The sequence below is a fragment of the Sturnira hondurensis genome, unplaced genomic scaffold (genome assembly GCF_014824575.4).
Source record: "Sturnira hondurensis isolate 20B ecotype Veracruz unplaced genomic scaffold, ASM1482457v3 Scaffold0009664, whole genome shotgun sequence".
NCBI lineage: Eukaryota > Metazoa > Chordata > Mammalia > Chiroptera > Phyllostomidae > Sturnira > Sturnira hondurensis.
The window spans coordinates 1,628,764-1,700,852 of record NW_028082295.1 but is presented as its reverse complement, the minus strand read 5'-3'; the positions used below and the strand labels follow the sequence as shown (position 1 = coordinate 1,700,852).

Here is a 72,089-nt window from a genome sequence, read left to right as displayed (position 1 = left end):
GCATTATACCTGGACTGTTTTGTGATTTGCTCTTGCTAAAAATCTCTCACCCTGAGTTCAGGCAGAAAATGTTCACTGCATATCTTTAAAGTAACTTCCTGAAGTCTGTGCTAATTCTCCCAAGGACCAGGTGTAACCAGACCTATCACTCTTACTGTTCTCTTGCATTTGCAACACTTTTTCCTTGTTAATCTGTAAGAAGTAATCAGTAACATCCCTTCTGTTGCTATCTGTAAAAAGTAATTACCTAAACAAACCTAAGTTTAATGAATGAAAACCTTCTTTGATGTATGCTATTAGAAAGCCAATAAAAACCTATCAAGGAAAGGGTCGGCACACTCTCTCCCCATGAGAGGGTAGCTATGCCGTCCCTTTTCCTTTACAGGCCTCAGTAGTGTGAATTTATCTCATCTCATCCATAACACTGTGGACAATGTGGGCTGGTGTCCATGTGACATCCTTTCTGGGACTGGGTGCTCAGGCAGTCATAATCAGGAAGCTCCTTTGCCACACACCTATGACACACCTTCCAACACCAGCTCTGTCTGTAATACAGATATGTCCAGGCTCCCCTTCTGCCTTTTCTTCTCTCCTTTCTCTGACTTGGTTCAGAACTCATCTGGGGAAAACAGGAGTGATAAGGGTACAATTTATAGGTAAAATACACACAAGGTGATAAAATTTCCAATGTGATAAAAACATCTGATGTGACCAAGGGGATGGTTATAAGCTGTGGTGGCCCAGTTCGTCCTTGCATTGGTGGCTTGCAGCAGCCCACATGAGGCCGTGTGGCTATATAGGTTGTTTTACAGTGGGTGGTAGGTCACTTCCATAAAATAGACAATAGTTTGTATTATGCTCTCACTATGGAATCTTCCCTTGGGGCCACTGGAAGTCATGGTGATTAGCTTGCTTATCACCTTGATATCACCTTGCTCTGATTGTTATTAGCATGTGGCGTTTTAAAATATATTTTATTGGTTGTTATTACAGTTGTCCCATTTTTCCCGCTTCACTCCTCTCTACCCTGCACCACCCCTCCCACCCACATTCCCCACCTTTAGTTCATGTCCATGGGTCATATTTATAAGTTCTTTAGCTTTTGTATTTCCCATACTATTCTTACCCATGCTCTGTCTATTTTCTAACTACTATCTATGCTACTTATTCTCTGTACTTGTTCCCCCTTCTCTGCTCCTCCCACTCCCGTTAATAAACCTCCATGTGACTTCTATTTCTGTGGTTCTGTTCCTCTTTAGTTGTTTGCTTAGTTTGTTTTTGTTTTTGTTTTAGCTGTGGTTGCTAATAATTGTGAATTTGCTGTCATTGTACTGAACATGTTTTTTATCTACTTTTTTTAGATAAGTCCCTTTAACATTTCATATAATAAAGGGTTGGTGATGATGAACTCCTTGAACTTGACCTCATCTGAGAAGCACTTTATCTGTCCTTCCATTCTAAATGAAAACTTTGCTGGATAGAGCAATCTTGGATGTGGGTCCTTGCCTTTCATGACTTGTAACACTTCTTTGCAGCCCGTTCTTGCCTGTAAGGTCTCTTTTGAGAAATCAAGTGACAGTTTTGTGGGTACTCCTTTGTGGATAACTATCTCCTTTTCTCTTGCTGCTTTTAAGATTCTCTCCTTATCTTTCATCTTGGATAATGTAATTATGATGTACCTTAGTGTGTTCCTCCTTGGGTTCAACTTCTTTGGGACTCTCTGAGCTTCCTGGACTTCCTAGAAGTCTATTTCCTTTGCCAGATTGGGGAAGTGCTTTATTATTTGTTCGAATAACCTTTCCACTGTTGCTCTTCCTCTCCCCCTTCTGGTACCTATAATTTGGATGTGGGAATGTTTAAAGATGTCCTGGAGGTTCCTACGCCTCTCCTCATTCTTTTATGGTAAAAACACTCAGCAAAGTGGGAATAGATAATAAAGAATTATGTTCCCCAACATAATAAAGGCCAAATATGAGATACCTACAGCCAACATCATAATCAATGGGTAAAAAGTGAAAGCTTTTCCACTAAGATCAGAAACAAGACAAGGTTGTCCACTTTCACCACTTCTCTTCAATATAGTATTGGAAGTTTTAGCCACAGCAATCAGACAAGAAAAGGAAATAAAAGGCATCCAAATCAGAAAGAAGGAAACAAAACTGTCATGATTTGCAGATGACATGCTAGTGTACAAAGAAAATCCTATAGACTCCACTCAAAAACTGCTTGACCTAATAAATGAATCTGGCAAAAAGGTGGGATACAAAGTCAATATCCAGAAATCAAAGGCTTTTTTGTATACAAACAATGAAACAGCAGAAGCAAAAATCAATAAAAAATCTGACTTGATATAGCAAAAAGAAAAATAAAATACCTAGGGATAAACCTAACCAAGGAGGTAGAAGACCTGTATGCATAAAACTGCACTGAAGAAAGAAATCAAGGAAGAGACAAACAAATGAAAACATATACCATGTTCGTGGATTGGAAAAATTGACATCATCAAAATGTCCATACTACCCAAAGCAATTTACAGATTCAATGCAATACCTATTAAAGTACCAATGGCATATTTCACAGTCATAGAACAAACACTTCAAAAATTTATAAGGAACCATAAATGACCCCAAATAGCAGCTGCAATTTTGAGAAAGAAGAAAAAAGTAGGAGGGATCATAATACCTGATATCAAACTGTATTACAAGGCCACTGTAATCAAAACAGCCTGGTACTGGCATAAAAACAGGTACATAGACCAACGGAACAGAACAGAGAGCCCAAAAATAAACCCAAGTCTCTATGGTCAATTAATATTCAATGAAGGGGGCAGCAACATAAAATGGAGAAAAAATAGCCTTCACCAAATGGTGTTGGGAGAACCGGATAGGTACATGAAAAAAAATTAAACTCAAGCACCAACTTACACCATACAAAAAAATGAATTCAAGGTTGGTAAAGGACTTAAATATAAGCTGTGACACCATTAAAGTTCTAGAGAAGAACATAGGCAGGAAAATCTCAGATATTTCACACAGCAACATTTTTACTGACATGTCCCCTAGAGGAAGGGACGTAAAGGAAAGAATAAACAAATGGGATTTCATCAAAATAAAAAGCTTCTGCGTGTCTAAAGAAAACAGTATTAGAATAAAAAGAGAACCAACTGTATGGGTAAACATATTTACCAATGATACCTCAGACAAGGGTTTGAGGTATATCTCCAAAATATAAAAAGAACTTACAGGACTTCACTCTAAGAAGACAAGCAACCCAAGTAAAAAGTGGGAAAAAGACTTGAACACACACTTCTCCAAGTAGGTCATACAGAGGATCCAGAGACACTTGAAAAGGTGCTCAGTATTGCTAGCTATCAGAGAGATGCAAGTTAAAACCATAATGAGATACCACTTTACACCAGTCAGAATGGCCATCATAAACAAAGCAACAAACAACAAATGTTGGAGGGGTTGTGTGATAAGGGGACCCTTGTTCACTGTTGGTGGGATTGCAGACTGGTACAAACATTATGGAAAACAGTATGGAATTTTCTCAGAAATGGAACTAAAAATGGAACGTGTTTTGACCCAGCAATTTCACTGCTAGATTTATATCCTAAGAATCGTGAAATACCAATCCAAAAGAATCTATGCACCCCAATGTTCATAGCAGCACAATTTACAATAGCAAGTGCTAGAAGCAACCTAAGGAGCCCATCAGTAAATGAATGGATAAAAAAACTATGGTACATTTACACAATGAAATTCTATGCAGCAGAAAGAAAAAAGAAGCTCCTTCCTTTTGCCACAGCATGGCTGGAACTGGAAAGCATTATGCTAAGTGAAATATGCCAGGTGATGAAAGACAAATACCATATGATCTCACCTTTAACAGGAACCTAAACAACAAAACAAACAAGCAAAATATAACCAAAGACACTGAAATAGAGAACAGGCTGACAATGTCCAGAAGGGAGAGGGGAGGGAATTTCAGGGGAAAAGGGGAAGGGTTTACAGGAACAAGTATAAAAGACACATAGACAAAAACTAGGGGGGCTGGAAATGGGAGGGAGGTGGGGAGAGCTGGGTGAGTGGGCTGGGATGAGAATAAAAGACAGAAAACTGTACTTGAACAATTAAAATTTTTAAAAAATGTTTTAATAAAAGAAGTTGGACCCAAGGAGGAACACACTAAGGCACATCATAATTACATTACCCAAAATGAAAGATAAGGAGAGAATCTTAAAAGCAGCAAAAGAAAAGGAGAGAGTTACCTACAAAGGAGTTCCCAACAGACTGTCACCTGATTTCTCAAAAGAGACCTTGCAGGCAAGAATGGGCTGGAAAGAAGTATTACAAGTCATGAAAGGCAAGGACCTACATCCAAGATTGCTCTATCCAGCAAAGCTTTCATTCAGAATGGAAGGACAGATAAAGTGCTTCTCAGATGAGGTCAAGTTCAAGGAGTTCATCATCACCAAGCCCTTATTATATGAAATGTTAAAGGGACTTATCTAAGAAAAACGAGATAAAAACATGTTCAGTACAATGACAGCAAATTCACAATTATTAACAACCACAGCGAAAACAAAAACAAAAACAAACTAAGCAAACAACTAGAACAGGAACAGAACCACAGAAATGAAGATCACATGGAGGGTTATAAACAGGGGAGTGGGAGGAGGAGAGAGGAGGAAAAGGCACCGAGAATAAGTAGCATAGATGGTAGGTAGAAAATAGACAGAGCATGGGTAAGAATAGTATGGGAAGTGTAGAAGCTAAAGAACTTATAAGTATGACCCATAGACGTAACTAAAGGTGGGGAATGTGGGTGGGAGGGGTGGTGCAGGGTAGAGAGGAGTGAAGCGGGAAAAATGGGACAACTGTAATAACAACCAATAAAATATATTTTTAAAAATCAAATTTGGGCTACAGAATATTCTTTTTACATCCTTTTAGATATTGCCAAGGCTACGGATGCAAGGCTACATTTCTCTGTAGCACTAACCTTCTACAGCTAATGCTGGACATATGCATGGTGCAGGCTTGACTGGCATGACAGAGATTAGTAAAGGGTGTTTGAGATTCCTCTTGCAAAAATAAAATAAAATTAGGAGTCTATGTATTTTGTTGGCTCTATACTTTTGGTCATTTAATTTTGTTGCAGAACCTCTGGCAAACTGTGTCAGACAAGCTAGGCATAATTGTGTTAACCATGTGTTTCTAAAATTTTTACTTCCAGTCTTTGCTGACTCCAAAGGATAGCCCTCTCCTAGGGCTATCCACTTCCTAGAGCATGCTTTTGAATGCAAAGCAGGCAATCCAGAGGACCTCACCTCAACCTCCTCCTTTATGGAGCTCTCACACTCCCCACCACTATCCACCTGCCCTAAGCGTGGCGTCAGACACCTCAGGACAGCCTGTGTGCCCCAGAGCCCCTTGAAAATCATTCACACTAGCCAACACTGAGCCTGCTTTCCATACCTGTCTGTTCCTTCCACAGAAACCACAATAAAGGTGGATGCTTTCCCCCTCAATCCCTCTGCCTCCCAGCCACCCTGGTGCTTCCCCATGTGGCATGCCCCTTCTCTCGAGGACTGTAAGAAACACCTTTTCAGTGAGAGTTATCTCCTGCTCCTGTTGTCCTCACCATACCTGAATAATGATAAAACCTACATTTTAATATAGTAATCTGGGACCAAAAAATAGCACAAATTTTTCAGACGAGTAAAGCATGATTTTGCATCTAATTTGATTCCCATACTGTTCTTAATCATTTCTGAGTCTTCTGGGGACTAAATCTACATTGCCCATCCTCAGGTTAAGGAAGATCAGAAAAATGCACTTGTGTTTTTTACTGGGTGAGCAGCCCCCTCCCCACAAAAAAAAGTGAGAGGGACTGTGGGGCAGTCTGCTCATCTCCATCCCAGTGGAACACAGTAGCTCCCTGGTCATCCACAGGCTGGTTGGAATCCCATAGGCCAAGAGAACAAAAACCTGGAAAATACTGTAGGGAAGAGGGATGCTTGGGTTTCATTTTTTGTGGTTAGTTCCCTGGGGAGGGCTCCCCCATTAGAGTCACTCTTGTCCTTTCATAGACTCCAAATGTATGTCTGGTGATTTTGGAGAGGCACCAGACGTACTCATATGTATCTCAGCTTCTCAGGATACAGGTTGCCCCCAGGGGAAAAAAAGTTTGTTCTGCTCTTTCCTGGGTTCCTTCCAAGGCTTCATCCCATCTGGGGGCCAGCTGTTCTCCAGCTGTGTTGAGTTTTGGGATTCAGTATTAGGAAGCTCTGTGTTGCTGCAAATCTAAGCCACACTCTCTATGATGTAATAGTATGTAATATTTACCTTAGTGAGCCTCTGTTTCCTCAACTTGAAAATATGGGTTACAATATTCACCTTGTAGATTTTTTAAGGATTAAATTGAGTAAAATATATCACATTTTCACATTGTAGATACATAAATGTTGGTTTTATGTTCTTCATTCTTTCTCTTTTTTTCTTCCCACATTGAAAGTTTCCTGTCCCCTAATTCTTGGAGCTGACTGAGTAGCTCCTGACCCCAAGAAGTCCAACACCTTAACCTCCCTATTTCTGAAGAACCAATAGGCAGCACCTCTGGAAATTTCTTTGCAGGAGGCTTTGTTTTTCTTTGGTTTGCCTGAAGAAAAATGAAGAAGTGGTTTCTGCTGGCACATCAGGAAGGAGAGTACACTCCATGGCCGAGCTCTGTGGGAAAGGGGCTGCCAGCAAACCATCCCAGTGGCGTCTGACTGACCATGAGATCCACCAAAGGGGGAGCTCAGTGAGTGTACAGGAAGGTTTCCGGCTCCACAGTGACTGAGGCTGTAGTCCACAGTGGCAGCTGGACTGCTTGTCCTCTGGACACCCCAAGATAGTGCCCTCTTTTGGTGGAAACTATCAGTGCTTTTTTGGTGGCCAGTAGTATCAATAAGGAGCTCTGAAGAGTTGGCATGGGTGGCAGATGCTAATGGATATGGGCAGCAAGAACAGAAAACAACCACAAAAACACAAGGCTCGTGGATGTGTTTAAGTGAGCTATTGGCAGGAGTCATGGAAATAACCAGTATGAGTTTGGCAACAGGATCAGGAGCAAGGAAACTTAGAAGAGTCCCATTCATGGGCTCCCATTTGTCCACACAGGCTGTCAAGTTCTGGGAAAACTCAAGGAACATGCCCTTTATTTATGCTCAGCAACACTTCTTAAATCTCTGTCAGGTAGCGAGGCACTGTGCAAGACACTGGGGCTGCGGTGACAAGCAAGAACACTTCCTGGTGACTCACACTGTCAGGGAACCATCTCACCCTCTCTGAAAAACCCTTACGTGTTCCCATAGCATGTGAAATACTGAGGCATGAATTTTATCTTTTAGTGCATAATTTATTGTTGGAACATGTTTCTGCTGCCCACTGTCATTCTCTGTGAGTTCTTAGAGAGGTGTTGTTTGATTACATATGGGATTTTTTTTCCTATAAGCAATGCATTGAAGTGTCAGGTTGTCCAAATCTATTTACTACCCCATCCCCCACAGTATTTTAGGGGGAGGTGAAAAGTTCAGCTTCAGAGAGTTAAACCAATAGAATTAACATAAAATAGGTAGAACTGGCCACATTAAGGAAAGAAACCACCTTGTTTCTTTTTGTTTGTTTGCTTAATTTGGACTTAGGAGCACAGAATTAAATTAATCAGAACCCTTGATTCAAGACACATACACTTCACTGGTCGACAAGTGGCCTGTTTCTTAATGTGTTCAATAATAAAACAATAATAATCTATCAGCCAGCATAAGATCTAAAACTTGACAAAACTTACATCCTCCTAATCCATTCCACCCTGATGCCTGACCTGCCACTGAATTTATTCACGATCTTGACCCTTGGGTTTATCACTCTCTTGCTTTGTTAAAATATAGACAACTTCAACACTTAAGCTTATATATATGACCTTTAAATAAAGACATATGTATATATATAGTTAAAATATAGTTTTATCACATATGTACTCTTTGATATATTAATATATATGTATGTATATATGTGTGTATGTATATAGAAAGAGAGTGAGTTTAGTTTTAGGTGTTTTTCACTTGATATAAAAGGCTGTTGTGCTATAAATAAGTGTTTCTGGGACTTATTATTTATTCAATAATATATCTCTAAGACTTACCCATAGTATTGCATGCAGATATAATTTTTTTCATTTCCACCACTGTATAAGATTCCACTGTATTACTACCCCTCAGTTTATGTACCCATTCTCTTGTCTGTGGGTATTTGGGTTGTTTCTATGTAGGTTTTTTTTTTTGCTCTGTGTTATGGAAATTTTTTAACATATACAAAAATAAAGAGAATGGTATAAGGTATCCCCATGCACCCATCATTAGTGTTAATACCTGGCCAATTTTATTTCATATACACTCCCACCCAGCACTGGATTATTTTTAAACAAATATCAACTATCATCCATAAATATTTCTGTATGCCTCTTAGAAAGATAACTCTGCTTTCAAAATGTAACAATCTCAATATCACACATGTTCCTTGATATTATCACAAATCTAGTGTTCAAAATTCTCTAAGGTCTCCTACTTTTTCTAACAGCACATGAGTTGTGGAGGGGAAGAAATGTGTAATAGGTGCAGTCAAGGGGCACTAGAAATTTGTTATAACCACCTAAATTGTGTAAAACAATAAGAATTTTTCCTTAACATTACAAATATTTCAGTCTCACATTCTTGATAACTATAACTTATCATAGATGCATAATTTTTTATCATCAGGGTAATAAGTTTCACTAAACTATTACTTCCTAAGATTAATTCCCACAAGTACCATTACTGGGCATCTCTATGACCCTTAGAGTGGTGTTCTGGAGAGAGAGCTCACTTGTGGCATTAGCCAATTTTTGTGGTGTAAATACTTCCATAATGGACAATTTTAATCTACCAACATGATATCCCTGAACAGATTTGGGAAGAAATGCCAGCCATACTTGGCTCTTGCAAGAAGGTGCAAGCTGGGCCCAGAACCCCACTGGTTTGATACATATTGCCTTTTTGCTTCCCAGTACCAAATTATAAATGGGATTACAGGGTGTGAGAGTGACTGTTTTGAAATGACCTTGATAACACATTTTAACATTTAATAGTGTGTGACATTTTGTATCTCAGTGTTACTTTAATTTACATATCTGATTATTATTGAAATGGATCATTCTCTATGGTTTGTTATGTGTGTTTCTCCTGCAAATTTCTCACTCATGCTCTTTCATTTACTGGAATTATAGTGATTTTCTTTAAACTGTAAATAACTCGTATGAAGGACCCATGGACAAAGCCAAAGGTGGGTAGGATTGAGGGTGGGAGGTGGAGGCTGGTGGGGCAAAGGAAAGTGGTGGTGGGAAAATGGAGACAATTGTGTTCAAACATTAATAAAAATTATTAAAAACACAATAAACTGTAAATAACTCTATATACCATAGTTACTAATTCCTTGAATCTGACTGACACAATTTCCTTTACATTTTGCTTTTACAATATTGTTTTGTCACGAAGAAATTGTAATATCATCAAATCTGTTGATCTTTACTCCAGTGATTCTTTCATTGGTAGTGAATACAAGAGAATTCATCCTGATTTCATCTGTTCCACAAATATTTATTACATGCCCAGTATATGGCAGGCATGATTCAAGGTACTGATGATACAGCCATGACCAAAACAACATTTCTGTCCTCATGAAGCTCACATTCCAGTAGGGAAAGCAAGTAAAAATGAAGCAAGCAAATATTTAAGGAAGTTCCTGGTGGCAACCAAGTAAGTGGAAGTTCAATCCACTTGCTCTTGCCCCTAACTCAGATTTTTGGCTGATCTTCTGATGATTAACCTGAACAATCAATGGAATCTTAGCTGATAGGAAGTTTTGAAGCCAAGGAATATAGAAGATGCTTCATACCATCTGGTAAGGGGATTTTATAAGCTGAAGGGAAAATACCCTGTGTGTGGAACCTGCAGCAGCAGAAAGACCAGACAGAAACTGGAGCTTTGGGGTGCCCTCCCTTCTCAGAGTAGGGTGCCTCAGTCTCACACAGGGATCCCCAACCCTAATCGGGGATGACTTGGGAGGATATACAGAGTCTGGGAGACCCAGGCCATACACACACAGTGAGCAGCACAACAAGTACAGCACCAACCTGGAAGGTTCCAGGTATGGACTCAATCTCCTACATAGAGCAGGTTGCCAGACCTGGTTCTGTCAGAGGCACCTGCAGTATGCAGCCAGTGGTGACCTTGAGAGACATTTTGCTTGTGGGGGAAGTGGTATGTTTGGAGAACCAGACAGTGACTTGTTCTGTCATGTGAGTACTGCACAGAGACTTTTTAAAGAGGAGCTGAAATGTGGCAGGGCAAGGTCCCCGCATGCAGTTGCTCTGCCAATAGAGACAAGATTGAAAGTGCAGGTATGGAGAGAAATATAGCAGAATAGGAAAAGTGCTTCTTTTGGACTTATTCTGAACCTCTCTCAGCTGTGCCAAACTACACTGCATTTACAGGTTCTTTTCCACTGAGACCAGCTGGGCAGAGACATCAGAGACTTGTGCAACACAGGGGGAGGCCAGAACAGAGAGACCTTGCTGAGTGGACTGGGGAAGAAAACTGGTTTCCCCAGTATCAAGTTTGCAAGAAGGGCCCTGCCCTGCCCCCTGCCCCAGCACAAGCTAATCAGCTGCTGTGGATGCAGCTGTGGAGAGGAACCTTGCAGAACGGGAAAAGTGCTTTTTGATACATTCTGAATTTTTCTCAGCCACACCAAGCCATTCTAGATCTCCAAATCCACTCCCACTGATCCAGGAGGGCAGGGAGTTCAGAAAGCTGTGCAATTAGGGGTGCACTGTGCCCCTCCTAGTGCAGCTAGCAAGCAATTGGGATGGGATGGGGAGGGGGGCTACACAGAACAGAGAGGTCTGGACTGTGTCTCATGCAAATGTAGTGGGATGGAATTTAGACAGGTAAGAGTTGAGCACCTGAGAGTCTTTGCTGCCAGGCAGACCCCTCATACCACCTACAGAGTATAAATCATTTCCACAAGGGAAAGAAAAAAAATTCTCAAAGGTGATTTTCTGAACCTTTGTCAGCCTATCAAGCCAAGTTGGTTCCCTGAGTCTTACTCCACTGAAACCACCTGGGCAAAGAGATCAGAATCTGTGCAACAAGGGGTATTCAGGGCTGTGCTCAGCCTCAACTCTTTTACAGAGCTGCCATCAGTGCCAAGCAAGAAAGAGCTGACCCTTTTACACAGATTGGCCCTTCACATTAAATGGGCAGCTAACTCATCAGAAACTATACATTACTGGAAGTAGTCTGGGACAGACCAAGAAGTGTGGCACGGGGGTAGCAGAAGATACCCAACATCCTTGAAGTCTGAATACAGCCTCCCAAAGGAGATCTAGGGGTGTCATCCTCCATATGACACCAGAAGCCCTCTCAGAAACAGACAGTTCAGTAGAGAGGATAAAATTAACTGCAAGACCACAGAGAGAGGCAGGTGGACATGGTACCTGCAGTGCTTTCAGATGTTAGATGAGTTACCCCTGGGCCCTGTGCTGAGAAAAAGCCAGCATCGCAGAGCAGTGAGGTCCATCCTGGATGCAGCCAGGCCTGAAGGAGGCAACCACAGACTGTAGACCAGTTATAGCCTCAAACAGGCTGTCTAGAGCTAGAAGAGCACAACATCTGACATTACCAGATATATAACCAGAAGGAGAGCCTAGCAGGCCAGCCGTAAACTCTGCTGAGACCAATACCTCTTCATTCTTTTTCATTACTTGCATTATTTTTTCTTTCACATAGCTTTTTAGCATTTGCCTTTTTCTTCAGATTTCTTCCAATTTTTTTCACTATTTTTTATTTCAAATCTCGTATCTTACTCTTCCATTTTCTTAGTAGATTCTGACTTCTTCCTTCCCCTTCTTATTTTCATTTTAAATTTTATTCTTCCTTTTCTTTGCCTTGTTTCTATTCCTCACTTATTATTTCTCCTCCATCATTCTGCTCAAAATCATTTTTCTTTCCCTTAGTCATCTCATATTCTTTTTCTATTTTTCATAATATTTTTTAAAGATTTTATTTATTTATCTTTAGAAGGAAAGGGAAGGAGAGAAGGAGAGAAATATCAATGTATGATTGCCTCTCATGAGTCCCCTGCTGGGAACTGGCCTGCAACCCAGGCATGTGCCCTGACTGGGCATCGAACTGCGATCATGTGGTTCACAGGCCCATGCTCAACCCACTGAGCTACACCAGCCAGGGCTATTTTTCATAATATTCTTATTTTTTCCAAATGTATTTGCTTATGTCATTGTTACAGCTATTGTTGTTTTTTTATTTTGTTTTTAAATTTTAATTTTTTCTTTCAAATCTCATATTTTACTTTTACCTTGTCTTATTCCATTTTGCTTTCTGCCTTCCCTTTCTTATTTTTGTTTTAAATTTTATTTTTCCTCTTTCTTTGCCTTGTTTCTATTCCTTACTCTTATTCTCTTCCTTATATCCTCTCAAAATAATTTTTTCTTTCCTTTAGCTATCTCATATTCTTTTTTCTTCCTTATAATATTCTTATTCACTACTGACCTTTATTAATCTTTGACCATTTGTCCTTGATATTGTTGTATTGTTTCTTTCAATTTTGTTCCAATTTTTTACTATTTTTAAAAGTTCAGACCTCATATTTTGCTTTTCTATTTTACCTTCTTCCTTCCCTTTCTTATTTGCATTTAGGATTTTGCTTGATCACTTTCTACACCCTGATTCTGTTCCCAACTCTTACTGTTTCTTCTTCTACTCATTCAAAATCATTTTTCTTTCCCTTAGCCATCTCATACTCTTTTTCCCTTTATAACAATATTCATCTTCTCTTTCCACCTTTGGTGACCTTTGCTCATTTGTTGTTGATATTACAGTTCTTGTTGGGAGGGTACTTTTGTTGGTGTGGGTTTGGTTTTCCATGTTTCTTTGTTTTGTTCTGTCAGCACCTGTACAACAGCATACAAGACATCGTGAGAGAAAAGAGATGCAGCAAGATAGATGGGAGCAGTTCCCTGCTCACAAGTGGAACACTTGGCCAATCTTCTGAGGAACAACGTGAACAGAAAACAGTACCCCAGGATGTATGAAGGTTGGAGGCCAAAATTGTAGGGGACATTGAAAAATCAAGTGGTAAGGAGATTGCTTTGGGACTATAAGGTCCCTGGGACCAGCGTGGGAACCAGGGTAACTGCAGCCCCAGGCCCAGTGCCTGCAGGCAAGCAGCAGGATTCTTGGATGAAAGCCAGGTCAACAGCTCCTTCCCCTACCAAAAAGGGAGGTTTGAGCAGCAGGAGGATGGACATGGAAGCCTGAAGTCGCTGAGGGGAACAAACATGAAGTGGCAAACACACAGGGGCACAGGGGCAGTGTGCACCTACTGAGACTGTGGATGCTAGCTGGGTGACACCAGAGAAGCTGGTGTCATTACCAGAGAAGCTGGGGAGGCAGGTGACACCTGCAGAAGGGAGAAGAGTTGGGCCATGATGGACCCTGATCCAGATAGTCTTTGGTCTGGTTGGAAAAATAGGCTGTGTGAGATCAGGCACTTGTTTAGAGTGGCAGTCTTGAACAGGAGGAATTTTTTTTAAAGGCTCTAAATGGCTGTTTAAGGAATTGTCCCACAGCAGAAGTCTCCCACAGCAGCTGGCCTTGCTGCCCAAGGCTGCACCCCTGCAGGCTCAACAGCCTCCTCTGTGGCTGGCCCCTGCCACTAGGACTGAGGCAGTGCCCCTACCTTACCCCAGCCCCAGTCCCAGCAGGGGTTATCCCAGAGAGTGCTTGCTGGTGCCCACTGCCTTGTGGGTCGCATGCACCAGACCCAGCTGCTGGTGCAACTGTACCACCCACCCCTGTGGCAGCAGCAACAGAGGCTGCACACACTTGCCTCCAACACCAGAGGCACATGCCTTCGTCCACCGCCATAGTCATGATAGCACCCCCCCCACCCTGCGGAACAGGACGGCGTGCTAAAAGGAAGATGAGGCACCCCCCACAGGGGAGAGCACCAGTCCCCAGGAAGACTGAACTCAGTGGGGGAGCCGAACTACCCAGAAGAAACTTTGAGAGTCCTTAGCACCTAGGCTAGCCAAAAGCAGGAAGGTGGTGTGTAAGTTGCCTCTAATTGGTGCACCTCAGGAGCAGCACAACAGGTGGACTGAAGGTATAGGCCTGATGCAGAAGGGGGCCCAGCAGTGAACTGAGGAAATTGGCTGGAGGCTGGGCAACTGTGAAGACTGGCTCTCAGACCAGGCTCTCATCTGCACAAAACCACAGAAAGGGAGAAAAGCAAAACCAATCTCCCCTCAGCCTGCTGCAGCCAGGAAGACCAGCAGATCTCACTTGGCTGATATAAAGCCAGCAAGAGGCTTTTTCAATCTTCCTATTTTTTTTCATTCTCTTTCCATGCCCCGCAAAGGGAGACAATAAAACCTGGAGCTGGGAAAGGGTCTGAGCAACACCAAAAAAGGTGTCATCCCAACAATTGAGGCAGTGAGACAAATTTCACTTTGTTAATCAAGAGAACTTGCAAGTGATTGTTTATTTGTATTATTATTATTTTTGCATTTCTTTTATTTTATTAGTATTTCATTATTTACCTTCTTTCTCTTTAGTTGCCTTCATTTTATTAAATTGCATTGTTTCATTCATATTCCTTGTTCACAGTGCACTTTTAATTTTCCTTCTTTCACTTCACTTGTGCTCCGATAGCACACTACAATAGGTCATGTACTTCCTATTCATGTTATTCAGATCACATAGATTCTGTAATATGATTGTTGCTCCATTACTATTGTAAATAATTATTGTTCCATACAATTGTAAATACCACACAGCACCCCTCCTAGATCTTAGCTCATTCCACTGTTTTCCAGAAATTTATTACTGTTGTGGTTAACTCTATTCTCTCACATACTACACCTATTTTCTATCATCTACTCTCACTACATCTCATAATTGGACCTCCCACAAGCTCACTGTTTTCTGGATCCAACTCACAATCCACCCACGCCCCCAACAAGAGTCTTATCTTTTTTCCACTCTTTCTAAAAAGACACTAGTTGGCTGAAATATCACAGTTAACATTATGCTTATCCAAAGGATCTCCATTCTCTTCTCTACAGGTGGGTACTTTAAGTCCAATAGAATACACTCCTACTGTCTTAATCCATTTTGCCTTCCATCTCCAACTGATCACATAAAAGAGTAGGTGGGAGCTATGAACAACAGTATAGTCACTGGAACAGAGAACCTACCAGCAAAGGAACCACCAACAGATAATAACTAAGAAGGTGATGGAGTGAGTGGAAGCCACACCAACCTCCACCCAGAACCAATCTGGAAATACAACTAAACAGTGGAGAAATTACCCAGAACAAATAACTGAACAATAGCAAGAAAGAAGCCTCAAAACCTCAGACAGACAGAAGAAACAGTTCCAACACAACCTGTCCACACCTGCAAAACACAATACAAGACATGGTGAGCAGAGTGACCCTCAGTTAAACAGGTGGAGGGAAGGACACACCAAAGAAAGGCCCAACAATAATCAAAACCCAAAGATATACACACGGACAACATAAACAGCTGCCCAGGAGCAGCAAATTCAGGAGATCAAGGAGACTGCACTACTGTATCTCACAGGTCTCCAACCACAGACATTCACACCATAAACCCAGGGAGTCAGAACAGATCAATTTAAAAAGCAGAGGCTAAAACGAAGAGTCTCACAGACAATGTGAAAACAAACAATCCTCAAATGAGAGGAAAGGAGGAAGCCTGGGAAAGAATGCTGAATGAAACAGAGGCAAGTCAACTATCAGATATTGAGTTCAAAGTAATTGTTATAAGGAAGCTCAATGAGGTCACAGAGAATTACCAGAAAATACAAGGAAACTATAATGAATTCACTGCTAACTATATCAACATGAAAAAGGAAATAGAAACTATCAACAAGGGCCAAGAGGAAATGAAGAATACAATTTCTGAATTGAAGAACACAGTAGAAGGAATCGAAAGCAGGCTAGATGAAGCAGAGTATAGAACAAGTTAGCTGGAGGACAAGGTAGAAACCCCCCCTATCCCAGAAAGATCAAGACAAGGAAAAGAGACTCAGAAAGAATGAAGAGGTTTAAGGGAAGTGTAGGACAACATGAAATGGAATAACATCCATATCATAGGGATGCCAGAAGGAGAAGAAGAACATCAAGGGATGGAAAACCTGTTTGAAAAGGTAGTGATGGAAAGTTTTCCTAATTTGATGAGAGAAAAAGTCATGCAAATCCAGGAAACACAGAGAGTCTCAATCAAGAGGAACACAAAGAGGCTCACTTCAGGACACATCATAATTAAAATGACACAATTCCAAGACAAAGAAAGAATCATAAAAGCAACAAGAAAGAAACAGGAAGTAATATACAAGGGAGCCCCAATAAGATTAGCAGCTGATTTTTCAATGGGAATACTAAAAGCCACAAGGGCATGGTAAGGAATATTCCAGGTAATGAAAACCAAAGTCCTACAACCAGGACTACTTTATCCAGCAAGGCTCTCAATTAAAATGGAAGGTGAAATAAGGATGTTCCCACACAAAAGAAGTCTCAAAGAATACATCTCCTCCAAACCAGCTGTGCAAGGGATGCTAAAGGGTCTGCTTTTGAGAAAAGGGGAAAAAAGAGTAAGAGAGAGAACACAGGTACAAAAAATGGCAATGAATAAGGACATATCAATAATAACCTTAAACATAAATGGATTAAATGCTCCAATTAAAAGACATACAATAGCTGAATGGATAAGAAATTATGACCCACACATATGGTGCCTACAAAAGACTCAACTCAGAACAAAATACCTACACAGAATGAAAGTGAAGAGTGAAAACAAACATTCCAAGCAATTGGACAGAAAATAAAAGCCAGGGTAGCAATACTCATATAACACAAAATAGATTTCAAAAAAAGGACCATAAAAAGAGACTCAGAAAGTCACTCCATAATACTCAAGGGAAGAATCCATCAAGAACACATATATATTGCAAATATATATGCACCCAACATGGGAGCACCCAAATACATAAAGAAAATCTTGAAGGACTTCAAGAAAGATATTCCCCAACACAATTATATTGGGGAATTTTAAGACCCCACTGTCAAAAGTGGATAGAAAACAAATATCTGTTTGGAAGCAAACAAATATCAACAAACATATTGTGGCATTGAACAATGTCCTAGATCAAATGGACTTAAGTGATATGTATAAACCCTTTCATCCCAAAGAAGCTAAATACACATTCTTTTCAAATGCGCATGGAACATTTTCAAAGATAGACCACATGATAGGACACAAAACAATCTCTGACAAATTCACAAAAATGAAAATCATAGCAAGCATTTTCTCCAACCACAAGGGACTGAAGCTAGAAACCAACATCAAGGAAAAAACTGCCAAAAACTCAAATTCATGGAAATTGAATAGCACGCTATTAAACAATGAATGGGTCAAGAATGAGATCAAGGAAGACATAAAAAAGTTTCTGGAAACAAATGAAAATAAACTCACAACAACCCAAAACTTACGGTACAGTGCAAAGGCAGTCCTGAGAAGGTAGTTCATAGCATTACAGGCCTGCCTTAAAAAAAAAAATAGAATAATTTTAAATAAACAACCTAACACTATACCTAGAAGAACTCAAGGAACAACAACAAAGACAGTCCAGAGCAAGTAGAAGAAATGAAATAACCAATCTCAGAGCAGAATTAAATGACAGAGACTAAAAGCACAATTCTAAAAATCAATAAATCCAGGAGCTGGTTCTTTGAAAAGATAAAGAAAATCAACAAGACTTTAAGCTGACTCATCAGGAAAAAAAGAGAGAGGACCCAAATAAACACAATCAGAAATGAAAGAGGAGAGACTAAAACTGATACTACAGACATACTAAGAATTGTAAGAAATTACTACAAAGAACTGTATGCCAAGAGATTTGAAAACCTAGGTGAAATGGACAAATTTCTAGAAAAATATAATCTTCCAAACCTGACTGAAGAGGAAGCAGAAAGCCTGAACAGACCAGTAATAGCTGACAAAATTGAAGCAGTAATTAAAAAACTCCTGACACACAAAAGCGCTGGACCAGAGAGTTTCACAGGAGAATTATACAAAGCAGCTAGTGATGAACTATCCCCTATCCTTCACAGACTATTCCAAAAAAGCTAAGAAGATGGAAGACTCCCGAACTTCTTTAATGAAGCCAGCATCATCCTAATCCCAAAACCACATAAAGATATAACAATGAAAAAATACTTCAGGCCATCATCATTAATGAACACACATCTTAAAATCCTCAACAAAATATTGGCAAATTGCGCCCTGGCTGGTGTAGCTCAGTGGATTGAGTGCAGGCCTGCGAACCAGAGGATTGAGGTTCGAGTCTAGTCAGGGCACATGCCTGGGTTGCAAGCCAGCTCCCAGCAGGGGACGCACCAGAGGAAACCATACATTGATATTTCTCCCTCTCTTTTTCCCTTCCCCTCTAAAGATAAATAAATAAGATTTTTTTAAAAAACCTTTAAAAAATATTGGCAAATTGCATCTGGCAATATGTTAAAAATATCATATAACATGACCAAGTGGGATTCATCCCCAGGATGCAAGGATGGTACAATATTCACAAATCAATGAATATAATACATCACATAAATAAAATGAAAGACAAAAATCACATGATCATAGGAATAGATACAGAAAAAGCATTTGAAAGGGTACAGCACACATTTATGATAAAAACACTCAGCAAAATGGGGATAGAAGGATTATTCCTCAACATAATAAAGGCCACATACAAGAGACATACAGCCAACATCATAGTCAATGGGCAAAAACTTAAGCTTTCCCACTAAGATTAGGAGCAAGACAAGATGTCTGCTTTCACCACTCCTATTCAACATAATATTGGAAGTCTCAGGCACAGCAATCAGACAAGAAAAGGAAATAAAAGGTATACAAATTGGAAAGGAGGAAGCAAAACTGTCATGTTTGCAGATGGCATGATAGTGTAGATAGAAAATCCTACAGGCTCCACCAAAAAAGTACTTGACCTAATAAGTGGTATGCAAAGTCAATATTCAGGAATCAAAGGCATTTTTGTACACCAACACTGAAACATCAGAAAAAGAAATCAGGAAAAAATCCCATTTGATACAGCAACAAGAAAAATAAAGTATCTAGGAAGAAACATAACCAAGGATATAAATGACCTGTACTCAGAAAACTACACAATACTGAAGAAAGAAATTAAGGAAGGCACAAACAAATGGAAGCATGTACCATGCTCATGGATTGGAAGAATTAACATCATCAAAATTTCCAAACTTCCCAAAGCAATGTGTAGATTCAACACAATCCTTATTAAAGTACCAGTGACATATTTCACAGGTACAGAACAAACATTTCAAAAATATATATGGAACCATAAACAATCCCAAATAGCTGCAGCAATTTTGAGAAAGAAGAGCTAAGTAGGAGTGATCACAATACTTGATATCAAACTGTATTACAAGCCCACTGTAATCAAAACAGCCTGGTACTGGCATAAGAACAGACACATAGACCAATGAAACAGAACACAGAGCCCAAAAATAAACCCAAGTCTCTATGGTCAATTTATATTTGACAAAGGGGGAAGAAGCATAAAATGTAATAAAGTAGCCTCTTCAACAATTGGTGTTGGGGAGCTCCTTTTTTATTGAATGGATAAAAAAAACTATGGTACATTTACACAATGGAATACTACGTAGCAGAAGGAAAGAAGGAGCTCCTATCTTTTGTGACAACATGGATGGAACTTATGCTAAGTGACATAAGCCAGGCAGTGAGGGACAAATACCACATGATCTCACCTTTAACTGGAATCCAATCAACAAAACAAATGAGCAAGCAAAATATAACCAGAAACATTAAAATTAAGAACAATCTGAAAGTAACCTAAGGGGAGGTCAGTGTAGATAATGAGGGGAAGGGTGGAAGGGTTTTCAAGAACAACTATGAAGGACACATGAACAAAACCAAGAGGGGAGGAAGCAAGCGGGGGATGGCTGTCGTGGTGTGGGGGAGTGGTGGACAGTAAATACAGACAACTGTAATTGAACAACAATAAAATATTTTTTAAAAAAAGATATTATGGGGGCTTGAGACTCTCAGTCAGCCAACCTGGGATTGGAAGCCACCAATAAATGAATCAATAACCATTCAAACCCACATACAATAGGAGAACCCACATAAAACGCATAAAGGGCATCCCTGGAGCATCCAAGTCAAGAGATCAAGGAAAATGCACCACTTAGTCCCACAGGACTCCTATCACAACAGGCCACCCCGTAAAGACAGGGAGGCAGAGAAGACCAATCTAATATGTAAAAACCAACAAATGAGTCACCAAAAAGGGGGAAAAAGCCCCCAATCAAAAGGAATGGAGGAATCCTCAGAGAAAGAGCTAAATGAAAAAGAGGTAGGTAATTTATTAAACATAGAATGCAAAGTAAAAGTTATAAGGATGCTTGAGCTACTTAGTGAGAACTACAGGATACATTATGGGTAATACAGGAACTTAGTGGGAACTACATCAGCATGAAAAACAACACAGAAACTATGAATAAGAACCAGGTGGGAAGGAAGAATACAATATCTGAAATGAAGAGTATACTAGAAGGAATCAAAAGCAGGCTAGATGAAGCAGAAGATTGAATCAGCAAGGTGGAAGACAAGGTAGAAATAAACAGAGTAATGAAATGAAAAAAAATAAAAAAGAATGAGGATAGTTTAAAGCAGGTCCAAGACAACATGAAATGTCACATTCACAGCACAGGAATATCAAAAGGAGTAGGAAAAGCACAAGGAGTAGAAAACCTGTTTTAAAAAATAATGACATAAAACTTCTCTAACTTGATGATGAAAAAAGTCTTCAAGTCCAGGAAGCACAGAGATTCCCAATCTAGAAAAACCCCAAGAGGCTCACTCCAAGACATATTCAATCAAAATGGCAAAATTTAGAGACAAAGAACTATAAAGGCAGGAAGGGGGAAACAGCTAGTAACATACAAGAGAGCTCCAATAAGGTATCAGCTGGTTTCTCAACAGAAACACTACAAGCCAGAAAGAACTGGCACAAAATATTCCAACTAATTAAAAGTAAAGACCTCTAACCAAGACTACTCTGTCCAACAAGGTACTCATTTAAAATGAAAGGCTAAATAAAGAGCCTCCCAGACAAAAACAAAGGGTAAAAGATTACATCTCCAACACTATTGGCATTGTAAGACATGCTAAAGGGACTGCTTTAAGAAGAAATACAGAGAACGGGGAGGGGAACACAGGTATGAAGGGATAAGATGGAAAAGAATAAGTACCTAGCAATTTTAACCTTAAATGTAAGTTGTTTTAATGCTCCAATCAATAGACATAGAGTAGCTGAAGGATAAGAAAATACAATCTGCTGTGTACAAGAGTCCCACCTCAGAACAAAAGTATACACAGACTGAAAATGAAGGGTTGGGGAAAAATATTCCATGCAAATGGACATAAAGAAAATGCCAGGGTAGCAAGACTTATAACAGACAAAATAGACTTCAAAACAAAGGCCATAACAAGAGACAAAGGAGGTCACTATACAATACTTAAGTGAGTAGACCAAAAGAGGATATAACCTTTATAAACATATATGCACCCTAAATATATAAAGAAAATTTCAAGGGACTTTAAGAAAAAAGATCAATAGCAATACAGTCATGGTAGAAAATTTTAGCACTTCACTGTCAATAATGGATAGATCTTCCAAACAAAAAATTCAACAGGAACATTATGACATTAAATGACACTCTAGATCAAATGGACTCAGTAAAATTTATAGAACATTTCACCCAAAAAAGCAAAATATATATTCTTCTCAAATGGACATGGATCATTTTCAAAACAGACAACATGGTAGGTCACAAAACAAGTCATAACAAATTTAACAAAATTGTAATCATATCAAGCATCTACTAGAATCACAATGGTTTGAAACTAAAACTAACCTCAAGAAAAAACTCTAAAACATTCAAATACATGAAGACTGAATAACATATTATTAAATAATGATTGGGTAAACAATGAGATCAAGGAAGAAATCAAAAAGTATCTGGAAACAAATGAAAATGGACACACAACAACCCAAAATCTATGGGACACAGTCCCGAGAGGGAAATTCATAGCAAGACAGGCCTACCTAAAGAAGATAGAAAAATCTGGAATAAACAACCTAACCCTTCATCTAAGAGAACTAGAGGAACAGCAACAAACAAAGCCCAGAGAGACTAGAAGGAAGGAAATAATCAAGATCAGAGCAGAATTAAGTGACATAGAGACTAAAAATCAATTCAAAGGATGAGTGAATTCAGGATCTGGCTCTTTGAAAAGATAAATAAAATTAACAAAACTTTAACCAGATTCATCAAGAATAAAAAAGAGATGACCTTAATAAATAATATCAGAAATGAAAGAGAAGAAGTAACAACTGATACCACAGAAATACAAAGGATTGTAAGTTATTACTATGAACAACTATATGTCAAGAAATTGGACAACCTGAGAGAAATGCATAAGTTTCTAGAAACATCCAATCTCCCATAACTGAATCAGACAGAAAAAGATAACCTGAATAGACTGATAACAACTAAAAAAATTGAATCAGTAATCAAAAAACTCCTGGCACTCCAAAGCCCTAGACAAGATGGCTTGACAGGCAAATTTTACCAAACATTCAAAGAACAACTAACACCTACACTTCTCAAATGATCCAAAAAATTCAAGAACAGGCAAGAGTCCCAGATTCTTCTTGTGAGGTCAGTATTACTCTAATTCCAAAACCAGGTAAAGATATAACAAAAATAAGAAAATGATAGACCAATATCTCTGATGAACACAGATGCTAAACTCTTCAACAAAATATTAGCAAACTTGGTTCCAGCAATACACTAAAAAGATTACACACCATGATCAAGTGAGATTTATTCCAAGAATCCAAAGATGGCATAATATTTGCAAATCAATAAACATAATAAATAACATAAGCAAAATAAAGCACAAAAGCCACATGATCATATCAATAGATGCTGAAAAAGCATTTCAAAAAATCCAACACCCATGTATGATAAAAATAGTCAGCAAAGTGGGCATACAGGAAGCATACGTAAACATAATAAAGGCCATATAGAAAAATCTACTGTCAACATCACACTTAGTGGGTAAAAACTAAAAGCATTTCCCTTAAGATAAGGAACAAGGCAATGGTGTCCACTTTCCCCACTCTTATTCAAATTACTACTGGAAGATCCAGCCAGTGTTCAGACAAGAAGGAGAAATAAAAGTTACTCAAATTGGAAAGAAAGTAGAACTGTCATTATTTTCAGATACATGTTGTACACGATCTATAGTGTACAAAGAAAACCCTATAGACTCCACCAAAAAACTACTTGACATAATGAGTGAATTCAGCAAAGTAACAGGATACAAAGTCAAAAATCCATGGCATTTCTTGTACGCTAACAATGAACTCTCAAAAAGATAAACTAAGAAAAAATGGCATATACTATAGCAAAAATGAAATAATACAGTACCTAGGGATAAATTTAGCCAAGGTTGCAAAAGACTTGTACTTGGAAAACTATAGAACACTAAAGAAAGAAATTGAGGAAGATACAAATAAATGGAAGCATGTACTGCATTCATGGATTGGAAGAATTAACATCATTAAAATGTCCATTCTACCCAAAGCAATCCAGAGATATAACACAATTCCTTTTAAAATGCAAATGGCATAATTAACAGATCTAAAACAAATACCTCCCCAAAATTATATGGAAACAAAAATCCCCCAAATAGCCTCAGCAATCTTGAGAAAAAAGAACAAAGCTGGAGGGATCACAATACCTGACATAAAACTATACTACATGGTCGCTGCAATCAAAGCAGTCTGGTACTGACATAAGAACAGACACATCTGTCAATTGAACAGAATACAGAGCCCAGAAATAAACCTATGTCTCTATGGTCAATTAATATTTCACAAAGGGAGTATGAGCATACCATGGAGTATAGGCAGTCTCTGCAATAAATGAGAAATGTTGAGAAAACTGGGCTGGTACATGCAAAAAAGAAAAGAAACTTGACCACCAATTTATACCACATACCAAAATAAACTCATAATGGATAAAAAGACTTAAATATAAATCATGATACCATAAGAACCCTAGTGGAAAACATAGGCAGTAAAATTTCGCATACCTCATATAGCAGTATTTTTACTGATATACCTGCTAGGGCAAAGGAAATAGAAGAAAAAAAATAAACAAATAGGACTAAATCAAGTTCAAAAGCTTCTGCACAGATAAAGAAACCATCATCAAAATGAAAAGGGTGCCAACTGTATGGGAGAACATATTTGCCAATGATACCTCTGACAAGGGTCTAATCTCCAAAATATTAAAGAATTCATATGACTCAATACCAGGAAGACAAAAAATCCAATTAAAAAATAGGCAAAGGACCTAAACAGAGAAGTCTCTGAGGAGGACATACAGGTGGCCCATAGACATATGAAAAAATGCTCAACATCACTGGCCATCAGAGAGATGCAAATTATAACCACAATGAGATAGCTGCCTCAGATCTGTCAGAATGCCCATCATTAATAAATCAATGAACAATGCATTGGCAAGAATGAAAAGGGAACCCTAGTGCTCTGTTGGTGGGAATGCAGACTTGGGCAGCCACTATGGAAAACAGTACTGAACTGTGGCAGATCCTGGCTGGCAGGATCCGTGTATGTTGTGGCTGCTCGAGAACAAATACACAGGGACAACAGAAGCCCTGCGGAGAAAATGGGACGGCATGGGCACCCTCTGAGAGAGAGAGAGAGAGAGAGGGCAAGAGGGCCAGAGTGCTCAGTCCCTGCCTGAACAGGCTTTTATTGCTTCTCTGGGTACATTACATGGAGGGTAGTCCTAGTTTACTAGGACAGATTCACTGTAGGGGATTACCTTTCATAGGTAACAAAGGAAAGAATGTTGCTAACTATTTCAAAGAGAAAAATGTTGCAGATTAGAGGGAAAAGTTGTTGAACTGAACGTATTCCACACTTGGGAGGTTTAGCACAGACTTGTAAGCCATTACTGCCTCAATTCCAGGTGGGGGAGTTTTAGCAAAAGCAAGTCTCATAGCAGTCTGAGTACAATGCAAACCTGACTCCTCATGGGAAAACCTATCTGCAGGCGTGGTCCTGAGTGCCACTCACTCCCCACTGGTTTTCTATGTGGAGGGTGAGCTATAATTCCACGCCATGCAAAGTGCAAAAATTAAAAATGAAACTACCTTTTGACCCAAAGATTCCACTGCTGGGAATATACTCTAAGAATCCTGAAATACCAATTCAAAAAAATTTATGCAACCCTATGTTCACAGCAATACCATATACAATAGCCAAGAGTTGGAAAAAGCCTAAGTGTCCAGCAGTAGATGAGTGGATTAAAAAACTCTGGACAATGTATATCTACACAGTAGAATAGTATATCTACGTAGTAGAATACTACAAAGCAGAAAGAATGAATTCCTACTTTTTGCGACAGCATGGGTGGAACTGGAGACTATTATGCTAAGTGAAATAAGTCAGTTAGTGAAAGACAAATACTATATGATCTCACTTATAACAGGAACCTAGTGGGCAAAATAAACTAATGAGCAAAATAGAACCAGAGGCATAGAATCATGGAAGAGACTGACAGTGGTAAGAGGGGAGAGGAGAGGTGAGGAATGTTTGAAAGAAGGTGAAGGTATTAGTCAAAGAACATATATGAAGGATCCATGGATATGGACAATGGTGCCAATACTGTTTATGGAAGTGAGGCTGGATGAGGGGGCCTGGGGGTGGGGAATTGGGACAACTGTAACATCATAAACAATAATAAAAAAAGTCTTGTGATGATAAGAGCTAATAATACAAAACAGAGTGAGGGGGTATGAGGATGGAAAAAGGTGCCGTTTAGAAGGGTCTCTGGGAAGGTCGAATTGGAAAAAATGCTTGAATGGGTGAAGGAATGAGTTGTGCTAATTTTCCTGCAATTTGATTTTTTAAATAGTTTTAAAAGGAATTTTTTGGTATATGATAGAAGAGGCTCTAATTATTTTTTCCTTAGCATGTCCAATTATTTCAATATTGCCTTCCTTTCTCTTGATTTTCAGAAGCTTTGTTATGAGATTGAGTCTCTTTCTCAGTTCACTAATATGTTCTAACACATATTTTTCTGCCAGATTACTCTATTTTAATTGCTATTTTTTGGATCATCCTTTTAGAAAAATTCACCAGTTCTTGCTGATTCTTCTTCTTTAGCATTTCTAAACCATCTTTCTCAGTGTTAAAATTAATTCCATCTTCCTGAAGGGGCAAATTATGTCTTAACTGTTTTTGTATCTATAACATTTCCAACAGAGCAGAGTCAAAATAGACTTTTAATACATTTTTGTTAGATGATGAATAAGTGAATTTCAAATTCATTTAGATGTTTTAAACTCTCTTCAGGTCTGATGTTGTCTCACACTTTTAAACAAGTCACAAGTGACAGAGGGTTACTCACCAATCCACATTTTCTCCTGTCATTCAGTTTTAAAATAAACTTCACATGAATACTCCAGTCATTTACTACAAACCCACTATAAATATAACAGCTTTGTTAAACAAATAAGGGAAAGAACAAGGTCCCTCAAAAAGGCACAGCCGCTTTCATAAATAAGAATATCATTTGTATTTGAATTATTTTATTTCCTTTATTTTACTTGGATAGGATTGAAAATCTTGATGGTCAGTCTTTAATGCAGTCAGACCATACACTTTTCCAGTTCTGTGTTTATACTTTCTGTGTATCCACATTCCTCCCAAAAGCAAGAAGACCAGTGAAAGGGGAGCCAGTGCAATCCCCCAGGAGAATGTGGCCACTGTAAAAAGAACAGAGTCATATCAGGGGTCAAATGTTCTCTCACTACCAAATAGGACAATGTAATGCAAGTTTAGAGAGAAGAAAGCCATTGGACTTTGTTTTTCCTAATAAATGGGCATTGATTTTCAGAGTGTGTCCCTGACACCAAGATAGAAGACACTTGAGAATGCTATTTCTGGCATTAGGGAAACAAGTGAAGAAGAACACTTCATCAAAAAGAAACAAGGCAGAGTGGAGGGCAGGTGTTGAGGGTCTGATTTTGTTTCATCCACTGAATAGTGTGCAGTTAGATGTCATCTGGTTACATCTCGACCAGCCAACTGTGACATGGTCAGAGCATGGATGTCATGAGGTTTCAATAAGGTTACAAAAGAAAGGAAAACCAACTTTGAAAAATAAAGTTTGAGGTGTCAAGATTATTGCTTGGATCCAGCTGTTTTATATTCTACTCCTTGTGCTTCCTTGTGTTATGAAAATACAGGAAGTGACTAAGAATAAAAAGTTAACAAGTAAACACAAGAACATAAGTGTCATCAGACACATTGATGATGAGGCCACAATTCCACATGCTGAAGCTACTGTTTATCATAATCTGTCTAGGCATTCAGGAATCAACACAATGTCAAATTATTTTCTCCACGTGATTCTTACACGCTAAAATCCAACAAGGCTTTAAATGAGTGATGCTTCCATTTTCTGAGCACCTCTCCATCCTCTGCCATCAGTCATGACCAGTTCAGCAACAAGAATAGGCTCATGTTACAGCAATATTCAAAGGTCCCCATCATCAGGACCAGACAACCACAGGTTCCTTTGGGTCACTAATCTAAAACACAACAGTGGATTCTGCATTCTGTGGAATCTTCCATTTCCAAGTCTAAACTACTACCAACACTCTCATGGAAATGATCTGAAATATCAGCCTTTATATATATGTCTGAGGACAATGGCACTCAAACTTTAATATAAAAGAGCCTGTTCAGTTGTGATCTTTGGTCTTACCCCAGGAGAATTTGACTGGATAGCTCTGTGGTGAACCCAGGAACCTATATTTTCAACAAGTAGCTGAAGCGAGCAAAGCTGTGGCGACTTTTCTTTTTGGAGAACAATTACGTCATGTCATTCTCTGACTTTAGACTTATCCAAAGCTCCAACTTTCTGATTAGAAATATGTCTGCGGCTGCTTCCCCAGCAAACATGGAGACTATGAAGCAATTTGTGTTTATCTGATTGCTGCGAACTGCTCAGAAGGCATGATGAGATCACAGCTGTGGATGACTTTGGCTTGTCCCTTGTTATTATCTGGGGCTGCCAACAGATGACATTACTTGTGTCCCCCTTTCCTGCTAAGTGCTTAAACTAAGGAGTTGATTGGTCAGAATGATAATGTGTGTTTTTCTTTTTAAAAATTCTTTCACTTTGTTTCCTGTCAACTGATGACTTTAATCCTAAACCCACCCAGAGCCCTGGATATCTCCCAGTCCCTGGCTCTTGGAGGATAATGTTTCTCAACTTCAGGATAAAGAATGTCCTACCCTTGGCAAGGGGTCGTAAGAAACAGCTGGTCCTGCTGAGAACCATAAGAGAACACAGGGTTTCTTAGAGTTTATCACAGAACCACTTTATCTCTTTTCCAAAATTCAGCTTGCTATTTAAATTTTTATTTAAATATAATTTTCCAAAGCCAGTCTCCACCCTACCAAAGAACCATAAAATATTAGAGATTTATTCTCAGTGCTCTACTGACAGGAAACATGAAGGACTTGGTAGGTGACCATCAGGAGATCTGGTAGCCTTGTCTGGCATCCACAGAATATTCAACATGTTTTTTTCCTTCAAAGTTCCCAAAACACATACCTTCTTTGACTGTCATATGTAGCATCTGAAAACTCAGTGTATTACGAACAACACACTTAAAATCTGTGATCAAATCCTCTCTTGTGACTGGATCAAAAATCAATGACACTTCAATGTAGTTCTCATTGTTTTCTGAGTAGTCCCTGAGTGAGAAAATACTTACTTAAACATGGTGTATAAGTTCAAGCTTGTCTTTAAAATGTAGACATCCAAGCATTCTCAGTGAGGAGGATCCATTGTGATTACATTGGATTTAACATTGCTTAGTTAATTGTGCTTACATTGTACATTGATTTCAAGATTAAGAAAGTTAGGAGCACTTGCTATTATATTTGTTACTTATTTGGGAGAATTCTAAGCCTCTCTCTGAATGTAGGAGTGACACCGATGTTGGTCACTGTTGTAGGACACTTGTTATAAGGAGAACTTACAGGAGCCAATTTTCTTTGAACAATGGAAATTTCATTTTTTAAAGCCATTAATGAACAAAGAATCAGTAGTGAGAATAGAAACGTCTCATTTTGGGAAACTTGACTGTATCACCCACAAACATTTGCATATTAAAGGTAGGGAGTTTCCAGGAATCTAGTTTTCAAGTGTTCCATCCTCTCACTTCTACTGCCAAGTCTCACTCTGGAAACTCAAGTCCAGAGTTGAGGGCTGCAGACAGTCTGGGGAGGATGACTCTAGTCAGCCTAACTACCATTTGTAATGCTACAGGAATCTACTAGTGAAGGTGCTTTACTATCTACTAGTGTAAATCTTGTTGCTGTGGATCCACAAGGACTTTTATTAATCTATGGGAGAAAGATAGGCTCCTCTAGTAAATGGATAGTGTGAGTAAGCTGACATGGGAATGCTAACATCACAATAAGAACTTGCAAGCAAACAATTGTGCTAACCAAACATAATTTTCATCCACTCAATTGCATCCAGAAAGATCTTTTTTGATAGGTCTTTCAAAAAAGCAAAAAAAATTGGCAAGTCAAAATTCAGGCTAATTCAGGGTATTGAAACTATAATATTAAAATCTGTACTTTATGATTTGGGACATTGAATGGTCTCCCTTCCTCACACATAAATGGTTCCTATTTACAAGGTCTGATTGTGCTACATTCAAAGTGAGAAAATATTTTCCAGAGATGAATGCTTATGAGAACAGAATTATTTCTTACTTTTAATATTAACCTTCCTTAGAGACTCTGGCAGCCCAGAGTTCCCTGAGAAACAGGAGGATCTCTCAGATACTGTGGCTAAGTTTCAGAATCTTTTTTAAGGGTTTGTGAAAATGACATTCAGGTTGAAGAGTGGGGAATGGAAATATATTAACTTCAAAGTATTTTAATGGTAAAATTAAGAAATAAATATTTTATTAAGAAGCTGGAAAATGCAACCTCAATGTCAAGTAGCTGACTACAAGTCAACTCTTATATACAAAGTTTGCTTCCTAAGAACAAATGGTAATTCATACCAAAATTCAGGTTTTAAAACTCTGAAAATCCAAAAGTTTAGGATAAAAAATTATTTTGAATATGGTACATGTGTCATATTGAGAAGTTGGATATTATATTATCTATTTTGTAAAAAAAAGTGTAAAGCATACGGAGGTCTCACAACAGCTCTGCCCAGAAGATGCCTCTACACTGACAAACATCTTTACCCACTTACAGACGCTGCCCCTCAGTGACACGGCCATCCTGGTAGGCACTGTCTATGTTGGTGTTGTTGGCCATCCACCACAGCATGGCAGTTGAGTGTGAGCCAGCTCCCAGAAACACCTTACATGGGATCGTCAGTCTTGACCCTGTGCACAGTAAGACATAGCACGTCAAATGTCAGAACCCAGCTGGAAGCAAAAGTTTGCCCAGCTCCTCATCCAGCAGCAGACCTGAGCAGTGGATCCTTACCTGTCTCCTCGAACACCTCTCGCCAGCCAATTCTGTTCTTGGAAGGAAACAGCTCCCTCAAAAAATTCCACTCACATAGATCATCAGTAGTTACCAAGTATCTCCAGTTCCTTCAACTGGCCTTCATCGAAGATAAAAATCCAGAAGCAAATGGCTTCCCCAAGGCCACGCAGCTCCTACAGGGCCTTCTGAATTAAAGGGCCACCTTCTTTCACAATTTATACTACCCATCCCACAGATCCAGATTAACATATGGATTCTTTCTCTTTGCCCATTGCTGGCCTCAGCCCTCCTGTTTCCCCTGGGAACTCTCCTTCTGAGGTTATGTTCATGTAGAATTAACTCTTTAAAAGCCACTTTTAAAGTAGTATTTTATAGAAATAGTGCCTTCTACAGTTGTACAATGTAATGTGCACTGAATACCTGAGACTCAGTCACTATAACTTACATGTTTTAAGTCACCGAAGGGAGAAGGGAGAGAAAATGAACAAATCCTCCCAATTTATTTCTTCCTCATGGGTGCTATGCCTCCCTATGCTATGTCTTGTAAGGAACCTCTCCCCACCTCAAGCTCAGAACGCCAGCCTTTCTCCCTGCTTCACCACCCCAATAATCTGAAAATCTCTCCGCCAAAATCAGCCCATTAAATTCTGCCTCATGTGACTCTGTTGCACACGTCAGTGCCTTACAAGCAAGGTGCAGGAAACCCAGCTCCACCTGGCTGAGAATACTGAGAAGTTCTCTATGGCCACCAGTTAAAATGTTAAATATAAGCCCAACACCAAATAGAAGAAACTGAGAAGGGCTGGGGCATATGAGAGATGATAGGACTACAGCTAGGATTTAATAAATGAGCATAAACCTACAGAACCATTACACAAAAGAAAACACACAAAAAGGTACAAGCTTCACAGACACATAGGCCTGAGTCCGAACCCCAGCCTGACTTAGGTGCAGCTTTTGACCTTTCTTGTACCACTGTGACCCCCCTGGACAGCTTCTCCTTCTGGAGAATGGCAGAAATAAAACCTTTCTACAGCACTGATGCTGGGCATAATGACACCACACTAAACACACTATTGTTCAGTAAGGAGGTGTGTGCTCACTCAGACTGCTTGCACCAAAATGGGGTGAAAAAAGGAAAACCCTGTAAATCACTTTCATCATCCCACCAGCTGACCGCCGATTTTGGCACCAGAAAATGGCCTCTGAGGGGCCAGCTGTGGCTGGGTCAGCCTCATTTTACAAATGCTGTCTTAGGGAAATGCTGAACATAGGCCACATTGCAGTAAAGTGAATTATTTTAAATATACTGCAGGTACTGGCTTTGTCAGGGAATCATGCCATTCATCCTTTCCCACCATTAATAACTGCTCAAAATGTTCATATTTTTTACATTTAGACTTTTATAAGTAGGGTTTTCATGGATCAAATATACCTGTTTCAAACAATGCTATTTCTAACAACACTTGACACAGAGAAATGTTCTCTCACATTTGTCATTCCAGTCCCTCACCATGGGGTTCTAGGGTCTCTACCCAGGCACACTACACACAAAGGGACAGGTGTAGTCAGTAGACACGGGGGTCCCAGGGCTCCAGACTTTGACATTGCAGGCACCCCTGTGGGTTGTACATCCTTACAGGTCTTACCCAAAGAAGTCAGTATGGTCTGGTGGGGGGAGATAATCACAGGAATTGTCTCCTCTTCTTTTTCTGAGATAAATATACAGAAAAGAGATTCAATTAGGAAAGACTTCCTTTCAAGCTGAGGTTCAGTTTCATTGTGTAGCTAATTAAGTTGTTCCTGACACTATGGCCAGCCATTGTGGGATTTGACCTTTGTCTGGCAAAGGAAACAGTCTCTCCACAAAATTAAGCATCCTTGGTCAATGCCTTTCCCAGAAAAGAGATTACTAGAAGAATCTCTCTTACAAACACATTCCACTAACAGATGTTCTTCATTCTGTGATAAACAATTAACCATTGCCCTCCCTGTCTTCCTGAATGAATTCTTAAAAGTTATGTTCATAATGTCCACAGGATAGGTTTTACCCCATGGTCAACTTGCCCTAAAATATGCCTCTTCACTCCATCCTCACCTCCCCAAATGTTTTCCACAGAATACTGAAGAGTCACCTCAAAAAAAGAAGCGCATGGGTTTGGGGACCACATGTGTACAGTGCTAATACCATGCTGAGTGATAGACTGGCTCAGGTTGGCCAATGAGATGTATTAATTGAGGAGATAATTCTTTAGGGAGGCAAAGGTGGATCTCCTAGGAATAAGAACCCAGAGCGCCAACAGGCAGGTTTCCCAGCAGTTTGAAGAAACTGGGTATCTGACTTGGAGCAAGAAGGACAGCTTGGGGTGGAGAAAGGGCTGCCTATCTCACATCCACCTACTCCATCCACACTTTGTCCACTAAGAGAATTTTGAAACCCTAAAATGGGTAAAGCATTAGGCAGTATCACAGTAGAGTTCAAAGTGCGGGTGGCTTCCCAACTGTCACCAGTAGCCTTTCCCTTCCGTTACACTTATATGGCTGCAACTCATAGGCTGGGGTAACAGACAGGAAAGACAGAAGCTTTAGGGACTTATATACCAGTGGGTCATAGCATTGTCCTGAGCGGGGGGATGCTTTGCTCCCCCAGGTCCTGTGTCTAGTTCAGTAGATCTGGGATGGGGTCTGAGATATGGCATGTCTAACTAGTACTCAGGTAATCAGGCTGCTGTCCTCCTAGAACTGCTGAGATAGTGTGATCATAATACAGGATAATATGTAGGTTGACTGCCCTCTAGTGTTTTTCTGCAGTATCACACGAACAGTATACAGCCTCTTCAAAGTCAAAGGACTTTAACTTTGTTCCCCTGTGGGGGAAGGAGTTGAGATGAATGAATGCTCACAAGACAGCAAAAGAAATATAATCTAGCAATTTGATTTCATGGGAGACATGATTTTCCCTTTAGCAAAACTGAATCTCTGGATTCAGTGAGAAAAAAAGTTAGTCCTTTCCCCTCACAGACCAAGTATTTAATCTTAATATATTTCCAACACTCTCCAAAATGCCCTTAAAAAACTCTAATTGTGTAATTCTTTAGTATATAAAATAAATAAAAACAGTTTATTCTCCAGGGCAGAGGTAAGGGCTTAAACATTTTTGACCTTTGACACCAAGGTTGATGTCCAGCATGTAGGAGGTATGGAGTAAATGTTAAACAAATATTAAGTAGCAATCAGTACTGTTCACAATATTATTTTCAAGTAGAGCTCATTTAAACCAGTAAGAGCACTCACTATTTGAAATCCTGCTTTTAAGAGCAATTAGACATGCCTTGAGGAACAAAACAGGGGACAATTTCCATTAGATATGCCATTGCATAGCCTTCTAACTGAAAAATACAATTAAAAACCCAGTATCTTAGAATTATATGTAAAGTTATGGCAACCATATTCTGATGGCTGGCCCTGGGGGTGCAAGCCTTCCAAAAGGATCTTCCAGTGAAGCACTGTTTGGCCCCCTCTAATGGTGTGTTTTAGCCTCAGACTTGAAATCCAGGGATTCATCTTTCCTCAAAATAACACTCTGCTTTCTACATTTCAAGGTGTCACACACATGTCTTATTAGTCTGATGTTTTAAGATGGTTGACGTGGTTGTTTTCCTTTCATACCAAAGACATTCAAGGAATTCTATGTGCGCCCTTATTTGTTCTTTGCATGCTTGTTACTGAACCAGGGTGGAGAGGTACCTTGATGGCGAGCACTTACTGTTGATACGTAGTTTGATATTTCTAGTTACGTTGTATGGCATGCCTTGGTGGGCAAATGTCATGACACAGCTGTAATAGCCTGCATCCTCCACAGATACATTATGTATGAGTAAGCGAGTTGTTCCCCTCACGCTCAGAAACTTCTCATTGTCTGGATCCAAAAGGACAGAATCCTTAGGAAAAATGTTTTTCAAAGTTACACTGTATACTAATTTTTATCTCAAAAGCTATGAATATTATCAGTATTATCAATCAGTGTTGAATTTGCAACCCAAGAATTGCCCGTTATTTCTTTGTAAATGTTATATTTTGGACATACTTTTAACTCTGTTTTTAGGAGAGAGAACTTGCTAACATGTAAAACAAAGTTGCTGGATTTGTTTAAACCACAATGCTTAAACCACGTTTGCTTAAACACAATGAGGAAACAAAAGAAACTCTTCTTTGACAATGTAAACCTTTTAAAATACAAATATAATAATGACCTAATAGCTGCCTATAGACTTCAGGAGACCCCCAGGGAAGAGTACTATTACATAGTTATGGTGACTTGGAAAACAATGTTCAAAAGTGATAATATTGCTGTAATTGTTTTAAAAATCATTTAGATTTTAGGAGTTGGTGGAGATATAGACAAAATTCTAGAAAAAAACTAAATGTGAGAAACGAGTTCACATTTTTCATATGGACAAAAGATACTGTGGGTTCTGCAGAATTACAACACTCAGGAGCAAGGTCTCCAATAACACAGAAAAAAGCTGAATGGGATTTTTAAAGACATCCTAAGGAGAACAGTTCTTTCAAAGCCATGATGCTTAAAAGCTTGCAATGGTCAAATGTAACCTGAGTCATTTCAGACTCTTACTCTGAATAGAAACATACACATAACTGGAAGAGTTTGTTCGCCATGTGGCTCATAAAATATTACTTTTCAATATATTTAAATAAAATGAGAAATTTAAATGTCCCTATCACAAGTGGTCAGATATGAAAAAAGCCAAAGAGGGCTCAGCACCACAGTTCTGCCCAGGCCCTCATGAGGCCACCAGGGATGCCCTGCGTGGCAGTGTTGTGTGGAGCCTCCTGGAGTACAATTTTGGCTCCATCATCTAGCTGTTGTGTGACCTTGGCCTTACATTTGTGTATCTCTGTTTCTTAATCTGTAAAATACAGATATTAACATATCAGCAAGTTTAGGACAGAATTGTGTACAGTACAAGCTCAGTAGTGATTAGCTTTCTTAGAAAGGGAACAAATATTACTAAGTAGATCACTGTGATATCCTGTCCACCCATATGTATTGAGCTCCATTTTATATGACAAGCCCTGCACTAAGTGCTTTACGCACAGTACTTCCACTTAGTGTTTCAAATAATCTCAGGCAGTAGGAATGACTAATTGCCACTTTGCAGAGGAAGCAGGTTCAAAAGACGAAATAAGTTGGCCAATGCCACACAATCACTGAAAGAAAAGAAGGGAGTTTTAAACCCACACTGGTCAACTACAGAACCTGTGATCTTTTCTCCAAAGGTGCAACCTCTTACTTGTTCTATTTATACTCTTCCTAGACCAAAAAAGAATTTATTGCTTAATTGGACTGGCTACTTCATAGGAGCTGGCCACTTTCTTCTACTTCAAAAAACTCATTTAAAAGTTTTCAATATTCATTGATATCCTATAGAGTAATAAGACCAGTCAACCAGTTATACCTATTTGTTTTTCTGAAAAGGCACATTTTGAAAATTATGAAAAATTATAAATAATGTTGATTGAGACTATACTAGAAAATTAGGTTTATATAGATTGAGTGCAGATTAAGGAATAATACATGTACTTCTTAAGTAAATGAAAGTTCCTCAGTTCTTTTTCCTTTACACTACAGAAATACCTTCAATGTTTTTGCTGATTAGCAAAGTAGTACAACTAGAAAAAAATAGGTAACACTGACTTATAAAAGATAGGAAGTTAATTCTTCATCTTCAAAACATCATTTATTTCAGTGTATATTCCTCCAGCTTTTTAAATATATTAAACCATATTTTATATAACTAGGAAATATAACATATAACCTTTAAACCCTTTTAACTATAACAATATTGTATTTTTCTTCTATGTTAATACATATAAAATAATCTCATCTTTGTAAATACTATAGCTATGTAATATTCCATTGTTCTTATGAGAGAAAATTAGTTTAATTCCTAACACTGAACATTTTTTAAAAATTCTCACTGAAGACATGCTTATTGATTTTAGAGAGAGGAAAGGAGAGAGAGAAACATCGATACTTGCCTCCTGTATGTGCTCCAACTAGGGATCGAACCTACAACCTTTTGGTGCAGGGGATGGTACTCTAACCAACTGAGCCACCACCAAGAGCAAACATTTTCTTGTTTCTAGTATCTTATTATAAACAATGATTCAGTAACTATGTTAGTATATAGTGTTACATATATTTGTCTCATTATTTCCATATATGTTTTTAAATGGACCTAATTCTCGATTAAAGGGTTAATTTCTATCAATGATTGAACAAATAACTCTACTTTCCAATATCAGTCTATTCTATATCAAGTACATTTTTTTTCTGTGAAGGGCCAGATAGTAAGTATTTTAGGCCTACAATCCACTTTAGGCCATTGCAGTGGGAAAGCATGAAAACAAATGAGTGTGGTGGCTGTGTCCTAGTAAAACTTTATGAACACTGAAATCTGAGCTTTATATCATTTCACATGCCATCTAGTAGTATTCTTCTTCTAATTATTTTTAACCATTTAAAAAAGTGAAAACTAGCCTTTGCTTGCAGAAACAGGTGGTGGCTCAATTTGGCCCTGGGCTGTGGTTTGCCCATACCTGGTCGGTCTACCTACGTGATCTGGTGATAGTATTTATTCAACCAGGCAATAGAAGAAATTGTGTTTCTATTTACTCCTTTAACCCAAAGGTGATATGTGTATAAAGTTGTTAAATAAGCCAGCAATTGTTTTCTAAATTTTAACAGACAAATAGAGTAAAAATTATCTACTTCAGCTGTTATTTACTCTGGATTTATTTCATATTCTCAAATCACTATTCTAAGGATCCTTACCCAACCCACATAAGGATTAAAACACCATATTTATCATGACTCTTTTTTAATTAACTAGTTTTAAAAAAACAGAAATATAAAAGCAAATGTTACTTTCAGAATGGGCATTTTATATCATTCCTATGGGCAGTAAAACACATTTTATTAGCTGCCAATTTTAAAAAATGTACCTTGTACCACTGAATCTTCATGTCAGTTTTGTTGCAGGTGAATTCACTCAGTTCAGGACAAACTAATGACCCAGAGGTTGAGAAAGTTAGAATTTGTGGATATGAGATGACAGGCAGCAAAGCTTCTGTCTTCCCCAAAACCCTGAGCTCAATGGACATTTCATCACAGTAAGAAGTGTTTCTAATTTGAAAGAGAAAAAGAAAAGCAATAAATGGCAAGGCAAATAAAAGTAAAACTTAAATAAAATTAAACACAATTTCCTAATCCCATTAAATTCTGCATTCTGCATTTTATTAATCAGTACTGCAACAGTTCTGTCCATGATCCTTTTGAATGCTTAGGAAACAAAAGAAAGCACCACATCATAAATGTTATATATTCTGTGTTTTTCCCAAAGGACCCTTCACAAGCCTGATTTCAATACCGTCCAGGGCCACTGAGAAATCCCCAAGGCCTAAACTCTCCAAGTCTCTGGGGCTCTTTGAGCAAATGCACCAACTTCTTGGTCCAGGGAACCATATACAAAGGAAGAAATTGTTTTGTAAGAGCTACTGTCTTCATAAATAAAATTCCCTTCACTTCTCTGGGGAATCATTTAGTAATTAACCAAAGTTTAATTTCAGAAAACTGCTCAGAATTTAGTATAAAATCTATAAAAGATTTTTGCAATGCTGCATGGGGAAAATTAACTTGATAAGTTTGTTTAGATTTTAATTTTGGGGGGTTGGGCTACCTATAATTTCAAAATCATAATTCTATCAAGACACTGGAAGTGCAGAAACAGTATAGGTAATGGAGGAAAAGACAAAGGAGATTAGTTAAAACTAACTTTTAAGTAGAAAACCACAAAATATAATTATGTCACTAAGTTTCTAGCTACCTAAGAAGGATAGGACATCAACAGAGACAATGAGAAAGTGTGTTGAAGGTTGGGGAGGCTGGCACCACAAAAAGGAAGATAATTGATATCCAAAGAAGAAACAAAATTTGGAACTTCTGGTCAAGGTGGAGGCATAAGTAGATATACTTGGCTTCCTTGTAAAATCAAAAGAAGGATAACAACAAATTTAAAAAAAAAAAACCCTAACCAACTACAATTGCCATAAAATTGTACCGTAGGGAGGTCCATCAATCAAGGAATTATAGAAACATTCATCCAGACCAGTAGGAGGGGTGGAGACAGGCAGTGGGGCAGAGAGGACCAGAAGCCAGGCAGCTGCTAGCAGACCAGGTGATCAAGGCAGCAGTTGGTGGACCAGATAGTCCCACATTCCCTTGTGGATAAAAACCAGGAGCAACAACTGGGGAGTGAGCAATCCCAGCCCAGGACAGATTGCTCAACCCAGGGTTCCAGTGCTGGGGAAAATATAGGCTCATAACCTCTGGCTGTAAAAACCTGTGAGGGTTGTGGTGGTGGTAGAAACTGCCAGTCTCTCAGGAGAGTCTGTTGGAGGTGGCCAAAGAGTCCTAGAATGTATACAAGCCCATACACCCGGGAATTAGCACCAGGACAACACCTGGAAGGATGCCATTCACTTGAGGGAAGTGGGGGAAGTGACTAAAAATGGAGCAAGAGCCGAGCAAGCAGCATTGTTGCCTCTCTGACCCCTCCACCACATATAGCGCCACAAGCAATGAAGTGGGTTGCCCTGCTCTGGTGAATACCCAAGGCTTTGCCCCTTACAATGTAACATGTATGCCAAGACAAAGAAATATGGTCCAAGTGAAAGAACAGATCAAAACTCAAATAAAAGAACTAAGCAATGAGGAGATAGCAACCTATCAAATGCAGACTTCAAAACACTGGTAATCAGGATGCTCACAGAAATGATTGAGTATGGTCACAAAATAAAGGAAGAAATGAAAGCTATATAAACTGAAGTAAAGAAAAATCCACAGGGAACCAACAGTGAAGGGAAGGAAACCATGGCTCAAATTAACTATTTGAAACAAATGGAAGAAATAAACATTCAACCAGAAAAGAAAAAACAAGAATTCCAAAAATGAGATGCTTAGGAAACTCTGGGACAACTTTAAACATACCAACATCTGAATCATAGGGGTGCCAGAAGGAGAAGAGGAAGAGCAACAAATTGAAAACTTATTTGAAAATATAATTAAAGAAAACTTCCCCAACTGGAGAAGAAAATAGATGTACAAGTCCAGGAAGATCAGAGAGTCCCAAACAAATTGAACCCAAACAGGAACATATCAAGACACACCATAATTAAAATGCCAAAGGTTAAAGATAAAGAGAAAATCTTAAAAGCAGCAAAAGAAAAGGAGAGAGTTACCTACAAAGGAGTTCCCATGAGACTATCAGCTGATTTCTCAAAAGAAATCTTATAGGCAAGAAGGGGCTGGAAAGAAGTATTCCAAGTCATGAAAGGCAAGGACCTACATCCAAGATTACTCTATCCAGCAAAGCTTTCATTTAGAATGAGAGGGCAGATAAAGTGCTCTCCAGATAAGGACAAGTCAAAGGAGTTCATCATCACCAAGCCCTTCTTGTATGAAATGTTAAAGGGACTTATCTAAGAAAAAGAAGAAAATCAAAACTACGAACAATGAAATGAGAACAAACTCACAACTATCAACAACTGAACCTAACAAAACACAGAAACAAAAAGAAAAAAGTAAGTGAACAACTAGAACAGGAACAGAATCCTAGAAATAGAGATAACGTGGAGAGTTATCAGTGGGGAGGAGGAAGGTGAAGAAGGAGGGAAAGGTACAGGGAATATGAAGCAAAATTGGTAGGTATGAAATAGACAGGGGGAGGTTAAGAATAGTATAGGAAATGGAGAGGCCAAAGAATTTATATGTACAACCCATGGACATGAACTAAGGGGGGATTGCTGGAGGGAATAGTAGTACACTATTGTCCATGGGGCAGAAGGGGACAAAGGGAAGAAAAAATGGGACAACTGTAATAGCATCATCAATAAAATATACTAAAAACATTTGAAAAATATCATTTGAAAGAAATATGTGATAAAAGCTTACTATCGGAAAGTAAAAAGAATTCAAGTATATAAGCCAATATTATATTATACTCATATCTATTTTAGAAATAGAAAAAAGAGATGGACAGACATTTTATGCACAAAGAAATTCAAAAAGTTAACTGTCACCTTGAAAAATGCAAGTTTGGAAAATATGAATGAACACAAATCTAAAGAACAGTGTATATCTGTGAGTAGTCCACCCAGAATGTCTTCCAGATGAGGAGGCAGGGGAGGAGCCAGTTCTGTGCTGGTGTTCTGCATACTTTATTTCATTTATTCTCCAAAACTATGAGTTAGGAATTACTGTTATATCATTTTTAGATGAGGAATATTAGGTATACATAGATTAAGTAATTTCTTCAGGCTTTATATCTACTAAGATGTCAAACCAAGGTTGGAAACCCAGGATAGCCCTGAGAAAACCTTTAAATTAGGACAGTATCTCTAGAAACCAAGCTTACTAGACAGAAACCAAGAGACTAAACTCATTAAGAGTTATTCACATTATTGATCTGATAATTCCCCTTGAGGAAGATACTCCATGAAAATAACCCAATAGAGAGAGAGGTTGAGGAGTAATTTGATCCCCACTCATATTCCCCATATAGTTTTGTTTACCCACGAAAAAGGGTGGTAATCATTTATATTTTTCACTACATATATCCAGTTCTCCCAATCCTGAACACACAATGGAATTGCCTGACCTGGCCCCACTGTGGGAGGGTACAGTTATAGGACTTTAGTCACTGAGTCATATGTGTATCACTTCTACACCAAAGTTTTAGTAGCCAGGAGAGATTCAGAACAAATTTTCTCTGGGTACAGTGACCAACATTTGAGATTACAACCTCTCCTCCAGTCTGGGTCCCTGAGTGTTGGCCAAACGCTCCAGAGCTTGTTTCATGTGTGATAAATAGCCTTTGCTGTTTAAAGTCACTGAGATTTGAAGCCTGTTTTACTCAGCTGCAGCATCTTCCCCACCCTGATTAAAAGAAGGGCCACATGGGTTCTAGATCACAAGATTACAAAAATCACAAGGACAGTGCAATTCATGCCCTCTGCCTAGAAGAGAGTTTTAGATATCAGCGAGGTAAACTCTCTGCATGCTCAGGAAGTTGGACCCAGATTCAGATTGCTCCTGGCCCTCAATTCCAGATCTCTATTTTTCTAGAAGCACATAAAATAAAATAATGAAATTAGGTACAATTTTTTAGTGAAGTATAGAAATAGTCTTTAAGACAAACATGACTAAGCCCATGTCTTCATGATTTTTGCTTATTGTCATTTCAGTAATCAACAAATACTGCCTTTGGGGAAAGAAAGAACATTTTTACTTATCTATTGACCACATGCTTTGATGGTCCCATTACTAGATGTTTCACATGCAATACTTTCACTGAACCCTCCCAAAAAACCTCTACAGGAAAAGGATGGTAGTCAGAAGGTAAAACTAAGGTCCATACCAAAGTCCTACCAGATAGAAAGTGAGAGGGTTCAGATTCACATCCATGTCAAACCTGACTCCAAATTTTATTCTTTTTCTAATGCACTTTTAAGTTTTCCTAGTAGTGTTCCTTCAGGGAAAAAAAAGTAGAATTTTGGGGGGCTAGAAAGAAAGAAAAACTACACGTTGTAGCTACTGTAAAATCACATATCCGTATTTCCCTGATATACAGATAAGACATTGCTTGCCTGCTTTCATTGATAGAATGTGACACACACACACCCCATCTAAGAATCTGGGACTGGTGATATTATCTAAAATTCTCACATTCACCAGTAATAACTTAGTGCTAAGAATGTCACTTTCTTTGGTTCTCTTCCTAAATGTCAGTGTGCGTAGGTATGGCTTCTCCTTAAATCAAATAGGTTTATGAAATCTGGAGAGACTCTAAAGTTGCCTGGTAGGAGGAGTGGTTATAACCTTCAGGAGGGATACAGGCTACAGCTGGAGAGAGAAGGCCAGGAGCCCCATTTCTTAGTCAAGCCAACAGTTGGCCCTAATCCTTTCAGAAGAAATAAGCCAGTAAATTTTCAGGATTTCCAACACTAAACCTACAATTTTCTCTTTCACAGAGCAGCAAGCTAGACCAAAGCCATCCAATGGGAAATAGACAGTCTTTCAACAAAAAGTGTTAGGAAAGTTAGATATCCAAATGCAAAAGAATGAAGTTGGACCATTACCTTATACCACATACAGAATTTAATTCAAAATGGGTCAAAGACTTAAACAGAAGAGCTAAAACTATAAAAATTCCTGGGGGAAAATCTTTATGACATCAGACATGGCAGTTATTTCTTGGATATGCTATCAAAAGCATAGACATCCAAGTAAAAAATAGATAAATTGAACTTCATCAAAATTAAAAACTTTTGTTTATTAAAGAATATTATCAGCAGAGTAAAAAAAAACAATTCATGGAATGGTAGAAAATATTTGCAAATCACATATCTGGTAAGAGAGTAATATCCAGAATATATAAAGAATTCCTATAACTCAGAAACAAATAAACATCTCAACTAAAAAATGAGCAAAAGGCTTAAACAGACATTTCTCCAAAGAAGATATGCAAATTGACTATAAAGCACATGGAAAGACATAATGTTCAACATAACTAATCATTAGGAAAATGTAAGTCAAAATCACAATGATATAACTCTTCATATCCATTAGGACAGCTATTATACCCACCACACCCTAACCCCAGGAAAAAAAAACAGAAAATAATAAGTGTTGGTGAAGATGTGGAGACATTGGAAACTTGTACACTGCTAGGGGGATGTAAAACAGTGCAGCCACTGTGGAAAACAGTATGATGGTTCCTCAAAAAATTAACACAGAATTACCATGTGACCCACCCAATTCTACAGACACCTGGACACCCACATTCATTACAGCATTATTTACAACAGCCAAAAAGCAGAAGAAATATAAGTATCTATGGACAGATAAATAGATAATCAAAATGTGGTCTATATATACAATGAAATACCACTGTCTTAAAAAGAAATTAAATTCTGATACATTGTACAATATGAATAAACCTTGAAAACATGCTAAGTGAAATAAGCCAATTATCAAAAGACAACTACTGTATGGTTCCACTCATATGATGTGCTGAGAGTAGTCAAACTCATAGAGACAAAAAGTAGAATGGTGGGTGCCAGGGGCTGAGGGAGGAGAAAATGAGAAGTTGTTACTGTTTAACCAGAACAGATTTTCAGTTTGGGAAGATGAAAAGTGTTCAGAAGCCACATTGTGGTGGTGGTAGCACAACTATATGAATGTACCTAATACAACTGAATTGTACCATTTAAGGGATTAAAATAGTAATTTTTGTGTTATGCATACATTACCACAATTTTTAAAAGAGCAATAAGACAAAGAAGGAGAGGAACTAGACTTGTCGGTCAGAAGCTGTGGGTCTCAATCTCAGCTCCACATCTACAACCTGGGAGAACTTCAAAAGTGACCTTGGTTTTGTCACACATGGAATAAGTAGTTGAATTAATTTATTCCTAATGTCTCACCCAAGTCTCAAATTCTATTCCATGTTCTATATCTATTCCTTGTGTTCATGTGGGTTCAGCAGTGAACAAAATAGGTCTGGCCCCTGTCCTCCTGGAGTTTACATTCCAATGGAGTAGACAAACATTAACTACATACACACATATGTGTGTGTCAGATGAAGAACTATAATGATAGGCTAAGGAGAGTGACAGGAGTCCTGTTTTAGATAGAGTGGCTAAAGATACGGCAACTGACCAAAGACTTAAATGATGGGAAAGAGGTACCGTGAAGACATCTGGAGAAAGGCTTTTGCATAGGGGGAATTGCAAGAACAGTGAAGAAGACATAAGATGGATTTTCACCTGTACACTGGATTTTAAAATGCAGATCATCACTGAAGAGTTGTACAAGAGTACAGCTCTTGTTCAAGAGCTCCCACACCCACCCTTGTTTCTGTGCTTACCTGATGGTACAGATATAGGTGCCAGAGTCCCTCTGCATGGCTGGCAAAATCCAGAGAGCACCATCCTGGACCCAAACTCGTGTCTCTTCTTTCCCTGGGACCACCCTCGCAGAATCATTTTTACGCCATGTCAGGTTGACATGGGGACTGGCAGAGGCCCCCAGCCAATACCGCACCTGTGGGCACCTCAGGACCACAGGTTCCCCTTCCACCTTGAAGTCAGTTTTAAAATGCTTGCCACGGAATTGGCAGTTTTCTGAAGCCACTGAAGGACAGAGAGACTACAGTCAGGCTTGGTGTCCTAAACCTCCCTTTGATGGGCACATCCAAACAAGCAGCATTCCACTAACAAAGTGGTCCATATCCTGGGGACTTCCATTAACTCCTTTTGTTAGAAAGCTTTCAAAACTTCTAAATAGGTACTTTAGGGCTGCCATCAATTCCAATCTACATTTTATAGGAAAAGTTAAATCAGGTTCACATGATGATGAAAAATAATAATTAAAATGTTTGGCCATATTTTTTGCTTTCTGACTCATTAAAGTAGACCTTACCTGACTTCAATTTTTTTAAAACACAGCTTAGTCCTGACAGGATGTGTGATTAAAATCCAAAGTCATCTTTTAGGAAGGGCAAAGCACAACTCATTTGGTTCACTCCTTTGGCAGGAATGGCAGATGCCCAGGGGAGCATGGAAGATGGGCCAGGGGAAACAGTTGTCATTTACCAAGGCAAGACACTTTATTTTTTTTAATTCTTTGATTTTGTATTTGCATTTCATTTCTTTATTTTCATATTATATTTATTGAGGTAACACTGGTTACCAACATTATATAAACTTCAGGTATACAACATTATAATTTGATATCTGTATACTCGATTACATGCTCACCACCCGAAGTCTAGTTTTCCACTACCGTATATTTGACCCACCTTTACCCATCTTGCCCTCCCCTATATCCCTTCCCCTCTCATAATCACCCCTTTTTTTAACAACAAAACCTCCCTACATAAAACACCTGCTTTCCCCAGAGAAACTACAGGCAAGCACTTTCCAGCTGAGTCACTTCTTACCCGTGTGTTCCGCAGGCAGAATGGTGAAGGCAGAAACACCCATTATCAACAGGTGCAAGAAAAACATTGTTTCCAGTAGCTTCCAGAGAACACAGAAAGTGGAGACCTTAGGTCCAGCACTCAGTAGCCTAGAGAAGAACACAGAGGGGTCACCAGGAGGCACAAACATCTAGAGCGAGAACCCCTTGAAGATGTTGCCAGGGGTGGATTCTGGAAGCTTCACTTAATAATAGTAACCTTTTTGCCTAGATTTTTAAATAAGAAAACTCACAATTTGGGGATTTGCTCCTCTACAGCTATAGTCACTGAACACACCTAACATGAAATCCACAGAGTACTTACAAACAGCCTTGGCCTGGAGATTCCATACACTAAGTGTCTGTCTCTCTTGAAGTGTTCCTTAGTACTCCCTGTCCCTCAGCCTGAGACCCTCTCCTCAACTAAGGCCACTATTTGAGTCCTCTTCTCTTTCAGGTCTCTCTGCTCAAACGTCACTCTTGGTGAGGTCTTCCTAGTCTTCCTGTCTAAAATGGAACCACCCTTCCACCCCAACACTCCACATCCTCCTTTCTTGCTCTATTGCTCTCTATGGTATTCGTGATCAACCATGACTCCTCTCTCTAGAAGGTAAGCTCTATGTGCAGAGGAATCCTACTTCATTTTATTCATCCTCCTACTTTTTGAATGACTGAATGAGTGAATGAATCACTATAAGTCAAAAGGCCCTCATTTTACTTGTCAGAGAAGTTTTCCTATAGTCTTTATAAATTAATCCTTATGGATGAAGTCTTATTTTACATACAATTCTGACAAACACTTGGGGAGTCTGTACTGCTCTCTGCTGTAGGGCATCACAGGGGAAAAGCAACATGAGGTCCAAAAGTGAATGATGTACACAAGTCTATGAAGCATTCCTCCTCCACACGAATGTCCCCAAGATGTTCAGATACCTGTTTCTCCCTGTAGGCCCTCCCACACTATATTGCAATTGCCTGTTGTATCAGATAACCATTGGTACAACAGTACTGCTAACAAACAACCCCAAAACTGATTGGCTTAAAATAACAATCATTTATTCTTGCTCTCAAGTCTATGGGTCAGCTGGAAGTTGGCTGCACTCGTTTAGGCTGGGTTAGGCTTGGCTCCAAGCTTCAGATGGCATCCAAGTCAGCTCCATGTGCCTCTCATCCTCCTTGGATCACTGTCTTTCTGGGCAATGGTCTTCTCATGTCATGGGAAAATGAAATCAATGTGAGCAAAACCACTCACAGCCTTGCTAAGAACTAGCTTGCTCTTGTCTGCCTACATTCCACTGGTCAAAACAAGTCACAGGGCCAAACATGCTATCAGTGGGATGGAGAAATGTCCCCACCTCTAGTTGGAAGAGCTGAAAAGCTGCTCCAAGAGGAAAAAGAAATGGGAGAAGTCATGGCATCTGCCATACCTATTTCTCGTCTGGCTCCCCATGGGTGGGGACAGCCATGAAGACAGAGCCCCGATGTTGTTTACAGCCTCCGTGGCCCACACAAATCCTAGTCCCAGAAAGTACAAGGGAGTACCAACAACAAAAACCAACAACAAAAAGCCCTACCACCACCCCTCCCCCATTTCCTTGAAGGAATTTGACTTATTCTCTGTTCCTGGAACAAATTATCATTCTGAATGTCTCATAGTAAACCCAAATGGTTCTTAATTGGCCAGGACAGGGCTGTTAAACTTGCACTCTAGGAACCCTCCCTCATCAGTCAGGACCATCAGAAGGCAGGCTCAGAGTTGCAGTCTAAATCCCCACTCTAGTGACTCAGAGTCACAGGTAGGCAGTGAGATTGTCCCCTTAGCTGGATATCTGCTCCAGGACTCTCTCCCCTAAGCTCTTCCTACTCCTACATAGTCCTATCCTTCACATGTTTCTGATACACAAATGTTTCTGTAACTTTACCTTTAATACTACCCTCTGGTTCATCAGGCCACTTAGAAAAAGGTCATATCAGTAGTGACCAAGATGATTTGTCCCCAGTTGTATTGGTCTCAGCCAGACTTACTAGTTCTCTGGTAAGGATATGAAAGAAGTAGGAGTTACATACACCAGGTATAACTAATACTGCATATCTAAGTAAATGAAAGAAGTCAAAGATTCTTATGCAGGGACTAGTGTAATAGTGACAGCTATTGTGCTAAACTCCGAGCATTTGTTCTTCTATTTTACCCCTATTATGTGAATATCATGCCCATTTTACAGGTGATGTAACAGAAGAGATTAAAGAGCTTAAGTATCTTGGCCAATATCTTATAGCTAGTAAGCAGGGGCTGAAGTTTAAATCCAGGATTGGTAATTCCACAGCCCCTGCTCTTCAAAAATCTAGTTCCTTTGACAGATGCTGCTAGTTTCTTCCTCCAATATCTGTCCTCCCTGTTTCCCCAATAATAGAGTTACCAGGTTCTTAACTAGATAAATCACTATCCTACACAAAGACTGTATTTTCACCCCTCCCTTGCAAGTAGGAGTGGCAACATGACAAAATTTGGGTCAGTGAAATGTAAGTGGAAATGTAATATCCTCCTTGGAAGTCTACTTAAAAGTCTTCATTAGTCTTCCTTCCTGATGGTTCCATATGAATGTGAGGGCTGGATTACAGTCACCACCTTGAGCCACAGGCAAGGAGCATGGCTTTATGGAGCTGCCCGCCCCCATCCCAGATTGCCTTCTTTTATGTTTGGGTTTTCTGTCATGCACAGCCATACCTACCTCAGTATGTTAATTTTGCAGAGTTTATGAACAGGACCCTGGGGTAGTAAGCCCTGCCGGGTACGGTCAGGTATTATGTTCTAACTGGTCCTGTTTCTGATGTTCAACAGTTTCTGATGACTGACCTTGAAAAGTCACTTAAACTCAAAGGCAAGAGGCACTGTGCAGCCTCCCCTTAGATGAAAGCAGCTCCCTGGCCCCCAAATCAGGTTCAGGCTTAGACTTGCATTATGTGAAGCTTTGTGAGCATGTTTTAAATTATTTTTACACCAGGAAGTCAGGCAGCATTCTTTCAGGGGCAGTTGCCAGCTGAAGCTTCACAGAGCTGCAGAGCTGGAAGAATCTTAGAGACATCTAGTGCCATCACTTTCTTTTCCAAGTGATGCAAATAAGTTGGAGGTCAACCCTCTTCTCAAAATCACATGTCTAGTCAGGGTTAGAAGTAGAGATGTTTCAACAAGGACCCTATTTCAATAAAACAAATACAGGACCCTCTACTTAGAGTCCTTTAAATTAAGGAGAACCCTAATATTGCCCTCCTTAAGTAACAGTCACACCCCACCCCCTAGCCCCCACCCAGGATCCCCACTGCCAAGAAGATTGATTTCTCTCTATGGACTTTGGCAAAATAGCTGCTTTACTATGAACTTTCCAGGAAGTGGCTTCAGACTCGAAGCCACAAACACATCATAGTAATTGTTTTCATTAATCAAAACCTCCTAGAAAGGCTGGAACCCAAATTGCCACAGTGTGGTAAACAGTTAAGTTTTGGGCAGACCCGGAGGGAAAAAAATGTTTGTAGACGTTTGTAGCAAACAAACATTATTCTCCTGCCTTACTTTCTTTAAATGTGTCTTTAAATTACAGAAAATTCTACATTTCTGCTTGAATCTGAGTAGACCTTCTACTGGAAGAAGGAAATTTTAAGGGCAGCACATTCCAAGTATTTGAGTTACAATTCTATCCTTATTTGGGGGTGGGGCAAACAACCATGTTTTGCCACCCCCAATGTAAGAAAACAGAACTAGAACTAAAAATCATCAGGGCCAGGCATTAAAAAAATGGCACAAATGTGTGAAGAGTTGAAAAAAGGAGAAAGAATATAGTAAGGTGGGAAGGACTGATGACACTGCACTGAGTCATAGAGGTGGAAATTCACCCAGAAAATTAAACTTCTCTTTATTTCTATCTTCACCTTCCTTCTGAAAGCTCTCAGGCAACTGAGTCTAAAAACTCTGAGTCAGATCATACCATCATCCAAAAACAAGGTAACAGCCTGAATATTCATGAAGTCAAATAGCTATCAAGCCTTAAGCATATTACTTAGTCACCTCCAGTTTGTATAATCAATTCCTAAAAACCCAAAAATGTTCTTTCAGGTATATGGTATAAACCTTCTAAAGCACATGAGGAAAATAAATATTTTACATAAAAATTAAGCTTGGAAAAATTCTTTAAATGCTAAAGTAAAAGAAAATAAAAAGTATTTTGAACTAAGTCTCTGGAAAATACAGAATGGTAGGAATTTGGCAGTAGAAAAGGAGCTACAGAGAAATATATGACCAGGTTAAAGGCAGCTTTTGTTGTAAACTGTCCTTGCTCAAAGTAGAAAACCCTTAATAGGTTCTCCATAAACTAATTTTGTTCTCTAAAAAATATGGAAGCTAGTTCCTCCACCCACCAACCCCCAGAATTAAAGGAGTTCAAATCAGCACAGTGGGACTCTTTCTGGTTTGTATGGCTGTGTCAGGATAACAGCATCTCAATGTCCTTGACTCTGGTGGGGCCTCAGAAGACAGATGGCTTACTGGAAGCCTGGCAGAATGGAGCATTAGGCTGAATTTCAAGGAGAAAAATTGAACTGGTTAAGATTTGCCACCATCAATGGCTACACACACTCTCTTTATATTTCACTTTCTGCCAACAAGTATCTTATCCCTCTAAAACCATCCCTATCAAAAGTTTTGAACTTGACCAACTTCTTCCCTAAAAATAATTCATTGACTGAGAGCTTCAGGAAAACAACTCATCTTCCCACTCATTTAAATCCTCTGTTCATATACTGCATTCCCATCAAGACTGAGTCATTCAGAGCCCCCAGCAGGCCAGGCCATAAACCAAAGACACTTCCTTATTTTCCTCCTTTTTACAGGCCCACTCATAGGCAAACCCCCGACAAGATCAGGCCACTAGCCTAGGACAGTTGCCATCCTTCTCAAAGTGAATGAAATGGAAGCTCTACCCATTAGGTTCCCAACACCCACAATACAAATCCACCAAGCTTCAAATTCTACCAGCTTGACAATTGTGTAAGAGGGATCACTGCTCTGAACAACTCTAAAGGTCAGAACTCATATGTCTGGCAGAGCAAACCATCCCTATTATAAACATGAAACAATGGAAACAGACTCAGATACATTAAGTAACTTACCCAAGGCCACAGAGCTAATGGAATGACGAAGTCTGATGCAAGCCTAAGCCTGTACAATTCTCTGAATTGATATTCTTTCTCTGCTCTATAGAACCATCAGAACCTGGAACTGGTTGGGGCTCCAGAAACCACTGAGCTTAGCAACTCAGCCAAAGAGCCTTCTCAAACCTAACAGCCTCTGTAGCTGGACAAGCTACTCTTCTTACAATGGACACTTCTGAGTCCTAAAAAAGACTCATGATCAGAAACTTCTCTGTCATATCTAAATACAAATTTGTTTCCCCCTAAGCTCTACTCATTGGACAGATTCCACCCTTGGGGGCAGCTCAGAAGACTACATCTTCCAGTAGTCCTGAGACTCAGGGAGTCTATACAGGGGAGCACTGTGGAAAGTACATGAACTGTAGAGTCTGACAGAGGAGGAAAGGGAGAGTCCTGTCTTCCTTGTTTGCCAGTTGGAGGGTTTGGTGACAGTAGAAAGATTCTGTTGCCTCTGTGAGGCTCAGTCTGCTAATCTGTGAAACAGCTGTGGCCTGACATACATCACTGACATACATCACAGGGGAATTGGATGGCATGTGGTATATAAAGAGGTCAACACAGAGTTGGCAAAGAGAATGCAGTCAACAAGTGGTTGCTCTCAACAGTGTTATTACATAAGCAGTTCCCCAAAACTCAGAGAGGTAAGCAAGTTGCTAAAGAACACACAGCTACCAAAACCTCAGTGAGAAGTCAGAGCTTCCACTGTCTGTATTCCAACTCCTGCTAATAGTCCCTCACATAGCCCAAGAACAGTCTGGTATCATAGTCATTAACTTAGCTAACACCAGTTACTATATTGTAAAGGTGTACAACTTTATCTATGGAATCAATAAGCCTATGTGCACATCCATATTATAGAAGGATGTTTGACATGTAAACTCACAGTCATAAACACACACATATCCAAAGCCTAACATGGAATTCTGATGTTTTCATTCAGACTGACATCATTGTGGAAGTCTTTAAGCACACAGGAGATTAAAGATGGATCCTGCCTTCAATCTGTTAATTAGCTATGTGATCTTGGGAAAGCCATTTACCCAAATCTAGGTCACAGTTTCTAAGTCACTAAATGCAAGGGTTGGGCAGCTGAGAGATATTTCACCTCCAAGGTGTAAAACCTTAGGATTTTAAGTCAGTCTGAATTTGAACTTAGTCTTCAGTCTTGGGCACAGCTTCCATTTCAAAAGCACTGAATCAGGAGGCTTAACCAGATAACCACCAGATTGGGTCCATTCATTTGCTTAAGTCTCTAAGAGAGCAAATGGCAGAGCCAGGACTCAAGTCTTCTGAGTTGTCCTGAGTATTGGAGTTCCAGCTTATAGGGATACTCACTGGGTAATACTGCCTAGTAACTGACACTCTGTGCTGACATGGGACAGGAGGTGTTATGAGTGGATACACACCCTTTAAACCAAATGATGGTTTCAGTCTCTTATAATCTGAGTATGGCAAACACCTCAAATATTTGAATCACCATCAACCAGAAAACCTGCCCATTTAAACTATACCACAGGCCAAAGAAACAACGACAACATGAATCTAAACAGTTGAAAAATAGCCAAAAGAATTATGGCACAAAGGCATATGTATTCTACTCTCAGGAGAAGGTGGAAGCTCTCTTTCAGAACCTCTTTCTCACTTCCAGCCAAAATGGAGGCATAGGTGGAAACACTGTGCCTCCTCCCACAACCAAAATTAAGGACAACAAAGATTTATAAACAAAAACACAACCAGAACAGAGACAAAACTGAACTGTATGAAAGACCGACAACCAGTCAACCAGACCAGTAAGAAGGGTGGAGTCAGTGGATGGCAGAGGGGGATAGCAGCATGAAAAGGAAGTGGCTGCCTGATCCGGGAACACAGGCGGTGCAGGGCTGACCTCAGTCACACCTTCCCAAGCAGATAAACTAGGCAAAAATGGGCATCAAGACAGACCGCGCAACCCAGGGCCCCAGTGTCGGGAAATAAAGCCTAAAAGCACCGACTGAAAAGGTGCCAGGAGAGACTCCCAGCCTCACAGGAGAGTTTGTTGGAGAGACCCACAGGGTTCTAGAACATATACAAGCCCACCCACCTGAGAACCAGCACTAGAAGGGCCCAATTTGCTTGTGGGAAGCAGCAGAGGGGACTGAAATCCAAGAGAAAGTGAACAAGCACCATTGTTCCCTCTCTGACCTCACCCCCACATACACCATCACAACCCAGCAACTGGATTGCCCTGCACTGGTGAACACCTAAGGCTCAGTCCCTCACTATGTAACAGATACAATCTGACCAAAAATGGCTCAAACACAACAAATCAAAGCCCCAGAGCCAATACTTCTAAGTGACCAAGAGATAGTCAACCTATCTGATGCATAGTTCAAAATACTGGTGATCAGGATGCTCACAGAATTGGTTGTTTTGGTCAGAAACCACATGAACAAATGAAGGCTACACTAAGTGAAATGAAGGGAAATGCACAGGGAACGAATAGTGATGGGAAGGAAACTGGGACTCAAATCAATGGAGTGGACCAGAAGGAAGAAAGAAACAACAGAAAAGAATAAAGAAACAAGAATTCAAAAAAATGAGAAGAGGCTTAGGAACCTCCAGGACATCTTTAAACATTCCCACACCTGAATTATAGGGGTACCAGAAGGAGAAGAGGAAGAGCAACAAGTGAAAAGCCATTTGCATGAATAATAAAGAAAAATTTCCCCAATATGGCAAAGGAAATAGACTTCCAGGAAGTCCAGGAAGCTCAGAGAGTCTCAAAGAAGGCGGACTCAAAGAGGAACATACCAAGGCACATCATAATTACATTATTCAAGATTAAAATGAAGGAGAGAATTCTAGAAGCAGCAAGAGATAAGGAGACAGTCACCTACAAAGGAGTTTCCATCAGACTCAGCTGATTTCTCAAAAGAGACCTTACAGGCAAGAAGGGGCTGGAAAGAAGTATTCCAAGTCATGAAATGCAAGGACCTATATCCAAGATTGCTCTATCCAGCAAAGCTTCTATTTAGAATGGAAGGGCAGAGAAAGTGCTTCTCAGATAAGGTCAAGTTCAAGGAGTTCATCCTCACCAAGCCCTTATTATGTGAAATGTTAAAGGGACTTATCTAAGAAAATGAAGATAAAAATATGAACAGTGAAAGGACAACAAACTCACAGTTATTAACAACCACACATAAAACAAAAGCAAACTAAGAGGACAGCTAGATCAGGCGCAGAACCATAGAAATGGAGATCACATGGAGGGTTATTAACAGGGGAGTGGGAGGAGCAGAGAGGGGGAAAAGGTACAGAGAATAAGTAGCGTAGGCAGTAGGGAGACAGTAGACAGGGGGAGGGCAAGAGTAGTGTGAGAAAATGTAGAAGCTAAAGAACTTATGACACATGGACAAGAACTAAAGGGAGAGAATGTGGGTGGGAGGGGGTGTGCAGGGGAGAGGGGAATGAAGGGGGGAGAATGGAACAACTGTAATGGCATAATCAATAAAATATATTTTATTTTAAAAAAAAGAACCTCTTTCTCTGTATTTGTGTGAGCATGGGTAGTTTCTCAGAGTAGCTCATTGTATTTTCTAAAGATGCCACAGCAACATCTCTCATTCCAGGTGGCTTCTATTATATGACTGTGCCACCCTATTATCAAAAGTTGAAATCAGGTCACCTCCCTTGAATGTGGGCCAGATTGTGACTCAAATCTAACAACAGAGTGATCTTGATGAACTCAGAAGATAAGTCAGAAAAAGCCATTCAGCTTCCACCTGGTTTCTTTGGGAGCTTTGCTCTGAGGGAAACCAGCCACCATGTAAAATCTCCTGAGACCACATTGTGAGGGATACCACATGTAGAGGATCAGGTTGACAGTCCCACCTATTCACAGCCTCACAGGAATTCCCTCAAAGGTGCCAGCTACTTAAAGCCACCTTAGACTCTCCAGCTGAGAGCCACTGTTTGAACTCAATCAAACCTCATGAAGCAGAAGAATCACCTAGCTGAACCCTTCTCAAATTCATGACCTAGAGAATATGAATTAGCATAAAATATTTGTTTTAAGCTACTAACTTTTGGGGCAGTTGTTATGCAGCAATAGGTAACCAAAAATGCTTAATCAAAAGCAGATCTGAGGTAGCAAATTAGAAATGGAGAGAGGGCTGGTGTAAGAAAACACACAAAAATAAATGGCAGCTGATTGTCCAATAAAAGGAGAGATAAAAAAACTATTAAGACAGGTGCAAGAACCAATGAGCACAATAATAAGAGGCCTTAAGAGCAGACACAAACAGTTCTCTCCACCTCACTGTGCTCTACTGAGGATATCAGGATATCACAGCACAAAACACTCCTTGTTCATAATGAGTCCCCTGAATCATGAAGAACAGCTTAACTTTTGTTCAGAACCCTCTTTTTCTAGGATGAAACAGTGTATAACATATGCAATAAGGAGAATATTGTAATTACCTTCCAACATATTACCCTTCTTACTATCTTTGATGCTTCTGCCACTCTGACCCCAAGAAAGTACCAGAGCAAGGGCTTCCTTACAAAGGAGAGAAGTGGATATGACATAGGGGACTTTTCTTCCTGGTAGGAAGGGGAAGTAATAGAAAGGCTCTGGGTCTCCAGGATGAAAGGAGAGAAGCCACAAGAGGAAGCAAACAGATTCTACTCCCTCTTCTCGGTTCAAAAACTATGCCAACAGAGAAAAGGTAGAAGAGAGGAGGAAGCTAAAAGCCGAGGCACTTTTGCTTTGCTTTCAAACTACGTCTCTCGGGGAATTCCACTGTAGTAAAATAAGGAGCTATTGCCAAATGGGGACATTAGGGAAGGATAAAAATAATGGCATAGTGTGGCTAGGCAGAGGGATCTAATGTTAGTTCCCTGCTAGCTTCAGCTCTTCATAAATGGAGAAAACATCCAGATGTTCCTCTGTGCTTCCCATGGAGAATGGGAAGTAAACTGAGATCTGGGCTGATATAGGGCTACCATGATGAAGGACAAGATAACCTGGAGTGGAGACTGCAGGATACTCAGTCCATGAGGAGCATTGTGGCCAATGTAGAAGAAACATGTGCTTACTAATTAGTGAATAACCAATTACTTAAGTCCTGAGCTCTCTACCCTCTGCTACTCCAACTTTCCAGGTGCTCCCTGGAGATCTTCATGGTCCAGCAACAGTGGTGCAGCAACTGTTCTGACTAGTTGGTGCTTGCATCCTGCTGGAAGGTGAATATTTTGAGTATCACTTGCACAGGTGGCCAGTCTAAGCTGGAGGACAAATGATGACATGGCCAGGATGCAGAGGACCTGTGGAGCCAGCGAGAGGTACAGTGGGACCATGTCAGCCATAGCATTGGCTCTCACTCAGCTGAAATAGCACTCCATAAGTTTTCCCAGATGTGGAACTCAAAAGTAGTTTCAACAGGACACCCATGACAGCCAGGCCAGGGATATCTCCCTGGAATCCAGCAAAGACACATAGGCCAACAGATGTGGACTAGCCACCATCCCTTTCACACTTTGGAAACACAGCTTCTCCTATGCTTGGATGCTTTCCTGGCTAGAAGAATATGGCAAAGTGAGAAATTCTGAAAGACAGAGAATCTACCTCAAAGAAATCAAACAATTCCAAGAGAGGCAGATTTGAGCCCACCAAGATGGGGATAATATGTGGTGGTAGGTTTAATTCCTTTTTCCTGATGAAAAAGAGTCTCAGGAGATAGACAAATGAGACTCTTATTAGAAGAGTTAGTAAAGGTACATTTTCATGGCATTGATTTGCAATGAGTATATGTTTTGACTATGCTACATACATTTTACAAATATTTCTGTCCAAAGTTGTTACATCATCAAAACAGATGGCATTTTCTTTTTATGCTAGACCACCTTCACTCTCTGGAAGATGTGCACACCTGGAATGGCTTGACCTCTAAGGGTCACAAAAGGCAGCAGCTTTCCTCAGCCCTGTGTCCAACATGGCCATGAGATCAGACAGAGTCAAGCACACACAAAACATCAAAACCCCAGTTGGTTTTTATCTGCGCTATATGGATAAATCTCTTGCTGCAAGAAAACAGTCTTTAGCCTGAAGACAGCCCAGACTTACAGGTTTTTCAGAGACCCCAAAAGTCCCACCAAGAAAACTTTTACTCTACCTTGGAGCTGGGGTCAGTGGTGCATTCATTCACTTGTCCCTCGTGGCTTCTCTCCACTTTCTGATACCAGCCAGTTTGTTCCCTGGTGGTAAGAACAGCTCCCTGACACTGGGCCACTGGAAATCCTGGTGCTCACCTTGCCACTCCAACTGACCTACTGGACGACACTATGTGGTAGAGAGAACCGTGTGCACCAATATCTGGAACCTTTCTATTTTGAGATACAAAAAGGAGTTCATTTCTTGGCTCCCTTAAAGTTAAGCATGGCCAAATAATTCATGATAGGCATGGAAAGTAAGTGGGAAGGATGTGGGTCATTTCCAGGCCTTCCCATTTCTCTTCTGGTGCCCTACCCCACACTCTCTCTTCTGTCACCACGAATCCTGAGCCCTTGTTTGCCAATAGCAATCACAGAGAATGGTCAGGCCATCCTGATAAAAAGGCTGGGGTCTACTATCCATGGATCCACTTCCTCACTCCTGAATATCTGTTTCTTCTTCTGTTGAACAGAAGAAGGTGTTTCTTCTGCTTAACAGAAGAAACCTATTTCCCATCACAGAATTAGTGTCAAAATAATCAGAATCAAATGAATGGTCTGTAAACTGTCTTTTGTAAATACTCTCAAAAGGCTATGATGAGCCATCACAATCTGACACAGCTGGCCAGTGACAATATATAGTACAAGCAAAATAAACTGGTGTTGTATTAAGTTACTGAGATGTCTAAGGTTATCACTGCAGTATAACTGGGACTGGCATGCACAGCATCAAAGAAAAGAATTGGGATATCATGTTCATTTTCTATTGCTATGTAGCAAATTGCCACAAAGTCAGTGATTTATTTTAAAAGAACCTTTTTTTTTTTTGCTCACATTACTGTGGGTCAGGTGTCTGGTCTCAGCTTGGTTGGAGTTTCTGCTCAAGGACTCACGGACTGATATCAAAGGTCATGGTCCTGTTCCAAGTGCAAGTGTGTTGGTAGAATTAAGTTTTGTCATTCTATACACAAATGGGATCTCATCAAAATTAAAAGCTTCTGCATGGCTAAGGAAAACAGTATCAAGATACAAAGAGAAACAACTGTTTGGGAAAACATATTTGCCAATGATACCTCAGACAAAGGTTTAATCTCCAAAATATACAAAGAACTCACTCGACTCCACTCAAAGAAGACAAGCAACCCAATTAAAAAATGGGCAGAGGACTTGAACAGACATTTCTCCAAGGAGGACATACAGAGGATCCAGAGACACATGAAAAGATGCTCGATATCACTAGCTATCAGAGAGATGCAAATTAAAACCACAATGAGATACCACTTTACACCAGTCAGAATGGCTATCATAAACAAATAAACAAACAACAAGTGCTGGAGAGGTTGTGGGGAAAAGGGGACCCTGGTCCACTGTTGGTGGGATTGCAGACTGGTACAACCACTATGGAAAGCAGTATGGAATTTTCTAAGAAAACTAAAAATGGACGTGCCTTTTGACCCAGCAATTCCACTGCTAGGAGTATATCCTAAGAACCCTGAAACACCAATCCAAAAGAACCTATGCACCCCGATGCTCATAGCAGCACAATTTACAATAGCCAAGAGTTGGAAGCAACCTAAATGCCCATCAGTGGATGACTGGATCAAAAAACTATGGTACATTTACACAATGGAATTCTATGCTGCAGAAAGGAAGAAGGAGCTCCTACCCTTTGCAACATCATGGGTGGAGCTGGAAAGCATTATGCTGAGCGAAATAAGCCAGGCAGTGAAAGACAAATACCATATGATATCACCTTTAACAGGAATGTAAACAACAAAACAAACAAGCAAGCAAAATGTAACCAAAGACACTGAAATACAGAACATGCTGACAGGGACCAGAGGGTAGAGGGGAGGGAAGCACAGAGTAAAAGGGGATGGACTCACATGAATAAGTATGAAGGACACATGGACAATAACTAAGACGGGGGGCGGAGATGGGAGGGGGTTGGGGAGCACTGGGGGGGGCGGTGCAGGGCTGGGAATACAAGAAAGAAAACTGTACTTGAACAAAAGTTAAATAAAGATAAAAACAACAACAAAAAAAAGTTTTGTCATTCTACAACTGAGGTCTCCACTTTCTTGCTGGCTGCCAGCAAAGACCACTCTCAGCAACTAGAGGCCACCCACCATTCCCTGTCCCATGGCCCTCTACACAACATGACAGTTTGTTTTTTCTAGGTCAATAAAAGACTCCAGATGCGATTTCACATTTCTTTGACCTCTCGATTCTGATGTCTAGACCTTCCTTTAAAAAGCCCACTGATTGTTTCAGAAGACCATTGTTCCAGGATGGTCTTCCTTTGGATTAACTTCAAGTCAACCAATTAAGGACCTAAATGACATCTGCAAAATTCCTTCACCTTTGCCCTATAAGAGAAATGAATCATGGGAATGACATTCCATCATATTCATATAACTCATCCCCATTCAAGGGGACGGGGCTTAGACAAAGCCATGAGTCAGTGGGGATCACCTTAGAATTCTGCCTACCTCAGACAGTTAAGAAAAGGTTCTTAATATTAGCACTAGGTGAATATTAGCACTAGGAAATTTAGGATCCATCCAAAACCTTGCACTAACTTCTTTCTTGCTCCCAAACAAAAAAACCTCACCACAAATATTCTGAAACTTTGCTACTCAAAGTGTGGTTCACAGATCAGCAGCAAGGACATCACCTAGGAGAAATGCAAAGTCTCAGGTTCCACCTCAGACTACGAAGTCAGAATTATCTGCATAGTAACAAGATTCCCAGGGGATCTGAGATGTACTGGTCATTAGTATTGGATAATTCTTAAACAAAGTAGGCACATGAAGTGAGAGCCAATGTTCAATGCTTGTGCTCTGCTCACCCCAGCCCTCTCAGAATGGTTTCTGAAATTCTGTTGTCAGAACCTCATAATCTAATGATGACAATTATGATGATACTGTTAATGCTTACTGAACATCCATCAGGAAGTAGGAAAAATTTGAAAATGTATTATTGTTTTAATTTTTCAAATATATATGAATTACATACTATTGCTTTCATTTTAGAGATTAAGGCATTGAGGATTACAAAAGCTAACTATCTCCTCTGAGGAAACACATATAGAAGTGGTGAGGCCAGGATTTGATACTCATTCCTTCAATTTAGGGTTACAAACTCATATTGGCACAAGTTGTCAAAGCTAACAAACTGGGGCTCACAGACCAATTCAATTTATTTATACACACACACACACACACACACACACACACACACACATCATTCAGCCAAAGTGTTGGTGTTATTTTTCATTGCCTGGTTTTTCCAAGGGACAAGCATAGTCCAGTTGGCCACAGGCCCTGTCACTGACAGCCTCACAGATTTGACTTATTCAGATCCTGAATACACTCAGGTTTGCAATCCCCAGTTAAGTCCAAGTATTCTTAAATTTCCTCTTGACATTTCATGAAAAATCTGGATGGTATGAATACTCCCTACAGATTCTTAAAAATAACAAAGAACCCTGCTCTCTAATCCATCCCTTTCGTCTAGTGAATGAAACTAGCATCCAGAAATATGAAGTTATATTCCTAAGTCAAATAGCAAGTCGTATCCAGGTTTTAAACTGGGCTATTTGCCTTAAAATCAAGTGTCACAATCATTTGCCTCCCATGTTTAGGAAATGATTTATACTTAATACGAAACAGAGGATGAAGTTTAATACAGTTTCTCATATTTCTCCCTTAATTACACTACTGGTGAGTCAAATGCCTAGTTATTCAATGAGAATCATCACATCAATGACAGATTCAGAACACAGGTTTTGAGAAAATAAGTCTATGATTGATTACTTTATAAAGGGTGGGGCAAGGAGGAAGTTAAGAGATGGAACAGGGTTGTGGACTCAGCCTCGATTATACATCAGACTTGCCTGGGAAGCTTCAAAAGCAACTGATCCTTGGGCTTCAACCCCCAAGTTCCTGATGTGATTGGTCCTGTTACAGGGAGCACGCCCCTGGAAGTGGGGAAAAGATTTGAGCTGTACATGCGTGACTACAGACTCTACCCACTTAGGAGACTGCTAACTAGGGCAGCTGGAAGGGGGGCAAAGGCATGCAAGCTAATACTGGCCCTCATTAGTTAGAAGGCTGGACACTCCCACCGGCCTTTGGTGTGCATAGGATTCTGGGAGAGGACTTTTGAAATAAACATGTCAAGAAGTAGACAGTTGGTTCTTTCCTCTCTCCTAGTTGGGGGCAGGGTGGCTTCAACAGTTACCAGCAGGCCTGCCAGCAGTGGCCAGTGCAGGCCTGTGCACAGAGACCTTGGGGCACAGACTCTGAAAGGTGCCTGGAGCTGGACAGTGACTGGAGACCAGCTAAACCACCTATAGATATTTCTGGGTGGAAGAAGAGGTTCCTGGTGCAGCCCTAAACTGAGCTGGCAGAGGGTGTTAGGGTGAATTTTCTTTGGGTGTCTGAGAGGGAATGAGCTTTGAGGCAGGAACTTGCCATTATTCCCATAGAACTTGGTGATAATCTTCAGCACTAAGAATAGATTTTTGTTCTTGTATTATTTTCAGTTCTTGAACCTATGTAGTAGTTGTAATGACAAATAGTTAAATAGCTATTTTTGATGTCATATTCTTCGTATTTTCCCTTACCTTTGTTACCCAGATATTTTAGACAGAAACATGCCATTAGATAAAAGAGTCCTTTCTTTTCCACCGAACTCCGTGTTTGAAGATTTGCCTGGTAGGTGGCGAATGGTAGAATCCCCACCCCTGACTGGTTAGTTGTGGTAACAGTCCCGGGTATAGGGAATTTTTAAAGCTCCTCAGGTGATTCTAATGTTGAGTCAGGACTGAGAACCACTGGAGCAGGGACTCTGAGGTGCTATAGAATAAAAAAAATCATCACTATTTTTCTTGTGGCCACACTGGGTTTGGCCCATCGGCTGGCCACAGAAACTTCCATACTCATTTTACATTTTTACTGCCCTCTCTTTCTTTAAAGCAACACTCCTTTGTGGGCAGAGAACAAAACTGATAGGAGACTAAGGCCAAGTGTCAGACACTGATGGACTCATTTGTTCCTGTTGTGCTTGCTTCTCCATCTGTTAAACAGAATAATCTGATTTAACATCTCCCTACTCCTAGCATTCATGTCAAATACAGTAGAAGGTCTCTGCGAATTCTTTTTAAAAATGGCCTCCAAGGCTCCTGTTCTGAAATAACTTGTAGTTTGCCACTAGACATGAAACCTCCTCATCTTACCTACTAAGGAAGAGGTTCTCAAAGTGTGGTTCCCAGACTTTAATAAGTTCAACACCACCTTGGAACTTATTAAAAATACAAATCCTTGCCATGCACATACACACATACCCCGCTACTGAATCAGAAATTCTGACAGGGCCCAGAACTGTGTTCAAACAAGCCCTTAGGTGATGTTGTAAGTTCAGGTTTGAGAACTACTGACCAAAGGCCCTGCCATGATCAAGTGTCCCCAGATGTCCCATCAAAAGAGCAGGTCATGATCAAGTGCCCCTATAGAGAGAGCAAGTGATGATAACATTAAAAAATGCAAATCTATTCAGTTGCTTTGTCACAAGAGGCCAACTCACCTCTTCTGGGGGAGGAGCGGGGAGGAGTCTATGAAACTTCTGGATCACCCAGCTGTTTGTTGTCAAACAACTGGACTTTGGAGATTGGAGTAGGAGCAGGGATGTTGAAGGGAAGGCCTGCTGTCAGGGTATGAAAGAAGCTCCCAGGCCAACTGAGAAAAAATGGGCAGAGACTTCCTTCTTACCGTTTGGGATAATCAAAGAGGCTAAAAAATGAAAAATACAAATTAAAATGGATAAGACTGTGATGAGATTTGAAGGAAGAGGCGTTCTTTTATACTATACTGGGAAGTGAAATCATGCAGCCTGTATTGGTGGAAAGGGATACACTGTTCTCTTTGGAAGGTAGAGTTCAGAGACATAGGCCAGGGAGAGAGTGCGCTTGGTGGGGGGTGGGATGGACTGCAGAGAGGAGGTCAGCAGCATAGCACCACAGACATGAGCTGCTGGGACAGACTGGGAAGTTCAAGCCCTGCAATTGCCTCAGCTTACAGAAGAGGAAATTCAGAGATGATTGGTAGAGCTGGGACTTGGAGGTACGAGACTCCTGATGGGGCTAGGGTTCTAAGAAGATGAAAAACTTCCAAAGGGGTGTGGGATTCAAGAGGAAGGATGTCTAATAGTGAGAGCAGGCACTTAGGCAGCACCCACCTTGTGCCAAGTACAATTCTAAGCACTTTTTTGGATTCAGATTCATGTACTTTTCCCACCACCCTGGTGGTCCTCCCCCTCATTAAGATCACAGTGAATGGATGGAGAAACTGAGGCCCTGAGAAGGTAAAATAAATTGTGTAATTTGTTTCATTATAATTGAAATACAAATATATTTTTTTAAAGAATCATGCCCAGTTTATTGTTATTTCATGAGAATATGCAAGGTAAACATACCTCTTCCTGGCCGGTGATTACTGGTAAGCTGCTGGCCCCTGGGTGAACAACATGTACTCAAATGGCACTTCATAGTCATTAGACTACAGAATATTCTAAAGACAGTTACATTATGAACACATACATGACCTCACACAGGTAGTAAGAGGCAAAGTCACAACTTGAACCCAGACTCTTTAGCCCCAGGGCTCACACTTTTCCACCAGACTACTTGTGACTCTTCTGAGACAAGCATGAGTGCTGGTACCCAGCCGGCCCCAGGAGCCAGTGTTAGAAAACCAGTGTCAGAAAATTATATTTACTTTGAAAAAGAAAACATGCCCCACTAGAAAATCCCATGATCCTCCTAAAGAAGAAAATATGAGTTCAGTGTAAGTCTCACAAGCACAACTTCCCAAGGGGTAAGGACCTGTACACAACAATTTGTTTCCTCTCATGGAATTCCACAGCACTTTTGCCTGTAATTTTGACTCACTGAATGTCCTCAGAAACCATCTGATCTAGTCCCTTTGATGACAGAGAATCTGAAGACCTAAAAAGCCAAGGTTGTTTTCATATGGGTGAAGAAGGTCACAGAGATGAGGATGGTCACCCAGAGGAGACACCTGAAATCCAGAGACATCAGGAGAACTGCATGAGGCTCCATCCAGAAATGGAGCTCTGGAATGCTTCTCGCTGGTCTCTCTATCTCCCCTCACCCTCCTTTCCTCTTTCAGAAGCCTCTTACCTGCAGCTCTGCATTTCTCACCTCGTTGCTTCCTGCCTAGGGAAGGCTGTCAGGCCTGACTTTTACCTCAGTGGAAGCTCAGGGTAGGGATATATATTCTCATCCTCCAGGGATTTCCTAATCAGGCTGTGTCACTCTGTGACTGGGTGCCGGTGGACACACCTTTTCCCTCTTGACAAGGGAGCACCCCAGGCTATATAGAGCTGGACGCAAGATCACTCAGATGGGGAAGTGACTGAGGAAACTCTGCGTGAGTTCCCTTTTTTGTGTGTGTTTGTTTGTTGGTGACACTAAGACTTATGTACTTCTCATTTGAGCTGAGAGGTGGTTTTAAAGTGGTGTGTACTTTGACCAACTGAGGCCCTATTAGAGAGAAAGGGACTTTTAGTCTTTAATCGAGTGGGATGGGATTGAAGGAAGGTTAAACTTCGAATACCCCCAAAATGAAGTTAGTGGAGCAAGGAGTAAAAGTTACACTGTATCTATGTTTGTTTTTTCCAAAGACAGAGGGAATATTTATATTTGTTCCATAATTATATCATGGTAAGATTAAAGAGTGAGCTATAAATTTAGGGTCAAGCCAAGTAAGTTTCAAAGGTATAAATTCACCCCATCAGGAAAATCTCACCAGATATCATCATCCCAGGATAGAGAGCACAAAAATAATTGAGCTTTCTCTACACTCTCTATGGTCACAGACATCAAGCATCCCAATCCTAGCTGACCTGCCTTGGTTGGGATTCTATTCCCAACTAAATAGCACAAGGGCAGCCCACAGCTTAAGATAACCAAAGAGAGGAAGTGAAATCATGTAATCTGCATTTGGCCATGCTGAAGTATAACTGCTAGTCTTGTGATCCATAAAGAGGAATTTATATAACCTCATGTCTTGCTATAGGAAAACTCCATCACAGAGTCACAAGAATTGTTTAACAAGGCCTTTCAAGAACTCACACCTCAGACCCAATAGTCAGCCGAAAGTCCCCAGTCTGCGGTCACACTCAGGGAATTATGGCTGCCTTTTCTACATCCCTTCATTTCCATCCATAGCCTACACTGTCCTGATCTCACTATCTCATCTACATTTGGCTCCATTTCTCCACCAACTGATGGGAAATAGACCAGGCACAGAATGTCCCAAAGTATTTCAAAATCCCTTGAGGTTTTAGGTGAAAGTCACTCAGGATGTTTATTGCAAGGATTGAAGTAGTGAGTCTTCACTTTTTAGACCCAGAAAGCCTTTCCAGAGTCTATTCTGGTTCAAAAATCAGCAGTATCCTCTGAAAACCCTTTTGGCAAGATTCCAATCCTTTTCCTTCCTGTGATGTGGAGGCCAAAGGATTGGAGAATGTGAGAAGGGCAGGAGAGGAGGAGAGCATGTGCTGGCCTCTCTGTCATGTACTGTAATGGGGACTATTTGTCCCTGCTTTTTTTGAGACAGCCTCTGTTATATTATCCCCATAAATTCACTAATTTTTAATAGATCAGAGTCCTTAAATTTAATTCAAGAAAATACAGTGTGGAGGAGACACCGTTCCATGACAGGACAGCTGTCTGACCTGTGAGATGGCTCTGGACCAGAACAAAGGTTGCTTGCTGCAAACCTCCCTAAGAGACTGTCTAATCATAACTGATATTCATTCTGACTTAGATCAACGCATGCCCCACTTCCCACTACATGCTTGCTCCTGGTTGTCTAGGCCGGTCAAGAATGTAATTTCTCGTACCCGGCGGCATTCACATCCTAGTACCCATCACTTTGCCCTTTCTGTCCTAGATAACTCTTTGGCACCTGCCAAGCTGCATAGGGATCCATTTCTTCTTGAAACCACCCAAGATGCACTCCATAGATTAAGTCGCTATTGGTACACTCAATTAATTACTAGCAGGAGTGGCCAACCTCTTTTCCTCAGTTTTTCCCTGCTCTCCCCTTAGAAGGTGGATTTTCAGTCCCAGGACCTTTCTCTGGGTCTGCATGCAGTAACATGGTCATTAAATTCATAAGGCCAATTTGGCAGTCAGATCCCATAAAACTGAAAATTTTAAGGCCTGCTATACTCATCTAGACAATAACAGAAAAAAGTCTGTGTCCTAGAGGCAGAAGACAAAATGTTCCCCTACAGAAATAATATAAAAATTAACAAAGTCAAAATGGAAATACTGACTGCAGTGGCTTCAGTTTCCTCAACTGTAAAAAGAGAAGGCTGAGGTGAATGAGATCTCTATTAGATCCTAGAGCTGCTGTAACCAATTACCACATATTGTGGCTTCAAACACCACCAATTAATTCTCTTCCAGTTCTAGGGGTCAGAGGTCTGACACAAGTCTCAGTGGGCTAAAATCAAGGTGTTAATCATGCTCATTCCTTGTGAGGCTCCAGGAGGAAATTGTTTTCTTTCCCCTTCTAGCTTCTAGAAGTTGTCATCATCCCTGGGCTATCCCCAGCACATCACTTTTTATCCCTCTCTTCCATCATCATGTGGTCTTCTTTTCCCTGACACTCTTATGAGGACCCTCATGATTATACCCGACATCCTTAATTTAACCATATCTGTAAAATCCCTTTTGCCATATAGAGTAACACAATCATCGGTGCCAGAGATTATGATGCGGCCATGTTTAAGAGACCAGTATTCAGCCCCTCACAAGCTCCACCATTCCTTCCAGTTCTCACAGTTTGTGCTTTGTGATCATAAATGGAAGCATAGAAAATGGTGCTATATAACTATGGATTGAAACACAATTCCCTTCACACCTAAGGGCTAAGGCTGTCTAGAATATATAGAAAGAGTATGCATAGAACTTCTGAGAGCCACAGGAGAGATTTTGTTTTGCGAGTTAATTCAGACAAACTCCAATGTCTTTTATGAAAAGGCTTTTTCTTTCCAGCTTTTCCTTTTGCTTCCTTCTTTTCACCCTGGTTTTCAGTGAGAGACACTGGGAAGGGGTGAAAATTCCAGGGCAACCATGATACTAACAACCCTAGTCACTCTCTCCCTCCAAACTCCTGAGGACCTAGAGTGAGGAAGGGTGGAGAGCTGGAAGCTGGTCCCATTTTACGCTTACTTCCCCTCCCCAGGGCACCTGGACTGGATCCAGGACTGAATGCCCCAGAGCTCTTTGGGTCCCCGCTTCTCTAACTACACGCAAGCCTTCCCTCCACCTGGGTCTCAAGAGGCACAGGCAGGCCCCACCTAATCTTATTTAAGGACCACTGTCCTTAAGTAAGACGTTCATGAATGCTCCCTGAGGGGTCCTGCTTCTCTCAGCCTTGTCCTATTACCTCCTGGGTCTGGGATCTGCCAGTGCTGGGGACCTGGTTTAGGGTGAGAAAAACCCTAGACGCCAAACTCCACAGGCAATGACAGGCTTTCACTCTGTGATCTGTGGGAGAATTGAAAAAAAAATTCCTGTTACTTCCTGTTCAGGGAATTGGAAAAGGGAAATATTTCTCCTGATAGAGCTGTGATCTCTCTCATATTATTCATTCTATTATTCTGCTGTGTAGCTCCAACTCACATGTCCACCCATCAAAGGCAGGCAGAAGGACTTGCTTACCAACAGTTCCAGCCTCTTTCCAATCTGATCCAAACTGAAAGAGAATAGACTACATCATGATGACTTCATGCACACAATCAAGTCCATCTAAGGGACAATGTCTTTACCATACATCAGAGTTGAGAGCTGCTGCCACCTATGATGGCTGACGCCGTGCGTCTCTCCCCGTGCCAACACAGAGCTCCAGATGGACACATGGAGCTGAGATCTGCAGGGTTTGTCTTTACAGGAGGCCACCACCCACCAGCTATTCTTGTCAGGATTCTACTGGAATCTCCTGGCTCCTGTTAGAAATAAAAAACATAAGTAGCTGAATTCTTAAATTAAATTTAGACTCATAGGAATGGTGGTTTGGAAAAAATAAAAAAGGTGGTCTCTAACCCAGGATCTGTGTGTGTGTGTGTGTGTGTGTGTGTGCTGGGTTTTGGAGGTTTTTTCTTAATGAAGTGCTACACTGCTACACTTTACGTGCACTCCCCCAGAGCCATGCCAGTCTCTCAGTGCTACTTACACAGCAATTACTATTTCCAGCTAGCACTTGGCAGGGCTTCAGCAGGTAAGGAGAGAGACCCCAGCCACCACAAAAAAACGGGAAAAAATTCAAAGCACACTCTCAGGACATTAAAGATCTATGTCAAAATGGAGTAACAGGCATCAGGTTGTATTGTAAATGTTTAATTTCTAAATAAGCGCTTCAAAATTTGTCCCAACCTCAATGACTGTGCAAAACTCAGAGATAAAACTTCAAAGTCACCATCCATAGCCCTCTGTGATTGAGTCTTAGGTCAAACAGCCTTTCTAGCCACCCTTATCCACATCCCTACCACCTCCCACACTAATATATCCCCATCTCCCATAATGTCTTCTAGTGGCCAGGCAGTTCTTCTGGCTGCCTTACTACTCCTGGCTGACTTAAGCCTGAGACAATGCCTTAAGACTGAAACAATGTTGGTGGTAGGTACCGCCCTGTGCTGGAAAGGGCAGGTTCCCTAGGGCAATCAGGCCTAAGAAAGAATATGTAAAATCCTGTGAAACCTGCTTTGTTTAGAATATGCAAAATCCTGTGAAACCGGATTTGTTTAGAATGCTCTCAATTAAATAAGGATCCAAGCAAGAAGTGAGTTTGTTCCTCAAAGTTTTATAGCTCTTTAGCTATCTGACACTGACTCAAAATAGACCCTCAGAGTTCTCTGTTATCTATTGTTTGATCCTTATTGCCTGGCAATGATTAATGAGCTTTACCTGTATTCCTGAGCAAAACCCAATAAAAGCCCACTGAGGAAAAGGCTCTTGGCCCTTCCCCTTTGAGAGATCTGCCACCTTTCCTCCCTAAGCAGATCATGTCTTGGTAGACTGATTCTCAACCATGGTGGCTGGGAAAGGGGCGGGGGGGCTGTGGGTGGAGCCTCCCCAACAGGCTGGCACATCAGTCTTCATGTGAAATGAAGTCCATGTGCTTCCCACATCACCCCACAAAAGCTACTGCCTTTGCCTGCTCAGGTCCATGGATAGCAGTGATGCACACTGCTGCAAGTACCTCAGACCATGAGCTGTAGAGTCTGACTGAGCTTAGAGGACAGGAGCAGGGACACATCACTGCAGACTTTACGGACTAGACATTGATTTTAAGAGACTTTATACTGGACCTGAGTGAATACTCCCCAGCTCAGAGCCATCTACTCCCTATTGCTCTGCAAACCACCCTGTGTTAACTACATCTTTTATTTACCACATCTCTTTTCTTTTTTCCCCACTTCTCTGTTGCTTTGACATCTGGAGACATTCTGACCCCTCAAGGGACTCATCAAGTCCCAGAGATAGAAAGAGCTTACCCACAAGCACACCTCTCAAGGACAAACCAACCCAGAATTCACACCTGAATGAACCACCTTCAAATGTGCCCACTTCTATGTATGTAGTTCCCCATTTGGGGGTCTTTTTCTTCTTCAAATAGAACATATTTTGAAGCATTCCAATCTCCTTTGGGTTGAGAAGAATAGATGAAAACACTTTTTTTGACATCCTGGCAGGGATAGCCCAGAGCTCAGCACAGGGCAGAGTGGTGTAGAGGGCAAAACACATGCCTCCACATGGGGAAGGGATGAGTCAGGGCAGCAAAGGCAGGGCCACAAAACAGTGCAGCTCAGGGAGGGTTGGGTGGCCATAGGCAGCACTTCTCAAGAGCTGTGCTCAGACCAAGAGCAGCAGCACCTCCAAGGAGCTTGTTAAAAACACAGACTCTGAGCTCCCCCTCAGAAACTAGTGGAGGGGCCAAATGGTAAGTGTTTAACAAGAAAACCCCCTAAATAATTCTGATGTTGATGAGACTTTGAAAAGAATTAACCCAGTGATTCTCCACTATGGCTGCACATGAGAAGCTTTTAACAAACACTGACTGATACCCAGGGCCACTCCCATACCAACTAGGCCTTGAAAAGGGTGGTCTGGGGCAGTCAATTATTTCAAAGCCTGTGACTGTCACGCACTGCCCATTGCAGTTGAGAGCCACTGCCTGAGGACTTGAACCACTCACATTCTCTAGGGCTGCATTTTTGGCTCCTGCAGGGGGAAAAAGCAAATGACTAAAAAAATTCCAAGGCTGATTCATGGAAGACATTTAAGAAAAAGGACAAGAGAAACTAAGAAAACAATTGCATTTACAATTGCAACAACAAGAAAATAAGGTACCTAGGGATAAATTTAACCTAAGAGATAAAAGACCTGTACTCAGAAAACTATAAGACACTGAAGAAAAAAATTTAGGAAATACAAACAAGTGGAAGCATATACTGTGTTCATGAACTAGAGGAATTAACACCACTGAAATACCTATACTACCCAAAACAATCTATAAATTCAACACAATTCCTATTAATATACCAATGGTATGTTTCACAGACCTAGAACAGATATTCCAAAAATTTTTATGGAACCAAAAGAAGACCCCAAATAGCTTCAGCAACCTTGAGAACAAAGAACATAATTGGAGATATCACAATACCTGGTATCAAACTACACTGTAAGTCCACCGTAATCAAAACAGCCTGTTCCTGGCATAGTAACAGGCATATAGATCAATAGAACAGAACAGAAAGCCAAGAAATAAAAACCCATGCCTTTACAGTCAAATAGTACTTAACGAAGGAGGCAAGAGCACACAATGGAATAAAAACCATCTCTTCAATAAATTGTGTTGGGAAAATTGGACAGGTACATGCAAAAAAATAAAACTAGACCACCATCTTACACCACAACCAGAATAAACTCAAAATGGATAAAAGATTTAAGTGCAAGTATCAAAACCATAAAAATCCTAGAAGAAAACGTAGGCAGTAGAATTTCAGATATCTCACATAGCAACATTTTTGCCAATATATCTTCTAGGGCAAGGGAAATAAAGGAAAAATAAACAAATGGGACTATATCAAACTAAAAACCTCTGTAAAGCCAAAGAAACCATCATCAAAATGAAAAGGGTGCCAACTGTATGGGAGAACATACTTGCTAATGATATATCTGGTAACCTTTTAATTTCCAAAACATATAAAGAACTTACATAGCTCAACACCAGGAAGACAAACAATCCAATTAAAACGTGGGCAAGGGACCTAAATAGACACTCTCCAAAGAATATACAGATGGACATTAGACATATGAAACAGTGTTCATTATCATTCATTATCAGAGGACTGTAAATGAAAACCACAGTGACATATCACATCATACCTGCCAGAATAGCTATCATCAATAAATCAAAAAAACAAGTGTTGTCTATGATGTAGAGAAAAGGGCACCCTTATGCACTATTGTGGGAATGTAGACTGGGCAGCCACTGTGGAAATCAGTATGGAGTTTCCTCAAAAAACTAAAAATGAAACTGCCTTTGACCCAGAGACCCTATATCTGAAAATATATCCTAAGAATCCTGAAACAACTCAAGATT

General features: G+C 40.2%; 1 protein-coding gene across 5 annotated transcripts; it reads right to left on the bottom strand.

The window, feature by feature from the left end:
* Positions 1–26,636: 26,636 nt before the first annotated feature.
* Positions 26,637–64,753, bottom strand: IL1R2 (interleukin 1 receptor type 2). Of its 5 annotated transcripts, none has more exons than XM_037057329.1 (10): positions 64,589–64,753; positions 64,164–64,207; positions 45,977–46,104; positions 44,903–45,167; positions 37,920–38,100; positions 34,660–34,834; positions 32,543–32,605; positions 30,652–30,787; positions 28,984–29,126; positions 26,637–27,124 (listed from the first exon to the last, which is right to left on the bottom strand). In XM_037057329.1, exons 2-10 carry the CDS (start codon positions 64,178–64,180, stop codon positions 26,943–26,945), a joined length of 1,290 nt encoding a protein of 429 aa, XP_036913224.1. In that variant the 5' UTR covers positions 64,181–64,207; positions 64,589–64,753; the 3' UTR covers positions 26,637–26,942. The 5 variants fall into 5 exon arrangements, with proteins under 5 accessions (XP_036913224.1, XP_036913226.1, XP_036913225.1 ...); XM_037057331.1 differs by lacking the exons at positions 64,164–64,207; positions 64,589–64,753 and adding exons at positions 62,829–62,896; positions 62,974–63,732; XM_037057330.1 differs by lacking the exon at positions 64,164–64,207 and having other exon boundaries at positions 64,589–64,752.
* Between the last annotated feature and the right edge of the window lie 7,336 nt (positions 64,754–72,089).

Bases quoted from the DNA above. Each gene is read 5' to 3' on its own strand.
- IL1R2 (XM_037057329.1), bottom strand. The intron at 38,101-44,902 runs GTAAGCACAGAA...CTTTCAAATTAG, and splicing joins ACCTATATCTGTACCATCAG to AAACACTTCTTACTGTGATG. The intron at 29,127-30,651 runs GTAAGTGGGTAA...TTTCTCACTCAG, and splicing joins GTCACTGAGGGGCAGCGTCT to GGACTACTCAGAAAACAATG.